At 30.5% G+C, this 70,975-nt stretch overlaps 8 protein-coding genes across 12 annotated transcripts; 4 read left to right on the top strand and 4 right to left on the bottom strand.

Annotated features, from left to right (window-relative positions):
* Positions 1–26,119: 26,119 nt before the first annotated feature.
* LOC112702329 (sorting nexin 2A) lies at positions 26,120–30,002 on the top strand. The gene is made up of 6 exons (XM_025753314.3): positions 26,120–27,064; positions 27,337–27,756; positions 28,101–28,310; positions 28,478–28,738; positions 29,540–29,626; positions 29,707–30,002. Exons 1-6 carry the CDS (start codon positions 26,462–26,464, stop codon positions 29,791–29,793), a joined length of 1,668 nt encoding a protein of 555 aa, XP_025609099.1. The 5' UTR covers positions 26,120–26,461; the 3' UTR covers positions 29,794–30,002.
* A 407-nt stretch (positions 30,003–30,409) lies between these two features.
* On the bottom strand, positions 30,410–33,515 carry LOC112702328 (probable leucine-rich repeat receptor-like protein kinase IMK3). Its single transcript, XM_025753313.3, has 3 exons — positions 33,312–33,515; positions 31,343–33,212; positions 30,410–31,257 (listed from the first exon to the last, which is right to left on the bottom strand). Exons 1-3 carry the CDS (start codon positions 33,351–33,353, stop codon positions 30,644–30,646), a joined length of 2,526 nt encoding a protein of 841 aa, XP_025609098.1. The 5' UTR covers positions 33,354–33,515; the 3' UTR covers positions 30,410–30,643.
* A 7,200-nt stretch (positions 33,516–40,715) lies between these two features.
* On the bottom strand, positions 40,716–42,111 carry LOC112702327 (PRA1 family protein B3). Its single transcript, XM_025753312.3, has 2 exons — positions 41,199–42,111; positions 40,716–40,876 (listed from the first exon to the last, which is right to left on the bottom strand). Exon 1 carries the CDS (start codon positions 41,875–41,877, stop codon positions 41,239–41,241), a length of 639 nt encoding a protein of 212 aa, XP_025609097.1. The 5' UTR covers positions 41,878–42,111; the 3' UTR covers positions 40,716–40,876; positions 41,199–41,238.
* Positions 42,112–42,586: 475 nt separating this feature from the next.
* On the bottom strand, positions 42,587–48,243 carry LOC112702326 (probable dolichyl pyrophosphate Man9GlcNAc2 alpha-1,3-glucosyltransferase). 2 transcript variants are annotated; one of them, XM_025753310.3, is made up of 7 exons: positions 47,692–48,243; positions 45,431–45,876; positions 44,929–45,112; positions 44,720–44,827; positions 44,014–44,175; positions 43,272–43,524; positions 42,587–43,184 (listed from the first exon to the last, which is right to left on the bottom strand). In XM_025753310.3, the coding sequence occupies exons 2-7, from the start codon at positions 45,835–45,837 to the stop codon at positions 42,739–42,741; spliced, it is 1,560 nt and encodes a 519-aa protein (XP_025609095.1). In that variant the 5' UTR covers positions 45,838–45,876; positions 47,692–48,243; the 3' UTR covers positions 42,587–42,738. The 2 variants fall into 2 exon arrangements, with proteins under 2 accessions (XP_025609095.1, XP_025609096.1); XM_025753311.3 differs by having other exon boundaries at positions 45,431–45,863; positions 47,692–48,225.
* Positions 48,244–52,037: 3,794 nt separating this feature from the next.
* Positions 52,038–55,541, top strand: LOC112702325 (uncharacterized). Of its 4 annotated transcripts, none has more exons than XM_029287869.2 (5): positions 52,046–52,637; positions 52,857–52,931; positions 53,692–53,750; positions 54,216–54,294; positions 55,245–55,541. In XM_029287869.2, exons 1-4 carry the CDS (start codon positions 52,489–52,491, stop codon positions 54,269–54,271), a joined length of 339 nt encoding a protein of 112 aa, XP_029143702.1. In that variant the 5' UTR covers positions 52,046–52,488; the 3' UTR covers positions 54,272–54,294; positions 55,245–55,541. The 4 variants fall into 4 exon arrangements, 2 of the variants coding, with proteins under 2 accessions (XP_029143702.1, XP_029143703.1); XM_029287870.2 differs by having other exon boundaries at positions 52,142–52,637; positions 52,860–52,931; XR_003154001.3 differs by lacking the exon at positions 53,692–53,750 and having other exon boundaries at positions 52,038–52,637.
* A 3,846-nt stretch (positions 55,542–59,387) lies between these two features.
* Positions 59,388–62,571, top strand: LOC112702324 (uncharacterized). The gene is made up of 2 exons (XM_025753309.3): positions 59,388–60,328; positions 61,481–62,571. The coding sequence occupies exons 1-2, from the start codon at positions 59,424–59,426 to the stop codon at positions 62,118–62,120; spliced, it is 1,545 nt and encodes a 514-aa protein (XP_025609094.1). The 5' UTR covers positions 59,388–59,423; the 3' UTR covers positions 62,121–62,571.
* A 50-nt stretch (positions 62,572–62,621) lies between these two features.
* On the top strand, positions 62,622–68,005 carry LOC112702322 (uncharacterized). Its single transcript, XM_025753307.3, has 9 exons — positions 62,622–63,573; positions 64,106–64,306; positions 64,683–64,750; positions 65,200–65,253; positions 65,725–65,991; positions 66,106–66,168; positions 66,607–66,675; positions 66,782–66,827; positions 67,563–68,005. Exons 2-9 carry the CDS (start codon positions 64,111–64,113, stop codon positions 67,622–67,624), a joined length of 825 nt encoding a protein of 274 aa, XP_025609092.1. The 5' UTR covers positions 62,622–63,573; positions 64,106–64,110; the 3' UTR covers positions 67,625–68,005.
* Positions 67,838–69,842, bottom strand: LOC112702323 (arogenate dehydrogenase 1, chloroplastic). Its single transcript, XM_025753308.2, has 7 exons — positions 69,477–69,842; positions 69,235–69,406; positions 69,000–69,155; positions 68,699–68,781; positions 68,536–68,605; positions 68,372–68,446; positions 67,838–68,250 (listed from the first exon to the last, which is right to left on the bottom strand). Exons 1-7 carry the CDS (start codon positions 69,638–69,640, stop codon positions 68,161–68,163), a joined length of 810 nt encoding a protein of 269 aa, XP_025609093.1. The 5' UTR covers positions 69,641–69,842; the 3' UTR covers positions 67,838–68,160.
* Positions 69,843–70,975: the final 1,133 nt, after the last annotated feature.

Genomic DNA, 70,975 nt, shown 5'->3' with positions numbered 1-70,975 from the left:
GATATATAAATTTTGACTTCACTAAAAATGATGCCTTTACAGAGTTGTATCTGTAATTTAGCTACTTTGGACCCTCACAATTTAAAGAATATATATATATGAGAATCTTCTATAGACAATGCTCCTTGACAGTTGACATCATTCATGACATATAGATAAAAGATTATAGGACAACATAATTAATTAAGTTTATTTCTCTCATTATTATCCTCCTTAATAAATGAATTTCAAACAATTAATAATATCTACAATCTTAAATCACAATCTTAATTGTTAGGATTTAGAGTTTTGTACAAAAAAAAAATTAAAAAAAAGAAGTGTTACAATAAAATTTTAATTTTATTTTTTTTAATACGTGAAAGAAAATATAACTTAATTAGTAACAATATTCATGTCTACGTCACGTCAAATTTTACTATAAAATCATATTAAAGCTGTTTAAATTTATTTGGACAGAAATATGATGTTCAAAATTAAAAATTAAATTAAAATTTAATCCAAACGTAAAAAATTAAAATAGTATTTTATTCTAAAAAATAAATAAATCTTTATGTGAAAGTCTTTTCATAAATCATAATGCCTTGTTGTCACATTCAGTGCCATTAGTATATGGAGGGATTTGATGGCTGCAATTTAATTGGCCACAAAACCGTTAGATACTAATAATAAGATCCAAGGCTACATCAAATCGAGGTGATAGTGTCACAAAGATTAACACCAATAGTGTATAGGATTGTATATAGGTGAACTAAAAAAATTAAATAAATAAATAAATAAAAGGTGCTTCATAAAAGTTGGTAGAGTTTGTTACTGACTTTCTCAGAATTCTTAAGAAATAAAAATAGGAGAAGTACGTCAAAATCAAAGTCGTTAAATGAAGTAGAAATATGTTATAAAGTTAAGAAAGTTTGAAATTGACACAAGAACGGAATGCAATTCCTTGTCAAATTTTGGTGCTTGCATTGGTTTTCGTCTCTTTTTATTGGTAAAAACAATTATTTCTCAATAACTTTATTTGTTGGTTCATTAGTTTCTTGTTTACTTAGCTTGTTTGCTTTTTATTTTTAGGATTTCTTTGATTTTCATTTTTCATGGTTAGTTATAAGTGGTTGCGAACATGAGCAATTTTAATTCCACCGTCAATTCAATGTGTTCGCTAACCCAAAGTAATTAGAACGATGAAACTATATATATATGTATATAATTAAAAAATTAATACGCATGCTGGGAATCAAGTAATATCCGGATGGAATATTAATGGGGACTTTGTTCTTAAATTAAAGATTATTGCGCTCCAAATGATATTGTTGATCGAAAAATATTTTCGATAAAAGTGAGTTGAATCGAAATAAGTTAAGTGTAGTTTTTCGAGAAAACACGCGCGTAAGTATGAAATTGAAGGTAATTGGCACTGATTTGGATTTCGATTGTTTTATTGATCGAGTGAGCCAAATCGAGTAGAAGACTCGATTCGAGAAATTGAGTAAGGTCTTCGAAGAGCTGGTCGAATAGTTGTGAAAATGGGAAGATTAGTGACTTTTATCACATGAGAAAAATATGGGGAACATCTACAATCACGCTGCGTGAACGGTTATAAAAAAAATGTATTTTAAATTTGTAATTTTATTTAATTATAATTAATGGTAATTTAGTTGTCCATTACGTAAGTTAGCCTATAAATACTAGGAAGTATTAGGGAATAAGGATTGAAACTTTCACTCAAAAAAACACTCAAGCACACTCACATTTTAGCGATTTCCTGAATCTGCAATCGAGTTATCTTTTTTGTAGGGTTCCTTTCATCTTCATTTCTCTTCTTTAAATTTACTTTACTTTTCTGTAAATTTGACATTTCAAGTAATTTTATTTTTTAAGTTTTTTATATTTTTTTTGTCCAATTTATCTTCATGTCTTTTAATTTTTATGTTAAAACTTTTGATCTAATCAAAGGTATTTTATTATTTTCTTTTAAATTTCGCACATTTATTCTTTGAAATTTTTATTTTTTAAGTTTTGTTTATCAATTTATAAACTTTTTTATTTTTATTTTTAATATTAGTCTAATCAAAGATGTTTTGATACACTTTTAAAAAATTGATACTCACATAAAAGATAAATTTCGTTCTCAAATTATTAGATATGGAATCACCATCAATTTACAAAAAATCGACAAAACAGATACATTATGTTTAATCTTTGTACACAAGTTGATCACACACACATATATCAACAAAGACGTTAAGGGTGCATTTAGTTTAAGTAGAAAATACTCTAATTTGTTGCATGTTCCATGTGTGAGACATATATACTCAGTTGTCCCTATTAATATGGCATGGTGGAATGGTGGCATAAGAGGAGGACCATTTTTGTGCCACATGAATCATGTTGGAGATATTAGGTGTTTAGTAAAATTTTTATGTTTAATAAATAAAAAAGATATTATATATTTATATTTATAATTTTTAAAAGATAGAAATATTTTTAAAACTATTTAAAATAAAAATTTTGTAATATGGTTTGTATTTTTTAAAATTAAAATTTTAAATATAATTTTATATATTAATTAATATTTAAATTTAATTTGTATATTAATATTTATTATAATATTTTAAAATTTTAAGAATTATTTTATCAAATATATTTATTATTACTTATATTTATTAAAAATTATTTTTAATTTAATTTACTAAATATAGATGTTATCATTTTTAATAAACTATTTTTTTTATAAGCTAGTCTCATGTAAACTTGATTAATTAAAAAAGGGATTTCATTGATAGCTATTCGTTCGCTAAGTTAGATAGGAATTTGAATTCAAATAAAAACATAAAATACAAGACAAACTTTACTGGGGTGGAACAAGGATATAAAGAGGTCGTCGTTAAATTTTGTTTCAATTTATATTTGTTATCCTAGTTTGATCTTAATTTTCTTTAAAAAATGTTGTCAAGATGCAATGTAATTTTATTTTATGCGATATTTTTTCAAAGCTTTTGTTTAGTTTTTTTAAATTTTATATTAACACATCTAATTAGATACTTTTATGTAACAAAAGCCGATAATTTTTATATTTATGATCTAAAAAGGATTTTATTTTTTATATCGTTGGTTAAAGCTCTCAATTATAAATGAGAGAAGAATTCAAGAACTCAATTATACAAACAAAAATGCACAAACAAAAACAGAAGCAAAACACCTCCTAATCGAACAAATAAGACAAACTCAAACGTCCATATGGACTTGATTAGGAACACCAAACAGTTTATAAAAAAAAACAATACACTATAAGGTGGGGAGCTGCCATTTTCAGACGTGGCTGTATGGATAAATTTATTGAAAGGATAGAGTAGAGAGTATAATTAAGGATTTGAAATTTATTCTTTAAGTTAAATATACACTTTTTTAATGTTGATTATGCAACTCTTAATAAAGAATACACTTTATTAATATTTGGATTAATATGAGTATTTTTATCAATTTTGCTAATTTTCGTTCACCCATCAATTTATTCTTTCAGTTACAAAATAATTTAGTTTTCTAATATAAACAAATTTAAAAAATAACAAAAAAATAAATAATAATAATAATAATAATACCTAGTATATTCAAATTAAAAAGAGGATTGATTGCCAATGCAAAATACAATATTTTTGCAGCTATTTAGACGAGAAAATAGCGGCGGTTATAAAATGGCCCGCAATAAATTTAAATTTTAGGAACATCAGATAGCGACGGTTTGAAACCGCTGCAAAATACATTTTAAAAAAAACTACGACCAACAAAATAGCAGCGTTTTAAACCGCGAGAAAGTAGACCGAATTTAATGTTGGCCAAATACCGAAACCGCCGCTAAATCCATCAACGCCATTTAAGGGGTTTCGCTGCGGTTGTGCCAGCGATTTAGAAAAATCGCCGCAAAATCAAATCTCCACACCCTATACTACAACGATTTTTAAACCCTTTGATACTTGATAACTCGTTTTGCGGCAGTTAAAAACCACCACTAATTTCTATATAAACCGCTGCTAAAACCTGCTTCCCTTGTAGTGATATAAATCATCAAATGACTCTATAACGAATACTAAAAATTAAAAAAGATTAGAGACACCTTCTTATATGTTGAACTCCTCTCGCTTACACCTTATATAACGTTATGATTTCAACTTTGCATCACTTTTTTCCTTCTTCGGCCGGGTTCTAATAGCCTCCTCATTGCTACATGTTAGATTAAGTTACAAATCTAATCTCTAAATTTTGGTAACTTCAATTCCTGACTCATCATCTTTATTTTTACTGGAAATTGTTCCTCTAAATCTTCCTCGCTTAAAAGGATTTTAATTTGATGTAAATTAAAGTTTTTTATCCATGTGTTATATCATCAAATTAAATGTTAGTATTTTTCGATTTGATATGATATTCCTTATTAGATGCTTATATAGAGTTGGATAAATCAACAAAAATAGATGTACTCAAATTATCTTAGTGCTGACAAAAATATTTTTGAATTTTGTTATCAACAAAAATATTTTTAAATAATTTAAAAAACATGTTAAAAATAATCATCCGTAATTAAAGACATGCTTTGTTAATGAAAAAACGTGATATAACTTACTTCTCAATTTTAAAATCTCACTTTTCTATAAGAAGACACATTTGTCATATCATTTTTTTATTAATGTAAAATATTTTAGTTTACGGATATACATATTTATGTCACATTTTTAAATAATTTATAATTATTTTTATCAATAACAAAATTTGAAACGTTTTTATCAACGATAGAATAATCAAATGCATTTTCGGTTATTTATCTTATAGAATTAGAAAGCACATTGCAAAAAACTTTAATGCATGGTTATAATAATAAACGAAGGATAAAAGATAAAGATTTAACTATATATAGTCCTTTTTGAATGAATCATGCTATACATGACAAAAAGAAAGAAGAAAAAAATGTCATAGAAATACTAAATATATGTATAGATAACACGATCCAATAATATTCTTCTCTTCCAGAAGCATAGTCCGTTAGTCCTGTGGGATTGCACAACATTTGCATAAAATTTTACAGAAAAAGAAGTGGTTGAAGGCAAGAGGAAAAATCTTACAATTATATACATGCAATAATTCATCAACTATATATAGATTTTTATGGCCATTCTTATAAAATTAAAATTTGCGTTGCATGGTTTAAACACAATTTGATGTTTGATGATGAGGTCCTTAAATTAATTGTAAAAACCCATCAAACTATACCTACTAACATTTTTCAGGTATCTGCTCCATTGTTAACTACAAAGAAATGCATCAAGAGTCATAATAAAGCACTGTTCTATACTAATAATATAATTCAACCACACCTAATACTATTGATGGCCAATTGATGATTACAAAACACTAAAATTGCTGGTCCTCTAGCATTCCTCAATAAATATTATAGTCATTGTTAATTAGCACACAACAATATAATGTTCCTTGAAAGTCTCCAGATTTGTTAAATCCTTGGCTTAGAAAAAAAATTGATGTTCTTTCTATCTACTATTTTTCAGTTGTGACTAATGTTCATTGGTAATTTAAAAAAAAAAAAAACTTTAGCCACAATAACTAACTGAGGCTAAAATGTGTATTTTTGGTAATGATATAGACAAATCAGTCAATATTTATAATGTTTTGTGGATTTTTCTCTATCGTCACTTACTTGAAGCTGAAGTTTTGTCTTTAGTTATTTTCTTGTGTTAGAATCTTTATTTGTAAATCTCTTCCTAATTAGCATGATTAATTAACGGTTAAGCATCTTCAACTTTCATTGATTTTGGCTTAGCTTGCTACCTTTTTGCTTTGGACATGGAATATCTGCAGTTTCAAAATAAACTTCAGGAATCGTAGTCCAATCATCTACCCATCTAAAATCATTGTAATAAAGATTTTTAAAATAAAATTATCATGTTACAAAATAAGTTTAGAATAAATTATTATTATATCTGTTGAATAGTAAATGTGAGGGACAAATTGATGGATTATTTTCTAAAACTCGATCGACAACTGTACCGAATCTATCAAATAATACTACGGTGAGTGAATATCGTTTTTACGAAAAATAATGAATTGAGCAAGCAATGATTAATTGATAATTTTTAATTAGACAAATCAAAAATAGAAAAATGAGAATTATACGTTAAACAGAGGCAAATAAATAGTAAAGCAGTAAATGAAAACAATCATGATGAGAATGTTAAGATTTCGGAGATGTCCATTTTTTAGAAAAATAATCTTTTTGTTTATTTATTTAGAGGCATGCAGAGATCAATTTACGACAAACCATAAATACTACATTCCAATTGTTTGGCGACTCAATTTCTTTTTATCTCTTAATCGCTAATTCCTTAGTCAATTAATTAAAAAAAATATTAAGTATAATTCCGATTTATATTTACATAAAGTTCAAGAATGATCCTAAATTGAATTATATGTCATTTATTTAAAATAGTTCAAATCCAACTCAAAATCATAAAAGTTATAAAGCCGCACACTTTTTAAACCACTATTTCTAGTCAATATTAGAAAGTCACGAGAAAGAGTTTTTAAACTAATTGAAATATTAAATTTCCTAAAATAATACTAGAATCCAAAATGAAATTAAAATGATTTCCAACAATTCTAATATTTAGGGATGAAAAATGAAAATTCAATCATGAAATAGATCAAAGCATAAACCACAAATAAAATAAAACACTTAGATTAATAATCCATAAAAAGAGATAAATAGAGTTTCTAACCTTAAGAGAGGAGATTAATTACCCATGATGCAGAGAAAATAAAAACTAGAATTGTAAAATGATGAGATATCCGGTGATCCTCCTCGTATCAAATCCTTATACTTATTTAAATCCTAAGCTAAACCTAAAATTCAAAATAAAATAAAAAATCAAATCAAATCAAATCATATATTTTTTAATAAATTTTAACTAATTAGTGATATTTCTTATACTTGAAACTCAAAACTTGGTGTGTTACTTTATTGGAATCATGAGCTTGCAACATAATATTGGGTTTGATATAAAACTTGGACAATTGACGTGATACTTGAGGTCTTGGCGTGACACGCCAATGCATTGAGCTGTTCCCGAAAGTTGGCCCAAGAATGGCATGCCACTTGAGCTCGTTTGGAGGCATGGACACTTGCTAGATTTCGGCTCATCGTGCCATGCCATTGCATAGAGGTGGAGGATGTGGTCAAAGGTGTGTGGAGGAAAAGCTGGCTTATTGCACGCCCTTACTTTGGAGGATTGCAGGCGTGTAGAGGAGGGATCGGCGTATGCATGCCATTGCTTTGGAGAAGTTGGCGTGGTCTTAGCGTGTTGGGAGGGAAGCTGTTGTGTGTACGTCCCTGGTGGAGTGGGCTGGCGCGTGGAATGGCATGTAGGATGTTTGCACGCCCTTGTTTGGAGGTGGAGTGAGGCTCTGGATGTTGGTCCAGTGTGTCACGTCAAGGAGTGGCATGACATGTCCAAAGAGAGAAATTCACAGGGGTGTAGGATTGGTTTTGGACGTATAAAATGGCGTGGCACGCCGGTTTTACCTGCTGTTTTTACGAGTTCAAAGGTGAGGGTTGTTCGTGACCCAAATTAAATATCTATTATAGATATATGCATATTATTTTGAAACTCTAGATGTTAGCTTTCTAACATCACTAGAACTGCCTCATTTGGATTTCTATAACTCAAGTTATACTTGTTTGAGTATGAAAAGGTCAGGATTGACCGCATCTACAAATTCTCTTTGCACTTCTTTAGGATTTGTCTGTAATTCTTGATTTCTTGGGAGGTTGCTTTCTTTTTTATGCCATCTTCTTTGGTTCTCTCAGGAGCTTATTTGGTTGCCCTTCTCCTCCTTTGTTCTTTTCTAAAATCTTTCAACAACTTTCTAAACATATCAAAGTTCAAAGTAATTTCAAAAAACATTTATTAAAGTATAAAAATCTCAATTATAATAAAGAAATTACAAACTTTATTAAAAAAATTAAAAATATTCATGCATCAACAATCTCATCTGAGAATGAAAAGTTTATAAGATGAGAAATTTATAAACTTATTTAATACTTTAAAAATTTGGATTAGTGTCTTTTTAATTATCTTGTGTGTTTTTTTTTTAGGTTTTTTTTGTTGTTATCAAGAACTTTTCACAGTAGTAGCCTAACACAGTTATCTATATTGAAATACTAAGTATAAATAAATTACTATATGTACCCATAAAAGATATAAATACTGACAAATGTACTCATCAAATAAGAAAACGACTATTGTACCTATAAAAATGAGTTTCGTGTGACAGAAATATCTAAACTCTAAAAAACTATTCAAAAATTTCAAATTACCCTTCTCTTCACCACTACTATCAACATCCCCCCCCTCTCTCTCTCTCTCTCTCTCTCTCTCTCTCTCTCTCTCTCTCTCTCTCTCTCTCTCTCTCTCTCTCTCTCTCTCTCTCTCTCTCTCTCTCTCTCTCTCTCTCTCTCTCTCTCTCTCTCTCTCTCTCTCTAAATCTTCTTCCAACTCTCTAGTGAGTGCCTCGTCGAAGATTCCCTTCCTTTTTCCTTACTTCTTTTTTCTTACCCTTTCATTCGGTTCCTTCTTCCTTCAGATCTTGTCAAGCTTCTCCACACCCGCTTAATCACCATGCACGCTGTGCATGCGCCTCACCCTCTATAATAAGAAAGACATATTCCTTAGCAATACGCTTCTCAGCAGCTACGTGCTTTACCGCAACGCTATTTTGCTCTTCGTTGAATTGGTCTCCGTGACAGGACTTCAGCTGAATAATTTCACGCTACCGTGTGCTGTCAAAGCCTACGCTGGGCTCACGGAGGTGAAACTCGGGGAAGCGCTTCACGCGCTTACTTTGAAGCTAGGACTATACTCTGATTCTTTTGTGGGGAATGTGCTTATTGCTATGTATAGTAAGTATGGGTTTGTGGAGAGTGCATTCAAGGTGTTTGAGAAAATGTCTCGAAAAAATTTGGTTTCGTGGAACTCGATTATGCTTGTGTGCTCAGAAAATGAACTTTTTGGTGAGATTTGTGGTCTATTTAAGGGGCTTTTGTTGAATGGTGGTGGTGATGAAAGTTCGGTTCCTGATGTTGCTATTACGTTACAATGGTTTCTGTAGTGGCTGCAACGGGTGATATGAATTTGGGGATGCTACTTCATAGTTTGGCTTTGAAACTGAATTTTTAAAATTGAGATACTCATAAGAGAGTTAGAAGAATATTTAGAAAAAAAGAGGTAGAGTGAGACAGAGAGAGAGAGTGAATATGGTGGTAGCAGTGATGGAGAGAAGGGTAATTTAAAATTTTTGAATAATTTTTTAAAAATTGAGCAATCCTGTCACACATAATTTATTTTTTATGAATATAATGGTCGTTTTCTTATTTGATAGGTACATTATCAGCGTTTATATCTTTTATGAATACATATGATAATTTATTTTACTAAGTATTATAACACTTTAATTTAAAAGAAAATAAATGTGCATGTATACAAAAATAGAGGAGTATCAACTAATTTTATGAGAAGTTATTTATTTATATATATATATTTAACTTCTTGCAAGATGATCTTGATAGCAAGAATAATATAATAAGGTCATGGAAAATCTAGGATATCGTGGGGAAAAAAAACACCAGTTGACTATTTGTCAATATCAGTGTGACCACTTGCCTAACCAATAGCATTCAATTAACAATAAGTGTTTTTTTTTTTTTTTTTGGTGTTAATCAATAATAAGTTATTTATATGGCAGTGAAGCATTATCAGAATATTTTTACTCATAAAAAATCAATTAGGTCCACTATGCTGATTGATTACCAGCCCACTAATTGAAATCTAACAACATCCTAATCCTAATTTGAACTAAAGAAATACGGTAATAAACTAATAATAGAAGTAATTATTATTATTGCTGAATGATGCATATTATTGCTAATAAGTCAATGAACCTAGCTTAAGCTAGTCATCATCATGTTACTCCATGTTTATTAGACTAGCCAGGTTAGTGTAAGAAAATAACACAACCTTTTGATAATAATAGACATTAACAATTAAAGTGGTAGATATTTAATTTCCCTTTTTTTTCCCCTTTAAATTAGACAATGAATTTTCAAAGGTTTGAACAAATTATTTCTGTAGTAAATAAGGTTTAATAGAAACGGTAATATTAGAGAGATAATAACTTAAGGTATTTTATTTAATTTAAAATTTATAATTTCATATATATAATATTACTTAATTATTTTAGTAGTTATTAAAAAATATAAAATAGGATAAACAGTAATTAATTGCTTTCACTATAACAAAAAGATTTTTAATGGCAATAATATAATAGGTCACTATATATCTTATTTAACTTATATTTTTATAATAATTTTATATTTTTTTTGAGACCATTAAAGATATTTTTAATGTTAATTATATAATTATCGTTAAATTTTTTGACAACAAAACAAATAACGATTAGTATCGTAAATATATTAGCGACTTTTTTTTATCACCATTAAAAGTGATTTTTTTAATAGTGTTTAAACAGATTTTTTTACTATTTTCTAAATATTTTTGTAAAAAAAATAACTAATGCTCCAATTTAATCCGAGTTTGATAACAAATTTAATGTGAAGCTTTTAAAGGGGGGAAGTTTCTTAGTATTAAAAAAGGGCACCTGACAATAAATAAGAACTATGTCCCATTTCCTAAGTAAGAACCTTTTAGTATAATTAAAGCAAAAGAATGAGACAAAATATTCTAATTTGAGATGTTAAATACTCAGTAATTAAAGCAAAGGGCTTAACTAGCTCGTCAATTAATTGCTGCTTTTATCTTTGGCATTCACAAAGAGTTGCTTTCCAATAGAGTAAAAATTAGAGATAATACTCAATTTGGTCTTTAAACTTACACACAAAATTTAATTTAGTCTATGAAAATTTAATTGTTTTTTGTTTAGTTTCTAAACTTCGAGAATATAGTTTATGTTAGTCTCGACAATCATTTTTGACGTACAGATATTAACAGAATGCTGACGTAAATAGTTAGGTGTCATGTTAGACTCTATAAAGTGATGTTATTTTAGTTTTTTTACTCAAATAGTCCAAAAATAATATCGTAAGTGGTATTTATCGAAACTTTTCTTTCTAAAGCAAATGATATATTGTCGTTTTGGGACTATTTAAGTGTTAAAATCAAAACGACGTCATTTTACAAGTTCTAGTGTGACATCTGATTGTCAATGTTAGCGCTTCATTAATGTTTGATATCGAAATTTGCCTAAAAAACTAATGTGAGTCACGTTTGTAAAATTTGGAAACTAATTAAAAATAATTAAAATATCAGGAATTAAATTAAGATTCACATGCAAGTTTAGAAATCAAATTGAGTATTAATTTTAAAAATTATCCATTGTTGTGACTTTCTAAAGTTAATAAATCCATAAAGTTGCTTTTAATTCATACAAGATCAAGTGATTCATTGTAAATAATCACTAATTTTTTATTTACTTTTTTTTCCCCTTGTGATCATCAAATTGGTTGGGTGGGACATAGAAATTAGAATCCAATAGATATTTGTTTTTGCTGGAACCAGGTCCAGTACTCTTCTTCATTCATGTAGGCTTTACTATTATTGGGCCACAATTTCTCAGATTATGGGCCATTTATGGTCCAACTATCATAATCCAAAATAAAAATGTCCCATATTTTGGATCTAGAAAAGATAAAAGGTATGCGCCCAACAAAAAAAAACGAAAAGGTAGAAAAAGCATTGTAGCAGTAAGAAATATGATCAAGTACGATTACACACACCACCCAAAAAAAAAAAACACGAAGAAGAAGAACAGAAAACAAAACCCACATGAAAAAGTAACTTTACAATTATTATTGGGCTTTCTGAAGAGAAAGGGTAATTATTAACTTGATTCATAGGCAATAATAATAGGAATAGTTTTTTTTTAATTAATCAAGTTGGGTTGATCTAGTAATTAATTTATTAGTCTGGTTAATTAATTAATGGAGGTTCGAATTTTTTCTTGTACATACAATAATTTATTGGCCAACAACAAACACTGTTCAATATCGCAGCAGATTAATCCTTAAATTATTGGACTGAGGGATACTGTAAAAAAAAGAAAATTTTTTAATAAGAAAATTAATAAAATAATAAAATAAGAGTTTATACCTTTAAACTAAGATAATAAAATTTATTTATAACAAATTATAAATCTAATGATAATTAAATTTCACTATTTTGCTTTATTAGATGGTAAAGAGTAATTGTGTTTGAAAAATTGATAGAAAAAAAAAATAAAAATAAAATTGATTTATCGAGATTATGCATATAAATTTCCACGAAAATGATTGATTGATAGAAAGGATCGAACGTGACACACAAAATAAACGGATTTCTCATGCATCTCTAAGTGTGTTTGGATTTCAGTTTGTAAATGGCAGTTTGTATAAAATTAATTTTGCAAACTTGATTTTAATAAAAAGTGAGTTTGTGTTAAAGTGATTTATGTTTAGTAATCTTTTATCAAAATAGATTATAGTAAAGTAAATATTGTTTGGATTACACTACTCAAAATTACTTTTAGATAAAAAATTACTAAAATAAACATCAAATTAAATAAATTTTTTATATTATTCTATTATTTTAATTTATTTATTTAAATAAATATTATTAATTAATTTTATAATAAAATTAATATTTACTTACTAAAATAAAAATAATATATAAAAATTGACAAAATATATTTTTATATCAAAAGCAAAAATAATATATGAAAAATATATATCAAAATATACTTTATTAAATTATATTACTTATAATTTTTTTAATACTTTCAGTACTCTTTTATTTAATGTTATTTTAAACTATAAATTTTAATTATTCATGACTTGATTCTTAGTTATAATTAATTTTTTATTTATTTTGTTCTTTTTAATGAGATCAATAATTTATATTATAATAAAATTATAATAATAAATTAATATACAAAAATTACACTTACAAATTTTAACAAAGCCAAACAAAAATATTTTTTTATACAAAATCAAAAGTAAAAATTTAATAAAAAAATATAATTATATATTTAAAATATTTGAATACTGAAAGGACTACAAGCAAAGAAGTAAAGGGTAGAATTGATAAAACAAAATAAATCCAATCATAACGTGATTATCTAAACGCAAAAGCTACAATTTCCAGCTTCTTATAAACGCACGTTAAGAACCTAAAATCACGTTGGCGTTTAAAAAAAAAAGCATCCAAACAAAAAGAGAAAGCGTTCAATGCACTCAAACGTGCTTCTCTTCTTTCTAACACAAAACCAAACGCACCTTAAGACTCCAACTATTTCACTCTCATCTATCACCTATGCTTGGGTACCAATTAAAAGTTAAAACTGAGATCAATTTGATGTTAAATGTTGAATACTTTTTTAATATGTATTTTGTAATGCAATAAATATTACATACATATAACATAATTGATTAGCAAAATTATTTTTTGTTTTTATTCTAAATAATTTGTTAACTTACTCCTGTTTTATCTTTGAATTTCAATCAAATATTTAAACTTACAAAAATAACAAAATAAAGTGCCAAATAAATTGCTAATATAGGAATAATTGGAGCATTTAGCCTAAACTTTTTTATCGATATATGCATGAAAAAATTTTTATTTTTTATAATACGCACAGATGAAAAATTTTTTCTAATTGCATATAATCAATTCACAACCCTCACCCACTAATGAAAATAGACACTATTTTATACAAAATAGCCATAAAATAAATGTTGCCATCTCACACACGCCATACCAAATTCACCAGCCATAAAATGAAACACTTCAAAGCTGACACACACGAAATAATTTAAAATAGTGGATATGTCATGGATTTATAAATATATGAGAACATGCAACTTATTTATTAATCAACTACAATCATTAAAAAATAGAAAAATATCATTTATATTTAGTAATTTTTTTAATTAAAATTAGTTTCACAATAAAATTGATTAACTCAACATGATAAACCATTAACAAATCATTTGATATTATATTTGATTGATTGGTCAAGGGTCCTTTGAATGGTGATGGTAACGAGGACCTTGAACCATCCAAAACTCTACTCATTTTAGAAACTATTGTATAGGACAAGTCTCACGTACCACACATTACTTGTTTAGATTGGCGCAACGAACCACAACAAAATAAATGATGGGGTTTAGTATTTATAAGTGTCAGGTAACGGACAGTGATACTTGACTGATAAATCTTATTTTTTTTTAAAAAAAGTTTTTTCAGCTGCAGTCGACTTCATATGAAATTGTTTTTTTTATGGCTGACATGTGTTATACTATTTGATTTTTAAAAAAAAACGGTTTATTTTATACAAATAATTTAATTAAAAAAATCGGTTTAGACATATCAAATAAATACTTTTGAAAAAAAATTTCAATTCTTTTTACGTGTTATTCTTAAATGATAAATTTAGTACGTTTTTTTTTATATTTTTTTTACCAATTTTTTTAAAATGTATCTGTTACTTTTATTTATTTAATTTTTGTCAAATATATGTATATAAATTATTTGAAAAAGTAAAGTTTAATATTTTGAAAAAAAAATAAAACTCACTTTTTTTGATCTGAATAACAAAAAATTAGGAATTCAAAATAAAAGACAAAAAAAAAATAAAATTCACATGGGAGGAAGAAACAGAATTTGCAATGCCAATAAAAGATCATAAATGATATCATCTATCTCTGTTTATTTTTTTAATGACTTAAATTTTTTAAGAAATTTTCATTTTGTTTTCAATGGCTTAAATTTTCAGTTGCTAAATCCCTTTTCTAACAATTAACTTTCATTTCACTAAGAAACTATTTTTATGAAGATTATTGTTGAGTTTTCAAGATTATTTTATAAATAAATTATTTTTTTAAGATAATAAGACGATAATTTACTTGTTTAAAAATTATGATTTTACTGTAAACTATTTAAAAGTTATCTAATGATCCTAGAATGACATGATTTTTTTTTTTACCTAAACCACTATGGGGTAATAACCTACCCACACTACCCTAACACGATTAAAAGAATATATTTATTTAAAATAATATGAGTACATTTATTTAAATTTAAAAAATTTAAAAATAATAACAGTATATTTATTTAAAATATTAAAATTTTAAATTTTAAATATCAAATAAATACTTTTGAAAAAAATTTCAATTCTTTTTACGTGTTATTTTTAAATGATAAATTTAGTACGTTCTTTTTTTTATATTTTTTTACCAGTTTTTTTTAAATGTATCTGTTACTTTTATTTATTTAATTTTTGTCAAATATATGTATATAAATTATTTGAAAAAGTAAAGTTTAATATTTTGTAAAAGAAATAAAACTCACTTTTTTGATCTGAATAACAAAAAATTAGGAATTCAAAATAAAAGACAAAAAAAAAATAAAATTCACATGGGAGGAAGAAACAGAATTTGCAATGCCAATAAAAGATCATAAATGATATCATCTATCTCTGTTTATTTTTTTAATGACTTAAATTTTTTAAGAAATTTTCATTTTGTTTTCAATGGCTTAAATTTTCAGTTGCTAAATCCCTTCTCTAACAATTAACTTTCATTTCACTAAGAAACTATTTTTATGAAGATTATTGTTGAGTTTTCAAGATTATTCTATAAATAAATTATTTTTTTAAGACAATAACACGATAATTTACTTGTTTAAAAATTATGATTTTACTGTAAACTATTTAAAAGTTATCTAATGATCCTAGAATGACATGATTTTTTTTTTACCTAAACCACTATAGGGTAATAACCTACCCACACTACCCTAACACGATTAAAAGAATATATTTATTTAAAATAATATGAGTACATTTATTTAAATTTAAAAAATTTAAAAATAATAACAGTATATTTATTTAAAATATTAAAATTTTAAATTTTAAATAAGTCTATTTATATTAATTTTAAATTTTATTTAAAATAATATAAATATGTTTATTTAAATAAAAAATAAAATAATAAAAATATATTTATTCAAAAAATTTAATTTAAAAATAATATAAGTATATTTATTTGTTAGTTAAAAATTAATAACCATTTTTTTAAATCGAATAATTATAATTAATCATATGAGTACAATAATATGAATACATACAATTTTATAAATTATTAATTTAAATTATATTTTATAAATTATTAATTTAAATTATATTTGTTTAAATTTTAAATTACAAACTAATACAAATTTTATAATTTAATATTTTAATTATTTAAATAAAATTAAATTGATTAAAAAATAAAAATATACTAATACAATTTAAACCGTATTAAAACATAAAGAAGTTTGTTGAGTTCATAAACAAACTTTACGTAAATAAATAAGTTTAGTATAGATGAATTTTGTGCAAAATTTATAAAAACACAATAAAAAAAATTAAATCCTAAAAAATAACATAATTTTTTTTGAGAATTAAATTTGTTTATATTTTATAATAGAAAAAAAAACCTAATTAACATCGAACTGATCCAATATACTAAATAATTTTGTTTTTTTTAATGATTTTTAATTATAATTTTGGTTAAAAAAAGTATACAGTAAACAATTAACTACAATTTCTCAATTTAAATTTGTCAATTTGTTTTTAAAATAAAATACGATAAAAAAATCTAACTTCATAGCTATATTAATTGGTTTTTTAATTAAACTATTTGTATAAAATAAATCGATTTTTTTAAAACTAAATAGTAACACGTGTCATTTATTCCAAAATAACTTCATGTAAAGTCGACTACAGGTGAGTTTCTGTAAAATATTAATCCTTGTTGTTAATATATTTTTATCATTATACTCATTGTCTTCAAAATTCAAACTCTATATATCAGCTTCTTAAAATTTTAGTTAAATCATAGCATTCAGTCTTCATACACTTTTTTCTTTCAATCTTTTTTTTTTTCTCTATGCTAGTAACACTTCTAGTCCTATCTAGATCAATCATTTATAATAAAATTGTATAATATAATAATATAAATTTGTGCTATATAGTATTTATTATTATCATTAAAAATTTGATTCAAAATAGTAAAATTATATAATATAAAATTGTACTATTTAGTATTTTTTTATTATCATTGATGATTTGATTTCAAATAATAAAGTTATATAATGTAATAAAATTATATAATATAATTTCAATCGTGGAATTGGCCAACTCGTTCGTGTCACCAGTGAATTAGCCACTTCGTGTTTGTCAGCCTTGAAGTACTCCATTTCGTGGCTGGTGGTGAGCTTGGCATGGCATATATGAGATGGCAGTACCCATTATGTGGCCATCTTACATGAAATGGTGCCTATTTCCATTACGTGGGGTGAGGGTTGCGAATTGGCCATGCGCAATTTGAAAGAGTTTTCATCCGTGCTTATTATGGAAATTAAAGAATTTTTTATGCATATATCAGTAAAAAAGCCATGCTAGTAATACTTCTAGTCCTACCTGAATCAACCATTTTTAATAAAATTGTATAATATAATAATATAAATTTGTAGTATATAGTATTTTTATTATTATTGAAAATTTGATTAAAAAAATAAAATTATATAATATGAAATTGTACTATTTAGTATTTTTTTTAAGGTGAATGCTATCCAACCCCCTCTAAAATAACATGTAAGTTACCCTTTATTATGTGTCATATTGTAATTGGTCCTTATCTTAACCATAGTTGGGTTATTTTATAATTTATTATTCTTAAAATATCAAAGCTCCACTCCCGTTAATTAAAGCACATTCCACTGCTCCATTTTTTGTTCATCACTTCATCACCTAGATTCGGTCCTTCCAAGCACGCGTTCGTGACAAGAAGCACTAACGTCATCGCCATCTACTGCCTTCCCACACAACCTCTATTTCTTTAGTGCATCATCCCTTAGTCACGTCGTTGAATTCCGTCACCCATAACTTATCCTTCCCAGTATAGACAGTGCTTCTTTTTGCCAGCTTATCCACATAATTAATGGTTAATTTTAGTTATTAAATTTTTTTATTAAAAAAATATATCTTTATTTAATTACATGACGGAACATATATTTATATGTAAAATATAATATAATAAAATAAATCTATTCAAAGTATTTAAAAGTATAATTAAAATTATGAACATACAAATATAATAATAAAATTTGTATTCCAAACAAATAAACATATTTTTTTTATCATACATATATTATTTAAAAAATAAATATATTATTAAAATTAATAACAGAAATTTAAAATAATAAAATTTAACTTTTTTACCGTATTTTTTATAGTATTTTTATTTTTTTAATTTTTAATTTATTAGTACTTTATTATTTAATTAAAAATTAAACAAAATATTTTTATGAAAAATTATTTTTTGTATTATATTAGAGAAGAGACCAATATAGTAGTTTAAAAAATAAATTGTATAAATATTTAAAAGATAAATATAAAATACATACCTAAAATAAATAAAACAGACAAAATGAAAGTACTGTTGAGAAATGGAGAATTATTTTTGTCTGTTTTATTTATTTTAGACATGTATTTCATATTTATCTCTTAAATATCTATCTATATAATTTACTTTTGTATTTAAAAATTTTAATATTATTTATTTTTTATTTAAAAATTATTTTTACATTATTTTTTAGAATGTTATATTGATCTCTTCTTTAAAATAATACAAAAAATAATGTATCATGGAGATAATTTATTTAATCATTAATTAAATAATAAAGTACGAATAAATTAAAAATTAAAAGAATAAAAATACTATAAAAAATACTTGTAAGAAAGTTAGATTTTATCATTTTAAACTTGTGTTATTAATTTTAATAATTTATTATTTTTTAAAATAATTTATGTACAATAAAAAATATATTTTTTCTGATTTTAATTATACTTTTAAGTACTCTAAATAGAGTTATTATATTATATTTTACATATGAATATATGTTCTATCATATAATTAAATAAAGATTTATTTTAATAAAAAAATTTAATAACCAAACTAAACATTACTTAGGTATGTATTTCATATTTATCTCTTAAACATTTATACAATTTATTTTTTAAACTGTTATATTAGTCTCTTCTCTAATATAATATAAAAAATAATTTTTCATAAAAATAATTTGTTTAATTATTAATTAAATAATAAAGTACTAATAAATTAAAAATTAAAAAATAAAAATACTATAAAAAATACGATAAAAAAGTTGAATTTTTTCATTTTAAATTTCTGTTATTAATTTTAATAATATATTTATTTTTAAATAATATATGTATGATAAAAAAATATGTTTATTTTTTTGGAGTACAAATTTTATTATTATATTTGTATGTTCATGATTTTAATTATACTTTTAAATACTTTGAATAGATTTATTTTATTATATTATATTTTACATATAAATATATGTTTCATCACGTAATTAAATAAAGATATGTTTTTTTAATAAAAAAATTTAATAACCAAATTAACCATTAATTATGTGGGTAAGCAGTGATTCACGCCAAAAAGAGGCACTGGTTATACTATACTGGGAAGAGAGGTTGTGTGGGAGGGCATGGCGATGACGTTAGCGCTTCTTGTCACGAACGCGACGGTGCTTGGAAGGACCAAATCTAGGTGATGAAGTGATAAACAAAGAATGGAGGAGTGGAATGTGCTTCAATTAACGGGAGTGGAGTTTTGATATTTTAAGAATAATAAATTATAAAATAACCCAACTATGGTTAAGATAAGGACCAATTACAATGTGACACATAATGAAGGGTAACTTACATGTTATTTTAGAAGGGGTTGGGTAGCATTCACCTTTTTTTTTAATTATCATTAATGATTTGATTTCAAATAATAAAGTTATATAATGTAATAAAATTATATAATATAATTTCAGTCGTGGAATGGGCCAACTCGTCTATGTCGCCAGTGAGTTGGCGACTTCGTGTCAGCTTTGAAGAGCTCCATTTCGTGGCTGTGAGCTTGGCATGGCATGTGTCAGATGACAGCACCCATTATGTGGCCACCTTACATGAAATGGTGCACATTTCCATTACGTGGGTGAGGGTTGCGAATTAGCCATGCGCAATTTGAAAGAAGTTTTCATCCATGCGTATTATGGGAAATAAATAATTTTTCATGTATATATCAAAAAAAAGTCATGCTAGTAACACTTCTAGTCCTATCTGGATTAACCATTTTTAATAAAATTGTATAATATAATAATATAAATTTGTGCTCCATAGTATTTTTTATTATCATTGAAAATTTGATTCAAAATAATAAAATTATATAATATAAAATTGTACTATTTAGTATTTTTAATTATCATTGATGATTTGATTTCAAATAATAAAGTTATACAATGTAATCAAATTATATAATATAATTTCAGTCGTGGAATGGGCCAACTCGTGTGTGTCGCCAATGATTTGGCCACTTCGTGCCTTGAAAAGCTCCATTTAGTGGCTGGTGAGCTTGGCATGGAATGTGTCAGATGACAGCACCCATTATGTGGCTGGTGAGTTTGGCATGGCATGTATCAGATGGAGTGGCTGGTGAGTTTGGCATGGCATGTATCAGATGGAGCTCCATTTAGGCTGGGTTTGGTAAAGCTTTTTCAGGAGGTGCTTGTGCTTTTAAAAAGCACAAGCACGTCATTTTGCGTTTGGTAAATTAAAAAGCTCAAGTGCTTGTGCTTGCGGCTTTTAAAAGTTAGGGGTGCTTTTGAAAGCACCTAGGAGGGAGCTTTTCAAAGCTGGCTTATGCTTACCAAATTTTTTTCATTTTCCCGCACATATTTTCCGCTATTATATTGCCATTAAAATCTTCATATATTTCTAACTTCTCTTCCTAACCTTCATAAAATCTAACACAATCTTCATATATTTTTTATTTTTCAACCTAATCTTCACAAATTTCAACACAAATACATCTCTATCACATATTAGGTATGAACTTCTATCTATTTATATTATTTTTTTGCGTTAATTTTGTATTTTTTCAGTAGATCTATTATGTTTGTTTGTTTTTTTCTGTTCTTTGAAACGGGAAGAGGTTGATGAAAACCAATCATAAAATTTTTTTTGCATGAGCATTAGTCCAAATTATAATAACAACATGTATATACATATGTAAATATAGATATATAATCATAAGAGTAATTATAGTAATTTAGGTAATTTAGATGATAGTAATTTAGGTAATTTAATATTTTTAGTAATGATGTTTAGGATAAAATAAATTTTTATGATACTTATATAAAATTTTAAAGTTAAAAAATAGAAGAATTTATTTATTATATTTATGTTTATTATGAATTTTTTATTTTAACATTATTTTATTTTAAAATATTATATAAAATTTTAAAGAATTTGAAAAAAAAATTATTTTTTTGTTATAAATATGTTTATTATAATTTTTTCAACTTTTAAAAGCTGTTTTACCAAACACAATTATGGTGCTTGTACTTATTAAAAGTCATTTTTAATTTGATTTTACCAAACGTAAGTGCTGCAGCTTTTAAAAAGCTGTCTTTTAAAAGACAGCTTTCATGGCACAGGATTCGGTGGTCCAGGAATCTTTGGACCACTTAGTGGTCCAAGTAGAAAACATGTTTTTAGAGTTTTTTTATCAATTGCTACGTAGTCCTTGAACTAATTTTAATTACAAATCAACCCCATATATTTTATTTAATTATAAAAATAGTTTTTTATTTTATAAATTATTATTTTATCAATTATCTATTATATTTATTAACAATCAAATACAAAAATAACAACCAATTATATCCTCCATTCATCCTAATAATTCCAATTGATTAAATAATTAACTTTGATCTCGTTACGTTCGTCCATGGCTTTCAAATTGTGTTTCCTTGAAATTCAATCGATTGGTTTTTCAAAACAATCGATTGAATGATAACTCAATCGATTGGTTTACACTATATCACAAAACAATCGATTGAAAGTTGTAAGGTAGAATGATAAAAAGCTTATACCAATCGGTTGTTTATACTTTCCAATCGAATGAATGTCTCAAAACAATCGATTGTTGTTGTTACTCAATCGATTGAATTCACGAAAACAACATGGATTTGCCAAATACAATCGATTGGAAAGTGATGACATTGAAGTTTTAGCCAAATTCAATCGATTGGTAATGTAATCCAATCGATTTGAAGGTGATGAAGTTGAATGTTTTGCCAATTTCAATCGATTGGTAATGGTACCCAATCGATTGAAATGAAACTGTACACTGAAAATTTATAAATTCACCTTTGCTTCGCATGATGCAACTAATGCATGTTACATACAAGAAACTAAAAAGCACATAAAATAAAAACAGACAATTAATTACATGATTGTTCTATTTTAAATTTAATCTGTTTGTCCTTTGATTTTGCGCCACTGAAAGAAAATAATCCATGTTTAAATCAAACGCAGGACCAAGATGCTCAACATCCATAATGCCTAATGAAATAAATTATAATACATGGATCACAATAAAATAGCAATAGTCCAAATAAAGTAGTATCAAATGAGTAGTAGCAGAATAAAAGAAAGAACCAAAACCAACATTAACAAAAATATAAATTTGATAATAAAAATAAAAAATTATAAAAAATATTTTATGGTTAATCTTATGTACTCCTTATGTACTTTTGTTATAATTAATTATCATCAATATTAAACTAATAAAAAAATAATCTAAATAACAAGCTCATTCTTTCTCTTCTTTCAGTATTTTGTTTTGGACATCTTCCTTAAGAATGAATTGAATAATCAAGAGTTTCAAACCATATAATAAAACAAAATTGACATAATAAAACAAAAATTGAACTTGCAAGTAACCAACAACGTAATCAAAGAAGGAATCAAAGCAAGGCTGATGAATTCCTCCTCATACAAGTTCATACCATATAGATATTCCTGCTACTACCCATTTGATACTACTTTATTTGGATTATTGCTATTTTATTGTGATCCATGCATTATAATTTATTTCATTAGGTATTATGAATGTTGAGCATCTTGGTCCTGCGTTTGATTTAAACATGGATTATTTTCTTGATTGTATTTCAGTGGCGCAAAATCAGAGGACAAACAGATTAAATTTAAAATAGAACAATCATGTAATTAATTGTCTGTTTTTATTTTATGTGCTTTTTAGTAACATGCATTAGTTGCAGGCGAAGCAAAGGTGAATTTCAGTGTACAGTTTCATTTCAATCGATTGGGTACCATTACCAATCGATTGAAATTGGCAAAACATTCAACTTCATCACCTTCCAATCGATTGTATTACATTACCAATCGATTGAATTTGGCTAAAACTTCAATGTCATCACTTTCCAATCGATTGTATTTGGCAAATCCATGTTGTTTTCGTGAATTCAATCGATTGAGTAACAACAACAATCGATTGTTTTGAGGTATTCATTCGATTGGAAAGTATAAACAATCGATTGGTATAAGCTTTTTACCATTCTACCTTACAACTTTCAATCGATTGTTTTGTGATATAGTGTAAACCAATCGATTGAGTTATCATTCAATCGATTGTTTTGAAAAACCAATCGATTGAATTTCAAGGAAACACGATTTGGAAGCCATGGACGAACGTAACGAGATCAAAGTTAATTATTTAATCAATTAGAATTATTAGGATGAATGGAGGATATAATTGGTTGTTATTTTTGTATTTGATTGTTAATAAATATAATAGATAATTGATAAAATAATAATTTATAAAATAAAAAACTATTTTTATAATTAAATAAAATATATGGGGTTGATTTGTAATTAAAATTAGTTCAAGGACTACGTAGCAATTGATAAAAAAACTCTAAAAACATGTTTTCTACTTGGACCACTAAGTGGTCCAAAGGTTCCTGGACCACCGAATCCTGTGCCAGCTTTCATAAGCTACTTTTAAAAAGCAAAAGCTTTACCAAACTAAGCCTTAGTAGCTGGTGAGCTTGGCATGGCATGAATCAGATGGCAACACCGCAACACCCATTATGTGGCTACCTTACATGAAATGGTGCCTATTTCCATTACGTGGGCGAGGGTTGCGAATTGGTCATGCATAATTTGAAAGGAGTTTTTATCCGTTTGTAGAATGGGTCAACTCGTGTGTGTCGCCAGTGAGTTGGCCACTTTGTGTGTGTCAGCCTTGAAGAGCTCCATTTTGTGACTGGTGAGTTTGGTATGACATGTATCAGATGGCAGCACCAATTATGTGGCAACCTTACATGAAATGGTGCCTATTTCCATTACGTGGGTGAGGGTTGCAAATTAGCCATGCGCAATTTGGAAGGAGTTTTCATCCCTGTGTTTTATGGAAAATAAAAATTTTCCATGCATATATCAGTAAAAAAGTCATGCTAGTAACACTTCTAGTCCTACCTGGATCAACCATTTATAATAAAATTAAATAATATAATAATATAAATTTGTGCTATATAGTATTTTTTATTATTATTAAAAATTTGATTCAAAATAATAAAATTATATAATATAAAATTGTACTATTTAGTATTTTTTAATTATCATTATGATTTGATTTCAAATAATAAAGTTATATAATGTAATAAAATTATATAATATAATTTCAGTCGTGGAATGAGCCAACTCGTGTGTGTCGCCAGTGAGTTGGCCATTGCCTTGAAGAACTCCATTTCATGGCTGGTGAGTTTGGCATGACATGTATCAGATGACAGCACCTAATATGTGGTAATCTTACATGAAACGGTGCCTATTTCTATTACGTGGGTGAGGGTTGCGAATTGGCCATGCGCAATTTGAAAGGAGTTTTCGTTCCTGCGTTTTATGAGAAATAAAGAATTTTCCATGCATATATCAGTAAAAAATCCATGCTAGTAACACTTCTAATTCTACCTGGATCAACCATTTATAATAAATTGTATAATATAATAATATAAATTTGTGCTATATAGTATTTTTGATTACCATTAAAAATTTGATTCAAAATAATAAAATTATATAATATGTAGTATTTTTTATTATAATTGATGATTTGATTTCAAATAATAAAGTTATATAATGTAATAAAATTATATAATATAATTTCAGTAGTGGAATGGGCCAACTTGTGTGTGTCGTCAGTGAGTTGGTAGCCACTTTGTGTGTGTCAGTCTTAAAGAGCTCTATTTTGTGGTTGGTGAGTTTGGTATGGCGTGTGTTAGATGGCACCTATTATGTTGCCACCTTACATAAAATGGTTCCTATGCATGGCATGTGTCAGCCTTGAAGAGTTCCATTTTATGATTGCTGGGTTTGTCATGGCATGTGTCAGATGACAGCACCTATTATGTGGTCATCTTACATAAAATGATGCGTATGCATGCATGACATGTGTCATCAGCCTTAAAGAATTTTATTTTGTGGTTGCTGAATTTGATATAGCATGTATCAGATGACAGTACCTGTTATGTGGCCACCTTATATAAAATGGTGCCTATTTCTATTTTGTAGGTAAAAATTGCGAATTGACCATACACAATTTGAGAGAAATTTTTTTTAGTGCGTATTATAAAAAATAAAAAATTTTCCATGTATGAGTAAAAAAGCCAACCCTATAGCGTTTGTTTTGAGGTATTGGGACATAGACGGAGAGACTGAGACTCAGTATTATGTTTATTGGGTCACAGACTAGTACTAAAAATTCTGTCTCTATTTCCAAAATTTCAGTATTTCAGTACTTCCAAAAAATAGGGACACAAAGGACTGAAATTTTTAAAGACGAATACTGAAACTTTAATAACATTTTATACCTAAAATACCCTCATTTCAATTAATTAATTCCAATTTTACCCTTTGTACAAATTAAATTAGCGCTTCACTCTTGTTTCAATTTCTGTCTCCCACTCTGCACCAAACAAAATACTAAAATTTATTTCATTCTCCGTCTCTAAATCTCTCTTAGTATCAGTCTTTCAGTCCCTCTACCAAACGCTACCTATTACTCATCACAAAACTACCTTTTGATATCTCAAAGGTTATTGTTTTTTTATTTTTTGAGTTGATCAAAGATAATAAGAAAAAGAATAATGTAAGTTAATCTCTCTTGTATTTATCTTTTTCCTTTTCCCATTTTGAATTATAAATCATATTTTGTTGATATTAAGTGCTGCCGGTGTTGAGGTCCGAGTTGACTCACGAGTCACGAAGAAGGAGGCCGAGTCGTCACTCATTGTCTTCTACTCTTCTTCTTCTTCTTCGTCTTCTTCACATTCAATCTTTCAACCTTGAAGCTTGAAGCTTGTCCATGCAATGATCCACCACACCAAATCCCACTGAGATTCAAATCCTCCAATCACCCTATTCACCTTCCATCGCAACAATGATGAACCACCACGATTTCCAACAAGACCCCGACGACGACGACGGCGTCATGGAATCCCTCCTCCTCCACGATGAACCCTCCAACCCCCTTCAACCTCCCCCAAACCCTAACCCAAACCCTAAACCCGATCACCACCACCCCTTACTCCCCTCCACACAATCCCCCAAATCCCCGACCACCTTCAACTCCTTCCTCGACCCTCCCTCCTATGCTGAAGCCATCTTCACTTCATTCGATTCTTTTTCTTCCTCCTCCTCCAACGGCACCAACCACAGTCACCACCATAACCGTAACACTTTAACCGATGAACTCCCCTCCCGATCCGGATCCGGATCTGTTTCTGATTATCTCTACATCTTCGTCTCTGACCCTCAGAAGGAGCAGGAAACCTCCGCCTCCCTCGTCCCCGGCGCCGCCACCACCTTCTACACTTACCTCATCACCACCCGTACTGACCTCCCTGAATTCGGCAGCTCCACATCCGAGTTCGCCGTCCGCCGCCGCTTCCGTGACGTCGTTACTCTTTCCGATCGCCTCGCCGAGTCTTACCGCGGTTACTTTGTACCTGTCCGGCCCGACAAGAGCACAGTTGAGAGCCAGGTATCAACAATTTCCACAGAAAAACACGGTTATAGTTTTAAGAGTTTGTTAGGAGTTAGTTGCACGATTGTGTTAATGAATGAGCAATTGCATAGTTTCTTTAATGCACTAATTTACTTGTACATAACAGAAAACGGTTATTTATAAGTACTGAGTTGTTAGCAGTTGGTTACATACTGACAGAGGTATGTTAATGTATGAGCGAGTGCATGGTGTCTATGGTGCACCAATTGAGTTGTCTTTGTTCTGATTTATTGTGATTATGATACCAGGTGATGCAGAAGCAGGAGTTTGTGGAGCAGAGGAGGGCGGCCGTGGAGAAGTACCTAAGGAAACTGGCTGCACACCCGGTAATCCGGCGGAGTGAGGAGCTGAGGCTGTTCTTGGAGGCAAAGGGAAGGCTGCCGCTGCAGAAGAGCACCGATGTGGCGTCACGGATGCTTGATGGGGCAGTGAAGTTGCCAAAGCAGCTGTTTGGGAGTGAAGTTGCTACTGCAGGAGAATTGAGCGAGGTGGTGCAGCCTGCAAAGGGTGGGAGGGACTTGCTTAGGATTTTTAAGGAGCTGAAACAGTCTGTTACGAATGATTGGGGTGGGAGCAAGCCTTTGGTTGTGGAGGAGGATAAGGAGTTCTTGGAAAGGAAGGAAAAGTTGGTAGAGTTTGAGCAACAACTTAGCGGTGTTTCTCAGCAGGTTTGTGTTTGCCTAGTTTTGTTTTTTCCCCCTCTTGTTTTGGGGGTTATTTTCATTCAGGTGTTTTGGTTGGATGCATTGGTATTGTGGGGAAATGGTTGTTAATTTAGGTGATTGAATTGAAAGACAGAAATTTAATTACTTATCATGCATGAGTTATTTTAAACTGGATTGTCGGACCGACAAAGTTATCTATTTTAAAGTCTCATTGCCATATTTGTTGTGGGGAATGATTACACTTGCGGTTTTGGCTGAATTATACAAAGAATGGCATTGCTATTCCTTCTATAAATGCTGAGTTGGATTCTGATCTTGGTTTTTATTTTATGAACATTGATTTGCAGGCTGAGTCTCTTGTGAAGCATCAGCAGGACATGGGCGAGACAATGGGTGAACTAGGGTTGGCTTTTGTAAAACTTACCAAATTTGAGACAGAAGAAGCTATATTTGATTCACAGAGAACAAGGGCATCTGACATGAGGAATGTGGCAACTGCAGCTGTTAAAGCAAGCAGGTTATATAGAGAGCTTAACACACAAACAATTAAACATTTGGTAAGTACAATTTATAATGAATTAGAATTTATCATATGCACTTCTTGGTAAATCTACAAGAGAAATTTCATCATGATGGCAGAAGTGTTAGCTTCCTAATATATATACCTCTGAGTCTGTCATTTTGAAGTAGAGTTGTTGGTGAGTATTAATTCTATATGTCACAGGATAAACTACATGAATACCTTGGGACAATGCTGGCAGTCAACAATGCATTTGCTGACCGGGCAAGTGCATTATTGACTGTTCAAACGCTCTCATCAGAACTAGCTTCTTTAAATTCAAGGATTGAGAAGCTTGAAGTTGCTTCATCAAAAATATTTGGAGGCGACAAATCTAGGATGCGAAAAATTGAAGAGTTGAAAGAAGCCATTAGAGTTACTGAGAATGCCAAAACATGTGCAGATAGAGAGTACGAACGAATAAAGGTAACTTTTTGCTTACCATTTTTGTAGTTCTGTTTTCCCCTTCCAGGGCATCATAACTGTTACTGTTCCATATTCTTTCAGTTCAGAGCCTTCTCTCCCTCCATATTAATATATATTTACTTCCAGAACGGGCTACTATACAATTCATGTCTCTACTAATAAATTTCTGTCCTTTTATGCTTTTATTTCATGTTTCAATTATGTAAGTCTAGGGAGAAGAAAATTTGGCAAATTATAACTCAACAACCAAGTATGATAGTTTCATTGAATTTAAAACACTCATATACCCCTTCTAGAAAATTGACTTTAAGATACTATCAAAATTTATCATTTAAGCAATCAAAGCATACTAAAATGTAAATACCATCTTCGTCAAAAGCCTTCATAATAATTGGGATCTATAAATTTCTTCCCCACAACTTTCCAGTAGTTTACAATACCAGATGAAAAATAGAGTATGGCCAACTACGTTATTTTATGCATTTTAAATTCAGTAACAGATTTAATCTCTTTCTGGATCTATTGCCATCCTAACATGTAAAATCTATAAATTCAATAAAGTGATAAGATAGGTTTCTTATATATGTGGGTTACTGGGTTCCTGTAGAATGAGATAAGTGCACTGATGGTTAAACCTGGTTGAAATTTCTGCTTTATCCGATATATTGTTTGGGAGAAATTCGTATATTATCAATAACCAACTGCACAGGACAGATCCTATGAACGATTTGAAAATTAAGCTGATTAATCTGCTACCATGGTATTGGTCATTTATCAACTCTCAATGTGGAATATGTGCAGGAAAATAATAGGAGCGAGCTTGAAAGAATCAACAAAGAGAGGCATGATGACTTTTTAAGCATGCTGCGAGGATTTGTCGTTAATCAAGTAACATATCATTTATCTTCTGTGTCTGGTAGACTTTTGTATTTCAATGACCATTATCAATGACACCATGCATTTTACAGGCTGGCTATGCGGAGAAGATGGCGGCTGTGTGGGAGAAGCTTGCAGAAGAGACTACTGCATACTCCAAAGAAGCAGCTGAATTGTAGTTTTTGCTGTACATTTTTGTTTATTTGATTTCTAGTTTAGAACAAACATTTTACACGGCAAACTTAGTTTTAACTTTTAAGTCTCAACTATTTAACTTCTAACTAATCAGAGTTGTATATGTATCTTCTTTTACTTTAGCTTTCGGATTGGATGTTTTACTGTCAAGTATTTGGATAAGTTCTATTTAATACATGCAAATATTTCCATTCGAGTCCTGTTCAGCATTTACATTTCTTTTTTTGTTACTGCTTTGAGATGGCATAAGCTACCTGAGTGGTGCATGGGAATAAAAAATGAATGCAAAGGCAAGATGAGATCATCTGCTGTGTAGAGAGGGTGAAAGATATCATGTTTTTGTTTGTTTATATTTCTGTGCATGTGTTGTGACAAAAGTACCAAATATTATTATGTTCCTCTAGATTTGATTTCCCCCATATGATTTTAAATGCATAATTGATGTGATCCCTTATCCCTCAACTTAGGCTTAAAAGAATTCTTGTTCAAATAAAATTTGATGTGATCCCGTATCTTGTTAAGGATTCAAAAACTAATTTATTCATAGAAGACTAATTGGGCTTATCACACTTCTTAGTAAAACACAAATTATCAGACAACTTTCTTTCGGCTTTCAGAAGAACTAATTTCCATTATCAAAATGAAGTGTTAAGGTAGAAACACTTACGTAATCAACAGCAGTATTTACAGACAAACAATCAAACAGGCAAAAATTAACACAAGAATGAAAGAATTGACGACACACTTAAGTCCTACCCACTTCTACTAACTAAAGACCAAAGAAAGAAGGCAACTACAAAACTTGTTATAGCACCCCTAACACACTACTTAATATCATTCACTAGTTGAAGGGATGCCTCCATCATCACCAGAACTGGCTGATACTACCTCTTGCCTAATCTCTTCCAGCTGCTGGAGCACTTGCTGTGCTTCTGGCCGCGCCGACGGAGTAGGGTCAACACAGTGCAAAGCAAGCTTCAAAGTGTTGAGCAACTCATCCCCATTTGTTGATGCATCCCTCATCAACTCAACATCAAACACCTCATTAGTCCACTCCTCCTTCACAATAGAGGCAACCCATTGTGGCAAATCCACACCATTCATAGCCTCACCCGGTGGCTTACCCGTTAGGAGTTCTAACAAGATAACCCCAAGGCTGTATACATCGGTTTTTGTGTTGGCTTTCTTCAGCTTTGAAAGCTCTGGCGCCCGGTACCCCAATGCCCCGGCCGTTGCAATCACATTGGAGTTAGCCGCAGCTGTCATCAACCTGGAAAGACCATAGTCAGCTATCTTGGCATTTGTGCTCTCATCAAGCAACACATTGCTGGAGGTGAGGTTCCCATGTATGATGTTCTCACGAGAGTGAAGGTGGAACAAGCCACGTGCCATGCCCTGCGCTATTCTCATCCTTGTTGGCCAATCAATCACTGTTTCTGGTCCTCTGGCTGCATCAAAATGAACAATAAATTTTCATGATCATAGCAAACTTGGTTCTATCTCAAAAAGAAAATGCTAGAACTTTAGACTTACCATGTAAGAAGGAAGCAAGACTTCCATTAGGCATGTAATCAAACACAAGAAGCTTTTCTCCTTTGGGTCCCATGTAATAAGCTCTTAGTGCCAAAAGATTTGGATGTCTAATTCTCCCTAACACAGCAACTTCAGACTCAAATTCTCTCTGACTTTTTGTGATCTTTTCCCTCAATCTCTTAACTGCAGCTTGGCTTCCATCCTCCAATGTAGCCTTGTAGACAGTTCCATAGGTGCTTTTTCCCATTATCTCTGCTGTTGCACACAAGAGGTCATCAGCCGTAAAAGCCAATGGTCCATCGAAATGGACTAGTTTCCCTCCATTCTCACCACCAGTTTCGACATCACCGGCTGCAGCTGGAGGAGAGATTCCCTTCCCTGTCCTTGTTGTGGTAGCTCTCATTGCAGCCCGGCCATGTTCCGCATCCGATGTTGATCTTTTTCTGATAAGGCAGACTAGCAGGATGCAGCAAATTGTTACCAGGACTACAAGGAGCACCCCTGCCACTATAAGAATTACGTCTTTGATGCCTAGTTTCTTATGATGCTGTTGTTTAGATGATTCAGGAGTTGGGACTATGACTCCTTGTGAAGGAGCTTGTGAAGGACATGGATTTGAAGGGCTATAGCCACATAATTGAATATTTCCCACAAATGAGCTTGAGTTGAATTTGTTGGCAAGTAATGTGGGAACAGGACCAGATAGATTGTTGTAAGAAACATTGAAGGAATTAAGACTAGCTAGATTCACAAAGGAATCTGGAATTTCGCCACTGATGTTATTCAGCGACAAATCAAGTCGCATAAGTGTTGAAATGTTTCCAATACTATGAGGAATGTGGCCAACAAATTGGTTTCTACTCAAAACCAGAACAGAAAGATTGTGTAATCTTCCTAAAGCTTCTGGGATTTGACTAGTAAAGTGGTTGTTCTCTACATTCAACAGAGTGAGTGAGGATAAATTTGATATAGTAGCAGGCAAGCTTCCATTTAATGCATTGTTAGAAAAATCTAATGTCTTGAGCCTAGAAAGTTTTCCGATTTCAAATGGTACTTCTCCACTCAAATTGTTATTACCAAGAGAAACCTCTCTGAGTTCAACTAGGCTTCCCAAAGAAGGAATGGTTCCACTCAAGTAGTTGTGATCTAAGATCAAATTCTGGAGCTTAAAGAAACCATTTTTACCACCCCATGAGTTAGGAATTGAACCTGAGAGATTATTATGTTGAAGAGAAAGGAAAGTCAAAGAAGGTAAACTAGTTAAGCTAGATGGTATTGAACCATTGAAGGAATTGAAGCTCAAGTTGAGCCAATAAAGTTTGGTTAAATTCCCAAGAGTATAAGGGATTTGACCAGTGAGTAAATTGTTGCTGAGGTCTAAAGATTGAAGCAAAGGACAAGACCCTAATGAAGGAGGAACAGAACCAGTTAGCTTGTTGTTGAAGAGTTGAACACCTCTTAGATTGGGAAGAAGCCCCAATGATGAAGGGATTGAACCACCAATTTGGTTGTCATGAAGACTTAGTTTTCTGAGGCCTTGAAGTTGGGAAATTTTCTGAGTGATATGGCCCTTCAAACCCTTCCATGGAAGCTGGATCACAATGACTTGTCCTTGAGCACACTTGATTCCAGCCCAACCACCTGAACAAGCTCCATAGCCACTGTCATTCCAGCTTTTCAAGAAGCCTTTTGGGTCAATGAGTTCTTGCTTGAATGCTTGAAGGGCTAAGAAGTTTGATTGTGTGACAACCACTCCATCCCAATGGTCATCACACAAAACTGGCTTCAATGGCAGCAGCAGAATCAGGAATAACAACCACTTTAGATGGTGCCAATGTGCTACATTTCTCATCCCAAGTTGATAAATAACCTGCAAAGAAAAATGGTAAGAGTTTGAACAGCTAATGTAGCAAGAAGAAGTGAACTAAAAACTAAACTAAACTAAAACAGATGATGTTGAAGTGATTACTTGATTGTTGTTGTTGTTGTTGTTGTCTCTAGTAGTGTCCATAAGACACTCTGGTTAAGAATGTAGGAGAGGAGAATGGGGTGTGTGTGGTGCTAATCCTATTCCTAAGAAGAAACATGGAAATGAAACAGGAGAACAACAGTTGAATAAGGAAGGGTTTTGTAGTGAGGGTAAGTAGCAGGAAAGAGAAAGTCTTGCAAGACTGAGAAGTAGCACGTGATTGTCATAAGTTAATAACTAGAAGCTTGGGTTACATTGAAAAACAGTTATTATTACTCTACATTACTTAACTACTAAAATCTTTACTAATATCTTGTGTTTAAATGCTAGGTACATCTAAAAATTAGTTATTAAATTCATTATTATATATTTATAAATACGTGTTTTAATTTTTTTAATAAATAATTATTTTTATATAAAATTAATATTATAAATTGTTAGATAATTTAATATGTTTGATTAAATAACTTAATAATTTATAATATTATTTTTATATAAAAAGATTTCATAAAATTAATTTTTTTTAATTTATATGTTATATTTTAATATATAACTGAATTTAATTTTAATACATAGATAGTATAAAATATTTTATATAATTATACAATCGTATTCGTCTTTTTGATGATCATTCCTATTGCTAATGAAAATAGTAAATTATTTTTTATGATATGATGTTACGTGATTAGATGCACATATAAAATTATTTTACATTAAAATTAAATTGTACATATTTTATAATAATATCTAATTTAATAAATTTATCTATTAATATGATAATTGAATCAAGAATGTTTAGGCGCGTCGAGAGCGTGAGAGAGAGAGAGAGGGAATCTTGTTTTGGGAAGAGAGAGAGAGAGAGGAGAAAGAAAAACTGGAGACAAGTTGTCAGAATGGGGAGATAGGAGTACAATACAAGGCTCTCTTTGTTCTTCTTACAAACACAAACGGCTACTTTTTAATTTTATTTTATTGAATGAATGAATGAATGAAGGTTTGATTTATTTTGAGGTTCCAACACTCCTTTTTCGGTTCTTCCTTTTAGTTGCAAGTCCGCACCCCAATGTCCCAACGGCTAGTTTCTTCCTTCCTTCTTTTGTTGGTCCATCTTCATTACTATTGCTTCATTTGCTTCTCTCTCTCTTCCATTCCTTACCATGAAAACACAAACTTAACTGAAATGACCTTGTTGCCCCTTCAATTCAGCGTTGACAAGTGACAACACATCATTCTTGCCTCTTTTGAAGCTCAATTGAAGGGTTTCAAGCATTAGACGGTTAGACCATCTCGGGACAAAACTCATCACCATCTTTATTTAGGATTCATTTGTCATAAAAAAAATAATACTACATCTACTTTGATGTGATAAATAATAAATAAAAATTCAAAATATTTATCTCTTCTTTAATAAAAAAAGATTAAATTTGATCTTTATTATGGTTTTTAATTAATTAATTAAAATAAAAATAAATTAATATAATTATTAAATTTTTATAATAATATTATTAAAATTTATAAATTAAAAATAATTTCCTACTTAAAATATTTAATATTAAAAAAATTAATAATTTCGTAAATAATAATAATACACAACGTATAATTTGAGGTTGAATTAATTTACAACATTATTTAATATAAAAAATAGTTAAACTTTATAGTTGACGACGCACATTGTGAAATTATCACATGTATTTAATTAAGTCATTTTTCAGTTGTTGATATCGCTGTCTATTTTAAAGTTGGGCATTTCTTTGGAGAAATTGATGATATAGTGCAAAGTTTTCTTCTCCCAAATGAGGTTGTGATGAGTTATTTTTGACATTGTCTTGAGCAAAATTTTTTTGCATAAGTGTCTCTTTCATCCTCAACTAGGGTTGCACACGGATCGGATCGGATACGATATCCGCAGTTTTTCAGGTTGGATCCGATCCGCATATTTGCGGATCGGATCGGATATAGGTATATCCGCATAATTAAAAAAAAAACTATTTTAAGGCCCTGTTTGGCTGTTTTTACAAAAAAAGTCCAGAAAATCCATTTTTCACCTGTTTAAACTTATTTACTCCTAAAATATTATCAGTAAAAGTTCTCTTGAATAACAAAAAAAAATAACACAAGATCTAAGTTTAATTATTCTAAGTTGAAGTAGAACATAAAAAATTAAAAACAAGATATCATAAAACTATGTTATTTATATGAGACGTGCGGATATGCGGATTGGATCTGCGAATATCACTGCCAAATCTGCAATCCGATCCTACCATAATGCGGATCGGATAATATTCACAAACTTTAAATCGGATGCGGATAATTACCGCGGATATGCGGATATTATTCGATCCATGTGCAGCCCTATCCTCAACAATCATATTATATAATATAATTCAAGCTCTCATTATGTTTTCGAATTTCTTCTTTTTCGAAAAGCGCATTGAACCACGTATAATTGTAGAATGTGCTTGCAACACTTTGAATGCTTGTTTCACGTCTTTTTTTTGCCCTTCTTGATATTGTGCAAATAACTTGTGTTTTTTCCTTTGTGTCTTTCATATTGATTTAACAAATATGGTCCATCCAAGATGAATATCATCCGCTAAATAGTATCGCATAATATAATTATTACCATTGAAGTGTAATTTACTTTCGGAGCACAATCATTTAAAATATCATCGAATACTGGTGAACGATCTAATATGTTGATATCGTTATTTAAATAAGAAAATCTAAAAAATGCATGACATATCCAAAGGTCTGAAGATGCTATAATCTCAAGTTCTATAGTTACAATCTCACAATAACCACTCATGTACATACCTTTTCACACCTTTGGATAATTTTTTCATTGTCAATACATGCAATCGATGCTACCTGACATAATAGGAAAGCCACAAACTTCTGCTATTTTTTGTAGGCGTTTACATAATTTGAATTTAGTTTTCGCAAATATTCATCCTCAAAAACTGAAATGACACCTTTAACAATTTTATTCAAACATTCAACTGTGGTGCTCTTACCTATGCATACATAAACATTAACAGCATTAGCTCTTACTCCATATGCTAACATCCACATCGCAGTAGTGCATTTTGCAATATTGACAAGCTTCTTCTCCTAGTAGCATCGACCCTTTGTTGGAAATACGAATAGACATTTGAGAGAGTCTCTACTATCTGAAAGAATACGTGTCTTCTCATTCGAAACTTCCGTCAGAAAATGTCAGCATTATACACAGGCTCATCTGCAAAATAATATTTGAAAAGATGATCATGTCTTGCTTCTCAATATCAGTTGATTCATCTATGAAGAGTTGGGAAAGAGCTTTTATTGATATCTTCTCCTGAATCATCGAACAAACATTCATCAATCTAAATATACATGAATGTGTTATTTCGTCGTCTTCTTCTGTCATACAAAGTCTTGTTAAACATATCATAAAAAATTTCTAGCTATTTGTTGAAATATAATGTGTAGTATTTTTTTGAGGTGAGAAATTAGCTTTAAAGTGGAGTATGTGATTGTAACTGTTTGATATAATTGATATTTATAAGTATATTCGCAATAAGTAGCTGCTTTTCAATGACTGTTTTTGCAACGGTTACTTTTATTATTGGTAGTGTGAAGTTTTGATTTAGAATTTGAGAATTTGAAAGTTGATATTGTTAGATATTTGGATTTTAGAAAAAAAAATTGTAAGTAATTTAGAAAAGAGTTAAATTGATTTGGATTCCTTTTTTGAAAAAAAAATCAGTAAAATTTTGATTTCAAAAATTTAAAAGAAGATTGAAGAAAATTAAAAGAAATTGTAAGAATAAAAATATAATAATCGTATATCATTTTAAGTTTTTCTGTTACTAACTTGCCACATGGCAAAGTTTCATTAGATATTCAAAGTCTCTCTAAGGAGAGATTACCCTTCCTTCATCTGGGGGACTCTTTGCTTTTCTTCTCCAACTGTTGGAACGCTAAATTTTTTGACAAAGAGTAAATAAAAACTCTAATTTTCTGACCATTGGAGCTGCTTTGAAGGAGAAGAAAATGTACTCTACGGCCTACATACTTGGATTTGTTATTTTCACCAATTTTTTTGCCAACTCTATTAGTTGGGTCGTACCGTGTGAAGTTAAATGGTACAAATTAGATTGGATTAGTGGTTATTTTATTAGTATGTTTAAATAAGTGTCGAATATTTGAATTTTGTTTGTAATAACTCATTGGCCAGTAACAAATTTTTAAATAGAGTTTTGATCTGTAATAAATTAGTCATTAACCTACTAGACTGAAGGATATTGTGAGAAAAAAAAAAACAAAAATAGAATTGTTCATTACATACCAACAAAATTCTTTTAAGAGTTAAGTACGATTTTGGTATCTAACTTAGAGGCCGAAAATTTATTTCGTCTCTAACATTTTTTCGTTACAAAATGATCTCGAAAGTTTTAGTTTGTTTTAAAATCGTATTTTTTACCTATTTTTTATTTTTATTACCAAATTACTCCTAACTAAAAAAATTATAAAATAAAATAAAAAAGAAAAAAGAAAGAAAGAGAACGACGAGGGAGGGGGAGAAAGAGAAGGGGGAGGGGGAGAAAGAGAATTGGGGCGGAGGGGGAGGAAGAAAGAGAGTCGGGGGGAAGGTAGCGCCGCCGCCTGTGATGGAGAGTGGGGAATCTCCACGCCGCCGCCGCTTTCTTGCCGCTACTTCCTCGCCGTTGTGGTCACAATTCGCAATGTCGCCACCACACCACTGCCGCAGTCCTTTCCACGTGATTCGCCACCACCACCGCATCTCTCCTCCTCTCACGATTCGCAGTTCACCACCGCAGCCCCTCCTCCCCCACCACTGCCGTAGCCCTTTTTTCTTTAATTTTTCTGTTTTTGCTTCTGTTTCTGGTTTTACTTTTGTTGTTGCTTTGATTTCATTATCCATTGTTGTTGTTGGTGTTGTTCTTTTATTTGTTGTTATTCCATTGTTGTTGTTGTTGTTTCACTGCTTCTGTTTTCTGCTTCTGCATTCTGCTTTTGTTTCTGCATTTTGAAAAAGATGTGGAAGAGTATTTTTGTCCGAAGGATGATTTTTAAACAAACTGAAACTTTTGGGACTATTTTGTAGTAAAAAAAATGTCAAAGACAAAATAAATTTTCAATCTTTACGTTGAAAACCAAAATCGTACTTAACCCTTCTTTTAACAAATATCTTAATCTTACTAATGAAATTTCTATCTATTTTAAATAATTATCGTTTTGATTTTTTTTTATACATTAAAATTAGTGTTTTAAAATTATTTTGCATCCAAATACATTGATTTTGGAGTAAAAGCGATTTTTTAAGAAAATCTTTTAATGTATTAAATTCATTACTAATTTGGATGTCTTCTCTTTTAATTAGAAGTGTCTTTCATTTTAAAACGTCAACCGCGGTCTTATTTTTTGTTTTTTTTATTACTTTGAAGGGGACATGGGTGTTTTCTCCTTTATTGATACCAAAAAAGAAAGGTCGCATTTTATTAAGAAGGGGTTGAAATGTTGAATGATGTATAGCTAACTTTAGAAAACGTTCGAGTGGGTCGTTCCAATTGGTATCGATAACAGGCTGTGAAATATGGGAAGAGTCGTCGTCATCATCATGTTCATCATATCAAAGGGGTACTTATCTGCTGCTGCTGTAGTTGGTGTTGGTCCACTATTACTATACCTTTGCATACAACATATTACGACACCTTTTTGCCCTTTGACACTTCCTTCATGTCGTTTTATGTAAATGGAGAACAATGCCGTTCATCAATCATCTTCTCATCCTCCTCAGTTTGTAATGAGGATGATGGTATCTATGTATGTACGTTTGTTAGGTTATTAAATTTGACGGAATCAATATCCATGATCCATCGTTCGAAATGCGTTGTTTCATTGAAGTGGCACATTCAGTACAAAAATTATTGGTCATTTTTGTAAGTGTCTGATTCAACTAAAACGGTAATGTTCATCTTACTTTCGAATTTTCACCAATCATTTAAATTTACCAACTCAATCTTAGCAGGGTTCACGCTTCAATAGGAACACCTCATAGTTATACTCGTACCACACGAAATTATAAGTACCTCAAATAACAAGGCTCCCTTTTCGAATCATTTTGTATAGTTTGGTAACGGAAGTATATGGGATGAAAGGACTGCTGACTGGTGTGAATGTTTCAATCTTGTAACGTGATCCACTATCAATAACTAACCTTCACGAGACAAGTGCTGGATGCGATTTAGTTCCAAACCGCTCCTTGAGTTTAATTCTAGTTATTCCTTTATTTGTTTTTATTGTTGCGATAGCTACTCCTCCCCAACTTTTTAGCAAAGTGAATGAAAACAAACATACAAACAAATAAACTTTCAAACGCATCAACTCAAATCCGCAAAATTGTGTGAAATTCAAAAACTATCCAATTGAAAATGTCAGCATCAAAACATGCGAAGGTCAACTTACCAATTCTCCCCGGACCTATAATGTTGCATTAGTTAATTATTGTTGTCTCTTTGGTGCGAGTTAGCTACCCCGAAATTAAATTATCGTATACTCCTAAAACACATATAACTCGTAGTTCCACACTTTAAGTTGATACCGCATCTAAAAAACAAACAAACAAATAGAATTTGAGATCATGACTTGACTTGTGAATCATGACATTGCATTACCCTTATATCTTTCTTTGTGCACGAGATTAATCAATAAACCAATTTCAATTTCCCTCACTGAAGATTGAAGAACGGAGAAGCACAAATTTTAAGCAAGATAGAAGCTTACCAAGCCAGTCGATAGAAAGGTATCAGTTCTTGCATGCAAACCATCAATCACCTAATCCCTTCCAGCTGATGCAATTCACACCCAGCAAAGGAATCACTATCATACAGACTCGTTTATTAATTCCATCTTTCATACTTACCAACACCAGAAAACAAGAGATAAAGAGAGAAGTAAGAAAATATAGAGGAAAAAGAAGTGCTCCTCAATGATATTAAGTATCAACTAGATAACAGACTCACTGTTAGGCATATTTATGTTTTTTTTTTTGGTGACTAGGCATATTTATGTTTGTAAGATATAGCATTAATCTTTAAGAAGTCAGAATGAGAAGAAACCAACATCCAGGTTCCAACAACCACAGACACTTTTTCTTACCAAAACCCAGGCAATAACAAAACAAAAGATTATATAATTTGTTGGAGGCAACTACCCAACAAAACCGATCATTTCTACGTTCTGGCAATGCCAGTCTGCAGCAGGTCATCTAACTCAAAATCCAACAAGGCCCCAAAACCAGATTTTCTGTAACATCTATCACGCTCAAAGGCAAATATATATATATATATATATATATATATATATATATATATATATATATATATATATATATATATATATATATATAATATGTCCCTACACTCAAGCCAATTATGGCTTATGGGGTAAATATCTCCTATGTTGCTTCATGGAGAAGCCACATCAAGACGCATACAAATGAATAATACCAGAAATTACTTCCAGCAACCAAGAGCCTTATATCGGAACACCAAAATAACCTGCATTTAAAATTAAATTTTTGTATATAAACACCACCATAGAAGGATTTCACAAACATTAACCAAATACTTGTAACCGAAAGAGAAAAACAGGGCACATTTCTATTGTGACGCATGAAATCAGAAAAAAACATGCACGCAAATATAGCAAAAATAAATTGGTGACTAAACTGCATTGATTTGATATGGAAGAACAATCTCTTGATAATAAAACAAAAAAAAGTCACATAACTAAACCCTATGCAATTCGCAAGTCAAAAAAGAATCAGCACATTACGATTTTTTCCCCAAGTCACCATAATACAACACCACTAACACGAACCTTCGATCCAGCGGCGAACCTTTGTAGATTCCCCGAAACTCTACACCCGCGAAACTACCGGAGCGGCGGCGGAAGTGGCGGCGCCACCGAGGAACGAAAGAAGTCCGGTGGATCCTGGCTCCTGTTCGTCGAGAAACAGATCTTCCGGCATTCTAAACGCGCCGTGAGCACACACGATGGCCAATCCGACCATCGACGCAGAGATCAAGAGCGACCCGACGCTGGTGAGGAACACGACGAAGATGGTGAGCGCGGTGAGGAGTCCTAGGGTTTCCTTGTCGTTGAAGGTGCGGCCATAGAAAATCACCGGCTGGTCTGCGGGGCGGAAGAGGTAAAGGAAGCACCACGACGCGAGGAGTCCGAGGAGGACGAGAAGCGAAAACGGATGCGTGATGAGCGAAACCGCGACCGCGAACACGATTAGGGTTACATAGTTAACGCGGAAGTAGTTGAAGTTCTTGCGGATCCTTGAGTACGCTTCAGTTAGGGATTCCGGTTTCGAGAAGGAGGATCGATCGGCGAGCTCCGTCCACGGACGGCGCTGGGAGAAGCCTTGGCGGAGAGAGGATGACAGGCGGGAGATGAAGGAGCGAAAAGCAGGCGTGGCTATGGGAGGCTGAGATGCAGAGCCTGCGGCGGCTGTGTTGGTGGATTGGGGGAGTGTCGGTGGGGCAGACATGGTGGCGCGTGAATCTCCGAACGCCCGCGCGTGAGAGTGAGAAGATGCGCGAGGCAATTGGAGACTCTATAGGAACTTAGGAAGTTAGCGATAACGAAAACTCTCTCTGGTTTTGGGCTTTTGGGCTTTAAGGCGTGCATGTATATTAAATGCCGAAAGAAAATAATTGTACGGCGGGGAACAAATGCTGGAAAATGACCAATAATTCTAATATGGGGATAAATCTATTTTGCAGAAAAAGATATTGTTAGATTCGAAAAAAAGAGTTAAAAAAAGAAAATAAAAAATCTAAAAAATAGCATTGGAAAAATATATATAAAAAGGATATCCCATCCCATAATTCACCGCCTCACCGACAACCACTACTTATTTAGACATTCATGTGAAGGGAAATGAAGCTGCATTCCTTTGTTTTTGCTATTGTTTTTTAATAGGGTACAAGAAATGAGGGTACTTTATCTTAGTGCTTGGATCTTGATCTGGCTAGCTAATAATTTCACGTTTATTTTGAAATATGACAACAATAATAATCAATTCATGCCATTTGAGAAGTGTTTGTTAACAATCCATAGCCCACTAATTTCGGCACTAGAGTCTAAAATTCGTTTTTTCCTACACTTTTAAGATTATGAGGCATAGAGATGGTTTATCAATAGGAGAGGATCAATAAAATCTGAACAAAAAGTTAAATGAAAATAAAACAGAAACATTGAACTACAAAGTGCAGGGACAAACAAACCTAAAAGATCATAAACTCATTACAGAAGAGAAGAAGTCAATGCGGCCAAACTCTCAATTCAATTAATACTAAACCAATTAACAACAAAAACAATCTATCTAGCCTCCAAAGTAAAAACTGTATCAAATAAACTTCTTGTCTACTTCTAATTTGGTAGGTTTATTCAACACCCACTGCTTTATATTGCAGCCAAGAGTTACAAGCACAAACTGAGAGAAGCACACATTCATAATTATTGCTTCAAAAAGGAAAGGATACTTCTCAGGTGGATTCATGGTCAAGTAAACTATGTGAAGAATGAAATAGCAGAATAAAACAAGGCGTACAGTCGTTGCACCCAAATAATTATACAAATAATTGCCCTCTTTAACTCTCTGTTGACCAGGTGCGTCGAATATCAGGATGAAGAGAGCAAGCAAAGCAAAGTATGGAACAACCAACCCGTCGCGACATATCAGAGGGAACATGGAGAGCATGGCAAATTGCATGAACCACTTAAAAATAAAAGGCTCTTCCATAGCCAGCAGGCTTGCAGGAAGAAGTGGCAGCAAAATGGACTTCTCATGCACTGTAAGGCACCATGCATACACTCAGTAAGATATTTTCAACAAAAATTATTGCAATTTGGCATTGTAAAAAAAAAAATGTTACAAACCTTGAAAAGAAAACAAGTAGAACGCAAATGAACAATTTAGCAGCCCATAGAGGAAACCTCGGTTACTTGGAGATTTTATTTGTTGAATCATTGAAGGAAGACAAGTTATAACTGTTGCAGTTAAGCTGAGAATCCTCAGCGACTCTGACCTAAATAATCTCTTCCACTTGAAGATAATGGAAGAGGCACACCAAAAGTTGGCAACATAATCCTCAAATATTCCTCTTTCAAAAGGAGCAAGGCGTGAGAGGACCTGTTACAAGGATCATCCATACCCAAGGTTCTTATCAGATCAAAAATAGTTTTAGCATCAAGAAAGACAGACATCTCTATTATTTAACTAGATTTCTCAATTCACCAGTTGAACTCACTCTACTGTCACATGTATACATAAACACTCAGTTGGACTTAGTCTAGACGGCTAGACCTATTGTTTCCATATCAAATAACAGACTTTCTGATACCACATTTAAGACCCGAGACCAGGTAGAAGCATCATATGTAACTTTTATTAAGAAAATGGACTATCAAGCAATCAAATAAATAGCAAATAGCACAAGTAGGAATTATTAAAATCTCTGTTCAAATAAAGCACAGCAGTAACAGTAATGTTAAATGGATTCCAATTCCATGTATCAAGATTCAAGAGCATACAGCAAATGGAATGAACAATCCAACTTCTGCTGGGTTTAGGATTAAATCTACTTTCTAGCAGCCAATGATAACAATTTCAGTATTTTACCTCCAAAATGGAATCCTTTGAATACAGATAAGGCCACCACACAGCTGCAAAGGTTCCCAAAACATAAAACCCCAGTTTTGATACCTCAAGGAGCGGATGTTTACGCCTCAAGCATTTACCCAGGAGATGGCTGAAAAAAGCAGGGGCAAAATATGCACTCATCTGTAAAAGAGTAACTAACAACAGTTATCAAATCCCAATCGATGATGAAGACAAAAAATAAAGGAAATGCAGGTTCAGACTTAGCTTATCCACAAACATTGTTGTCTCCCACATTACTTCAATATTTTTTTCCTTGCAAGTGTATGTTTATGGAAACTAGGTACTAAATTCAAACTAAACAAATAACAGAATGAATTGCCATTTACTGACTGCAATCCATTTAAGTCATCAGTATCAAGATTGGTCAAGTAAAATGTTAATAGAATTTATTTGACGCAAAGCAATAATACAGCCTAAAGATATATCAAGATACAATTCACCATTAACACATTAACATATAATTAAGAGACATGTATGTATGACCATTCACCATGCACACAAACTATAAACACACACCCAAATTTTTAGTGACAATTCCACCTGGACAGGGTTGAGCAATCCTATATGACCATTGACCATACGTGGTATAGACTATGTATAATAGCTGAAAGTAGTAAAAGAAATTAATGACAAATAGACCCATGCTAAGATCAGAGATTAAAACCTGCTTATGATTTAGAGCTAGACAATACAAAACACATGCTACAAGATCCTTCCCAGAGAGGACACCAGCAACAGCTCCAATGGTAAAGCCCAAGCTGATGCAGTTGTACTGACATACAACACATACAACGGTCAACGTTAGAGCACTACAAACCTGAAAAATACCTAAAGGGGCAAGGGCATAAACAACAAAAGAATTTCTATGCAAACCTGAAAGTGACCGTGGTCAATTAAGATCAAACAGGGGTTTAACAAAAGCATGGCTATGTGCCATCCTATGTCACTTTTACGACTCCTTGAAGGTTGACCATAGCGAACAATAACAAAGTACAGAACAGCTGGAAAGAGTATCAACAAATCAGATGATAACACTGTCCACCTCATTAGTAGTTTTCTGCAGAGTTCAAAATAAATTATCAATAAAGTCAAAACACTTGGTGCTAGCTCAGAACCTGAATAGAAAGCATTAAAATTGTAACAATTGATAAGATCTTAAATGGACAAACTATCTTCTGTCCCCCAAAATATAAATATCTCATGCGTGATTTAGCCACTGATTTAAATTGAAACATGATTTAGTTGTTGAATTATGCACATAATTTAAACCAGGGACTAAATGAAAAGAGAGGCACACTTTCAAATTCCAAGAACCAAATACCATTTCTTTCAACAGATCTGTTAAACTATGAAAGAAAATGTGTAAAATACGCACCCGAGATAAGACTCATGACCTCTGGAGGTGAAAAGGGAAACAGATTCAGGGTGCACAAATCTCAGAAAAAGGCCATGAATGAAACTCTGGTAAGCGGTGAGTGGTGGATAATCAAGGCCCCAGTAGCTCAAATCATTGCTGGTGCTGTTTCTATACCATTCTTGAATTGGGAGATTGATGGTGATCTCCATCCAATGCCTCTGTGCCTCATAGTCCCCAAATTTCGGAGGGTTAGCAAAACCGGAGTAAGGGTGGAGGGACACTGCGGCGCGAACCAAAAGCGCAAACAATCCAACAATAAGGAATGTAGTTGTTGTTCCCTTGTGAACCAGCCACCACCACCAGCAACACTGGTTTCCATCACCATCAACTACACTAACAGTGTCACTAGTCCCCTTTCCTTTCATTTCAGCAAGCAGCCCAATTCATAAGACTGCATCCGAAAACTGAAAGAAAGTGAGAAATTGCTTTCAGTCTAAATCATGTGGTTGATTGATAACTACGGAATTGAATTTAATTGAATTGAACTATATTATTTGGAATGTGTATGAAATGAATCTGAATTTCTATGTTGACAATTTTGAACATTATTAATAGCTCGGAGTATCGCGACATCACCCAATCAAACTACACAGTGACAACAGCAACAAAAATATCAATGAAAATCAAACCACCATTTCAGAAATATTCAGAAAAATATAATGAAAAACCATAACAAAAACAATATAAATTTGAACAACACCTAAAAAAGGGGGAAAAAGCTTTCCTCAGCGGCGAAGAGAATGATAATGTGGAGAGATGATGGCGGCGGTGGATGAAGGAGTGGGAATTTAGTGGTGTCAACATGTTTGGCCCTATAGGGCTTTGGCCCTACTTTATAGGGCCGGAAGAACAAGAGGCCCTATAACTATTAGGGTCAAATTTTTAAAAATCCCTCAGGGCCAAAAGCCCTAGGGCCAACCCACGGGCCACCTAATCCTTTTTTTTTTTACATTGCTCTCTATCTCAATAATACATATAAAACTTATTAAAAGTCATTAGCTTATTCTATCTCTTTGTCATTTTTTACGTGTAGAAAACAAAGAAATTAAAAAATAAATATCAATAATGTGCATTGTTCATATTAAATCCAACTTTTAACTATATACATCAAGAAATCAAACATGGCATTCACTATGTCATCACCCTTCTCCTTGATCCTTAATATCTAGTAGAAAATCAAAATAAAGTTTACACAAAAATTCATCATCTAAAATCATGAATGTTGAGGGGGATGCATCGATTCCGTTGACACTTCTTCTTCATGAATTTCACCAATGTCATCAACTAAAATCAACCAAGAGTTGTGAAAGTGTGCAAGGTTCCAAAACCAAGAGGAGCTGGCATCATTTATATATTCTTTAATTACTTTATTTTCTAAAAATTCAGTTTAATAGTAAACCTCTATTTGAAGGTTGAATCTTTATGAGAGAATAAGGAAAATAGAGACACAGAATGCATGATCCAAAGGGGAAGTAGTTCTCAACAGAGAACAAAACAAGGTTTGATCCTAGGAAGCAAAAACAGCAAGAAAAACAACTAAGTTTCAAACCAAAACCAAAAGGGTTCACTGATTCCTAAGTTTCTGATTTTCATGCCCTGATTAACCATTCAAAACCTACTTGCATATTCGGTGAGAGACTAAAAACAAGATAGCAGTTGCCATTGCTGGCCAACTAATTGCTGCTGATGATTTATTTGAACCAATTCTAAATGATTTTCATCTATTCTTTGCAAGAAACAAAAAGAAGCAAAGTTTTTACTTGTATTACTTAATGTGGTGAAAATGTTATTATGGCTTCAGAATATAGTTCATCCACAATCCAAATGTACTATTATGCAGTTACTGAACTTGAAGAAGATTCATCAAAGCAGATTAAAATATTAAACCATGCAGATTAAAGTTCAGATCAGTTCAATGACATTTGCTAAACAAACAGAGGAATCAAAACCATGCTCAAATTCTCAGGAAACAGCTCAAATTCTCATGAAACAGAGGAATCAAAATGTTTACAATCAATTAACCTGAAAATAGACAATTGAAGAAACAAGTTCACAGTTCAAGTTCACAGTTCACAGTTCAACCATTTTGAAATCACAGAGAGGGGCAGAGAAAGGGTAATCATAGACCCATCTCGGTTTATTTAACAAGAGAATTAAAATGGGTGATGCAAACAAACAAAGAAGAAACTCAGAGAGGGACAGAAAAAGAAGAAACTCACCTCTGATTCCGCGTCAGGGAGGAGGAGCAGCCACTGATTTCGTCCACCGCGTCAAGAAAGAGGAGCACCGCGTCAGGGAGGAGGAGCAGCCACCGCGTCGTCCACTGGGTACAGCCACCGTCGTAGGAGGAGCAGAACGCAGAAGTAGAATGCAGAGGAGGAGGAGGAGCACCGCGCAGGTTTCCCCGTTTCAGACTTTCAGCATCTCAGGGTCAGGGAGGAGGAGATCAGATTTGGGGCTTTTAGGGCTTGTAGGCCCAGCCCTGTTTTAATTGTTTTGGGAGATCTTAATTAAGGTTAAGGCTTACAAAAATTTTTGGCTGTAGACTGAAATTAGAGCCAGCCTTAGGGTCTTGGGCTCAATTGACTGTCGACGACGAGATCGAGAAAGGGAGAACTGGCGAGGGGACGAGACCGGAGGAGACAGCAGCTGCTGCCGGAGCGTGTGGAAAATTTTCAAAGAAGAATCGGTTGTTATTTTCGGTGAGGACATTTTCGAAAATTCATTCAACTAACTTACAATGTCCAAAAAACAAAGGATTATTCGTCAATAATTTTTTATTATATCATTTATTGTTAAATAAAAATTTAGAACAACAGATAATTAATAAAAAAAAAAATTAACGTTAGAATATTTGTGTTTTTCTTCATATCGTATATAACTACAAGGAAATAATTAGTTTAAAAATAACAAGATAGAAAATGTTAGCAATATACTGCTAATACATAAATTATATGAGAAAGCAAAAATCAATTTTAAACTTGGTTTGAAATTAAAAAAATATATATATATATATATATATATATATAATTTTAAAAAAGGATCACGACTTTTTTTAAGAATCAATTTAAATGTTTACTTATAAGAATTTTCTAAAATACTTCTAGTTCTTAGTTTATTCATCTCTTTCCTTATATATATTTTTCAACTAAGTGTTTTTTTTCAAAAATATTTTAATTAATTTTTTTATTATACCATTTAGAATAAAGTATTAAATTGGTTCCTTATATTTGGATCTAATTTTGTTTTAGTTTCTAAGGTTTAAAGTGTCTTATTTAAATAAAAAAAAATTATTTAAGTTCAATATAGTCCTACTGCCGTGAAGTCAAAGTTAAATAATTAACAAAACTTAATTTATAGATATAGAAAAACTTAATTTGTAGATATAGAAAATTTATATAATCAAACTCTTCAAGTTGCTAAGGAGAGTTCCCTGGTGACGATGGCCTTGTCCTTGTCGTCGCCGACGAACTTCTCCACGAAAAACGAGTTATCAACGATGTTCTCTATATGCTTAAGGCAAGGCTAGTGGCTCGCGGTGATGTAATTGCTGATGATAGTATACCTCTCGAGTTTCATTGAAACTAAATAAAATTTTTGTAGATTCAAATAAGATATTTTAAATAGAGTAAAGTATTATTTTTGTCTCTAACGTTTGGGGCAAGTTCCAAAGTTGTCCCTAACGTTTTAATCGTCCTATTTAAATCCCTAACGTTTCAAAATTGACTCAATGTTGTCCTGCCGTTAGGGATCCGTTAACAGAATTTATGGCGGGACAAAATTGAGATGATTTTGAAACGTTAGGGACTTAAATAGGACGAAAACGTTGGAGACAAAAATGATACATAGAAATAACTTTTAATTTTATCCTTCAATAATATCAATTTTTTACTATACATAGTATTCAATTATTTTTTAATCACATCTAAGTAAATTACACTTAATTATATTACTTTTATTTTAAATAAATTAATTTTTTTATAATTTTACTCTTAAAGATTTTTAGTTATCATAAAATGTTTGTAGAATGACTAATATATAAATTTGGAGAAAAGAAAAAAATAATATATATACAATAAAATATAAATGATACCTTTTGTCTATAATGTATCAAAATTCTTTAAAATTATAAAAAAAATAAATTTATTTAAAAAAAAGTAATGTGATTAAGTGTAATTTATTTAGATGTAATTAAAAAATAATTGAATATTATGTACAGTAAAAAATTAATATTATTAAAAGATAAAATAAAATTAAAATTTATTTTTATGTATCGTTTTTGTCCCTAATGCTTTCGTCCTATTTAAGTCCCTAACGTTTTAAAATCGTCTCAATTTTGTCCCGCCGTCAATTCTGTTAACGGATTCCTAATGGCAGGACAGCATTGAGTCAATTTTAAAACGTTGGGGACTTAAATAGGACGATTGAAACGTTAGGGACAACTTTAAGACTTACCCCAAACGTTAGGGACAAAAACAGTACTTTACTCTTTTAAATATTAGGGTCCAAAATAAAATTAGGCCAAAACCTAAAGAACCAATTTAGTAATTTATTATACCATTTAATATTAAATAGAAAAGAAATTTTAAGAATAGATAATTAATATAAACAATTAATGTCAGAAAATTTATTTTTTCTTATTAATTACTTATATTTTCAATAATATTTATTAATTATTTTAATAACTATATATAATTATTGAAAGATGACAGTTAATTTAAAAAAAAAATAGAAATATTGCCGATACATAGATTAGAGGGGTCAATATTTTTTTTTAATTTGTCACAAATTGGTAGAAATTTATGTACAATTATTTTTAGATAAAATCAATAATTAATAATCATTAAATAATAATTTAATTAAATATATTAAATTATTTAATAATTTTTATTTATTAACTCCATATAAAGATAATGTATATGCTTTCGCCTCTCAAATTTTAGTATGAAAAAAAATGAAGAGTTGATGTCTTTATGAAATCTTTTTATAAGAAATTAAAATGCCAAATATATCAATTCTAAGAATAACATTATTCGTCCTTGAAGCTTTCTCATCCTTCTATGAATGTATTGCGTGCAAGCGAAACACTATGAATGCATAAAGCCATAAATCCATCCCCATAGGCCATAGCTAGCTAGTTCCCTTTTTTTCCCTCCTTTTCGTGTTTAAAAAATGCTGTTTAAATAAGAATTATATCTCTTTTTATTTAAAACCTTCATAATCTTTTTAAGATTGAATTAATAAGCCAAGGGTGCAATATTATTTTCTGCATAAAATAGATTTAATCTTTTCTCTTTATTAAATTAATCAGCCAAGAGTGCATAAAATTATTACTACTATTACGAACTAGCAAGTACTTGTTTGGACGCTATTAAATTGATAAAAAAAAGATTTTTTTATTTTGTTAGTGTGTTTAACAAATTTTTAATAGTAAAAATAAAAACATTAGAAAAATAAAAAAATATTTTTTTGAGAAGTTAAAATTTATATCTTTTTTTAAAGATTTTTTTCTTTAAAAAATATTTTTTACATAATAAATAAATAAATAAATACTTTTATCTTATTTTACCCAAATATAATTGATAAATAAATAAAAAATTTATATAAAATATCTAAATATAAAATTACTTTTACTTTTATAAAAGATTTTTTTTCAAAAATATTGCCGAAACAAACCCCAATTTTAAATTTCTCATCTTCCTCCCCTTTCTCCTTAATTGTTTAATCTTTAAAAAATTTGTTGTTCATGCATGTAAGAGTCAACTATATCCGCAGCATCTGAAACCTAAATTTGCCTCTAGCTAGAAGCTAGTTAACCTTTAATTTCCGTGGCTTAATTAAGATCATGACATTGAACTTTGTTTAAATTCAGTTATCACTCATGGATAAATGACTACGTAATAGTTTTTACTTTTTAGAATAAGAGTTTTTGTGAACTTGTTTTCTAAGAACATAAATGAAGTATATTATAAAAAAAATATTTTAAAAAATTATTGTAAAAACTAATTTTTTATATTTTTAAAATATATTCTTAGAATATAAATTTTTTGTTTTCTTAAAATAAAATAATAAATAAATTCTAAAAATTTACACTTCAAATAAATTAATTTTTTAAAAAGATAATATCAATAAATTCTTTCAGAATACTAAATATAGACACATTATTTTATCTATATTTATTAGTAATTTTTTTAAAATTAATTTAAAATATAAATTTTCATAAATTTATTCGTCATTTTACTCTAATTTTTTTCTTTCCAAAACCAACCGAAATGCACGCGTTGAGGGCAAGTTTCTTACTTTCTTTAATTTCAGAATTACGTCACTACAAAAAAAACATTCATTCAGCCACACTTTTTTAAGTTACATTTGAAAAGCGTAACCTATTTATAGAATAGGTTATGCTTTTCTCCGTATTCCCCTTTTATAAGAGAATAAAAAACACAATTATAACATCATTTAAAAAATATAGTCTTAGATACAATAAAAATCACTTATAAAGCATAGTCTTATGTTAATATCTATGGGTACACTTTTTATACCAAAGAAAATGCTTTTAAAGAGTAACATATTTGCTATATTTTGAGTGCACTTTAAAAGTGTAGCCTAATGTATCTAGACCAAATGCACCCAAACACTTAGTAATTTTTCTTTTCCTTATCACCAAATCACACTCACATTTGAATACCCTCACTTTCGCCATCTGATCAGAAAAAAGTTTCGCCCCTCACCTTCGCAAATCACCTTCGAATTAATTCTTCAAAACCCTAACCCTAACACACCCACACACTCACACTCATTCTCACCATCACTCACACACCCAGATCCGAGAGAAAGAGTGAACCAGAGGGAGGAGAGGAGGAGACGGAGATGAGAGAGCGCGATCGAGAGAATGGAGAGTGAGAGGGGGTCACCGCCGCAACGTCGCTGCAGCCGCCGCCATTGCCGTCGCGGAGCAGGGAGCCCAGAGGGGAGAGAGAGACGATTTGCAGACGAGATGGAGAGAGAGGACGAAGATGCGACGCAAGAGAGGAGGCTGTTTCGCCGTGCACTGTCGTCGCTCCTGGGGTCGATTGAAGCCGCCGCCGCAGCTAGGGCTTGCCGTGCTCCTGGGGTCGATCTCTGCGCTTCTCATCGTTGTCTCTGTGCTCACGTCGTCGATTAGGTATGTATTAATTTCTATTTGGTTCTGAAATTTCAGGGGTTCCGATTTTTAAAAGCGGTTTCCGGTCGGTAATCACAAACACAGCTACTATGCTCTTATTTATTTCTTGTATTTCAATTACAATGTTGAAATTTGAGAGTAAACCAAGTTGATGCATGAGCCAGATACGCCATTGTTGTGGTAATTTCAGAGATAATAGTGTGTTGAGTTCTTTTTCAGAAGGGAGCTCAAAGAGTTAGGTGTGACACTTCCAAAGGATGCATTCGAACTGATTTTTGTTTTCCTCCAAGAGTGGTAAGTGGTGTCTGCTCTCTGCTGCATCACTTTAGTTTTGTCTCCATATTGATTCTGTTTTTATTTTTTTAAGTTGATATATAATTAATTAGTTAATTAGTCCTTTATGGAAGACATGCATAACTTCCACCAAAGCTTCCAGAAATTTGATTCCCTGCCCACTACTACTACCATAGTACTAACTGTCAAGCATTTTTTGTGTTTTTGTTAATTTCTTTTTCTCCAATCCGTAAGATTTGATCATTGAATAGTATACTAACTTCTACTGTATTTACGATTCGCTCGAATTATTCAATTGGGTTTCCTTGAATTTTTGGTTTCAATATTCAATAGAAACACCGCACAATTTGTCTATGTGCGTAGCTATTATTGTTGAAATAATTTGCATATCCTGAATGTTCAATACATGTTTAATTAATGCTTTTCCTCTACCATGTTTCATATTGTAAGTTGTAATTTCTATCTCATTAGCATGTGAATCAAATTAAAAATTAATTTCATAGAAAAATTGGTTCACATGGCTGCAATTCCTGCATTGATGCAGTTTCAGTGGTTATAGTAACAACAATGTTTATGCTGCATTCATGACTGTGTCTACAAAATGTTGATTTTGGTACCATGTTACTAGTCGACAGAGTTCGTTAGTTGAGTGAACTTATACAATTGTGTTTATTAATTGGTGAAAGATACAAATTATTGTTGAAGAATTTGGAATTAAGTTCTGCATTTTGTCATTTCTTTTTATGCTTTGGCCTTTCAGGGACAAACTCCACTTTTCCCCAAAATTTCAGCCACGAGGCTGCTGGGCATGTAATTTTGGTATTTCTTTTTTTGTGTGGTTAATTTAGAAGTATGCTGTATTTGCATTTGAATTACATATGATTGAAGAACAGGGATTTTATAAGGATGTTGAAACTTGAAAGAAAGAAATGGACCACTGACTCATTAAAATTTTGAAAATGATCAGTTTGGATGCTTGGCTAAACGTATTAGTGGAGACATTCAATGATTGTCACATAGGAATTGAAACTTGATCTCTTATTTTCTGTAATTATGCTTGGCTAAGTGCTTCAGTATAATTTTACTTTGGTGCATGCTCTGTGCAGTTATTTAGGGATATTGGCTTAGCATTTTATTGAGAATTATTATATGCATTTTCTGTAATTTGCATTTGAGTTCATTATGAATGCTGACCAATGAATTTTATTGACAATTATTATATGAAATTGCTTTACATTACACTTTTATGATTTTGACTGAAAATTCTTATTTGTTTTGTATTAGAATCTTGGCAAATAGACATTCTGCACATAGGAAGCTGCAATACATATCAAAGTTAGAGAGAAGTGTAACTTCATTTCAGGTTAGTTATTTATTGTGGCATATAATTTAGCAATAACTTGCACCAATTTGTAATTTAGATATTACTTGCCCTGTTTCTTTTTTTCCACACCTTCCTCACACACGCCCTTCCCCTAACTTGACTATTATACCCTAATCTCAATTCGTAATTTAGTAATACTATAATCATCATGACTTAATATCATAGGCCCAAATGGAATGCCAAACTTCGATGCCTTCTTAATAATACTATTAATAGAAAACTTATTTTAAGAAGAGTAAGTAATTAATTGTAAATTAAAAAAATAATAATTATTTAAAAGTTTCAAAACATTAGCATCTGTGTGTTCTATTTCATTGAGTATAAAAATTAAGTCTCCCTCTTGTTCATAATATGATATGTCCTCTCCATGCAAAACACGAGATCCTTTTCAACACTGACATCCATTTTTGCATTCAGTATCTTTCTTCCTCTCATAAAGTCTTATATAATTATAAAATAAAAATAAAAATAAAAATAAATAAAATATTGCAAAAAATGCCCCCTTTTGATTAGTTAGAGTTCCCCCAAGCAATCCCCCAGAAGTGGTTAATGACTAATGAGTAATCACACTACCATTACCAATTATCAAATGTCACATTGGACAGCACCAACAGGCAAATCATTGTATATTACACAATTTAATCTCCTTAATAATTGATTGGATATAAACTGCAACTTGAATATTTCTTGTGAATCTGCTTGTTCCCCCAATCATTTATAGCATTTTATCTAGCTTATGCTTTTTTTTTTATCTTTGAATTCTAAATTTGGATTTGTGAAATACTACTATGCATTGGTGAAACTTGCACACAGTACAGAAAGAATTAATGATATCAGTCATTGATAGTTTTGAGTTTGATTTTTTAATTTTTATAATTGCGAATGTCATTATAAATATTTTTCTAATTTTTTTTTATATAATTATGCAGGATAATATTGAGGATGATAATAAAGATTAAGCTGATTATTATTGTGGTTTATTGGCTAAGATAGAGTAGTGTTAGGAATGGATACATGTATGGTTGACTAATGACTTTTATTAGAAGATACTTATGTAGGATATAATATTTTAGTTTTTCGTAGAGTATTAGTAGTAAATTCTAAATGTATCATGATTATTTTGGTATGACTATGCTTACTTTAGTATGAGATGTATGAATATTCAAAATTAACTTCATTTTAGTATTTTTGGATCATTATTATAAATATATTTTGGTTACGGATAATTTTTATTATTTAAAGAAATTATTTAGTATAATTATGTTGTATTAATAATTATTAGAATATTATATATATACAGAAAATAAAAAAAATAATAAGGGACTTAAGGTTACACTTATATACAGTAGCCATGGTATACAAAAAAAAAGGAGGGACCTAAAGCTACGTTTATAAAAAGTAGCTATGGTATACAATATGGTTACGCTTTACAAGTGATGCAGTAGCGTTGAAAAGCGTAGCCTATTCTGGAAAAATGAAAGCTGAAAAACGTAGCCTTTGGTCTTGGACAGCATCATTTGAAAAGCGTAGCCTATTCCTAAACGCCAAAAGCGTAGCCCTTGGTGCAGAAAAGCGTAGCCTTTGAGAATAGGCAACGGCCGAATAGGAATTACCTCAAAAAGCGTAGCCGTAGCCCAAAAAGCGTAGCTGTAGCTTAAGGCATCATTTTTTTTCACTTTTGGCTACACTTTTCAAGTGTACCTGAATGAGTGTTTTTCTTGTAGTGCGTGTATATAGAAAACAGACATCAACGAATTATTACGTGTAAAAATATATTATTATTATTAAAATATATTATACTATTTATATAAATAAATTTATTGATTACTCGTTTATTATAAATTTAATTATTTTACAAAGATAAATTTAGTTTTTCTGATGACTAAATAATGAGAGAGTTAGAAAATAATATGTACATATACAGACTATATATAGTTCTGCAAGCTAATAATAAGGCCTATCATGTTTTTATTTTATTTTTTAATTTCTTTTTATACCATTCATCATGGTTCCATCTTATCCTATTTCTTTTGGGATGAGCTGACTATGGATTAAAGTGATAAAATATAATAACTTATATTTCATAGTAATTAAAGTATAATAAGTATGTTAACGAATTATAATTCAAATGACATAATCTTTTTATTTTTATTTAAAAAATTATAGATTTGAGTCTCTTTATATTTGAAAAAAAAATATATAATAAACTATATTCCATAATAATAACTAGTTCATACATATTTCTTATCGAACACAACATAATTTTAATAATTTTTATCTCATTTACAAATTAAATAGCTTTAAAAATCTCATCATCATCAATTTCAATTCAAAATTTCTAAGTATTTCTTCCTTGGTAGGGTATCCCAACAATATTCCCTACTTATATATTATGAAAAAATTCAGAAATTAATTATTTTATTTATATTGATTAATAATTTTAGTTAATACACACTCTATTAATGTATTTAGACCTTTTTTAACACCAATTTATAAAATATATTGACTAACTAAGTTTTGTTTAAAAAAAATTGTATTAATTTTATAGCATTGCTCAGATATTATATAGCCTATTATACCTTGCATAAGAAATTAAAAGCGAGCACGAATCTGCATAATCTATATATATTCCAGCTTTGAAATCTTTATGGTAATGGATTATATTCGTTACTTAAGCACTATTGAATGAACTACATGCCACTTTTCATGCATTGCATCTAAGTAAATTGGATGTTCTTTTACCAAACAAAAGATGCCATATATTGCCCCATAAGTCTCATCTCGAATAATTAATACACCATTTTATGTTTCTTTAACTTATATGATGGAAGTACTACACATACTATTTTCAAATGCAACAAAATCTTCAGTGGATTTAATTTGTGTACTTGTTGTTATCATTATATGTATGTCCCCTATATATATATCCATTATGATGAAATGAATAAATATAATGGTTATCACTTATCAGAATCGAAGTGAAATGGTCGGTTTAATTAAGTTAATTGGTTATCATATTAATTCGATTCAAATAAAAAAATTAATTAATAATGAATTAGCTAAAGAACTATGATTGAAGCAATATAATTTTATAATATTTAATTTGATTTTAATTAAACTTCGTTTAAATTTTTAATTTTATTAGTTCAATGATCACTTCGATTTTTTGAACTATGATGAATAATATTAATTAGATGATATATATTGACTTATAAGGTTATTATGCCTTATCTAACTCTGATAACTATATATTACTTCACCATAATTTTTTTTCCTGTGGCTATGCTAAAGCCATGCATTTTCTGCTTATTATATTTGTGACATGTGATGGAAATAAAATCAAATGGAATATAACAAACCAACCAGTTGTCTCTTTTCTTTTCTTGCACATTTAGCTCTCTTAGGTTCTTTTCTAGGTAGCCCGTAGACTCTTATTATTATTATTATTAATTATAATTTATGCATAGTACTTTTGACTTTTTTACCCCAATAAAGAATCAATCATTGCTTTAATTTGCATCCACTAAAGGGGAGTCCCAAAAATATGTGAAGCTGAGTTATAGTCAAACAAGTGACTTCAAAAAAGATGTGATGACTCTTATATAAGCTTAAAAAGAAAAAAAATTGGAATTTTCAATTTATCGATCTCATATTAATATTATCTTGTTAAAATTAAATGATATAAAGTTTTTGCATGTGATGATTATATTTTTTTTCTTGATAAACTTATTATTTTTACTAAATATACATTGGATTATTATTAATATATACTTGCATCGTTTACTAATGAATGTGGTATATACAGATGAAACTTATTATATAAAAATCTTGTATTTCATCTATTGAGAAAATAGTGTGTATTAATTTCAAGATCAAATAAACAAACAAATAATGAAGTATGATACAATTACTGAACAACAATAACTTATTACACCAAAAAAAGAAAAAAATATATTTGTATAACAATTTTATTAGTTTTGTAGACAAATACCAACTTTTTAAATAGGTGCATGTTATAGTGACTGTAATGATAGTTACAATAATTATATAATTTTAGTAACACTTACTAAATTAAATTAATATTGTTTATATTTAAAAATATTTTTAATTTAAAAATAAAATTAAAAAGTATTACAAAAATATAAAAAAATATTTTAATTTTATCATTACTTAAAAAATATTGTCAAATTAAAATTTTAGTTGTCCTTCAAATTATTATTTTTCAATTTTTTTAGGTCTATCTGTTAATTCTTTTTAATTAATAATTTTATCAACACGTAATTTTTTATATATAATTTTAGTATTCGTGCATGGGAAAAAAACTTTTATGCATATATACAGAAATTTTATTTTGATGCACTGTCAATAAATATAATTTTATACGTATATCTAATTACGTAATGCCACATCAATAAAAATTATTATCTTTTATATTAGAGAGTCACTCCACTAAAGACGTCTAAAACGTCTTTTTTTAAAGATGTTTTTTAATAATTAAAATTTTTAACATATATAATCGATTAAATCATGTTATTTTTGTCAAAATTAGGCCAGATAAATTAATTTAACAAAAAAATGGTGAATCGAATTTTGAATCGTTCTAAATTAATATTATTTTTTATAAAAAATGACTACAATATTCTTATTATAGAAAATGACTAAAATACTCTTATTATATATATATTAATTTTGAGAATCCTAAATTCTAGTATTTTTCTTTTCTGTCGTCACACGGTTAGAATTTAAAGTTTTCAAATTAATATATATATATATATATATATATATATATATATATATATATATATAATAGGAGTATTGTAATCATTTTTTATAAAAAAATATTAAATTATACTGGTTCAAAATTAAATTTATTAATTTTTTTGGCTAAATTGAGTTATTCGGTCTAATTTTAATTAAAAAATACAGTTTAATTGATTATATATGTTAAATTTTAATTTTTAAAAAATATCTTTAAAAAAAGACGTTTTTGACATCTTTATCTAACTGTGTACTGTGTTAGTGCTCAAAATTAAACTCTATATATAGTAGGCATGGAGACAAAAATTATCCGAACTAAACTATTGACTAAGTTATTGGTAGCAAAGCAAATGGCTTATTGCAAATTCCCTGATGTTTATTGCTGGATTCAAAAGCTTCCACCAATCTCAGAATGGAGAACAATTTCCATGTCACTAACCATATGTTCTTCATCAAAATCATCACAACCTTCTCTCTCTCTCACCATAGCCAAAAATCACCAAACCCCAAATAAAGTAATCTTTGCAATTGTAGCTGATTTTAGCATCCCCATCTCTCTATGGACCTCAAAACCCTTCAAACCAAATCCAAAAACCATGAGGCTCATAGATAGTGAAGAAACCATTTCCAATCTCCTTGTTAATTTCATTGAAGATATCCTTCACTATGGCCCCAACAAAAACACCAACACCTCCTACATAAAATTCCCATATTCAAATCCAAATAATATTCCAAACTTTGAAGAAATCTTCAACCTTGCATTCCTCACCTTGTTGTTCCTAGTTTGCATATATGAAGCACCTTTGGATATTAGATCCACATGTCTTACTACTTTGAAGAACAACTTACAAGGTTGTCAATCAAGACAAGCATCCAAGTTGTTGATGAAGATGTTGGGGAACAATCTAGAAGAACAATGGATGCGTTCTATAAACCTTGCAATAACTAATTGGATTGTGGAGACTCAACAACATGAACCACATCTTAATCATCATCATCAACATAGCATGATGAGAACACCATCTCCTTTGTACTCTTATTCATTCTCAACTCTTGGGTTATGGAAAGTTCAATTGTATTGCCCTGTTATAAGCATGGATGTTGTGCATTCAAATCACCATCATTATTTAGCAGCTGATGAGAGGCTTCAATTCTCTCTTAAGTATCATCAACTTGAAGGTGTTCTTCAGTTCAATCACAGAGTCTTGAACAGAGAAAGGTGGATTGACATCATCGTCAACATTGACAACATAAGGTAACCCATCAATATCATACATATATACCATCAATTATCGTTACACATTTCTTTATTAATTCCACTTTTAGAGATTTGGTATATTTACAAATCAAGTAAATTCTAGCCAATCCTCTTATTTTATAGGAGGTTAAGTATTCTTTATGAATTGTCTAATTATAATGGAAAGAATTTAAATGTGTTATCATGATTATTAATTCTAACAATCCCTTTAACGTTAATTTTGAAAACTAAATCACTAAAGCATAATACATTTTATCATAATTTTGTGATTTACTTTTGAAAATTAAGATTAGAGAGATAATTAGCATTAATCATGATAAAAAAAATTCTCTGAAGTGAGGAGATTGATAAAATGATATATAATATTTTAATTGTTTTTAAATTTATAATATTTATTATCTGTGAGCCACACTGTCTTAATTCAAGTGTGATTAGAATATTACTTTATCACTTTACCAATCTTTTTCATTTTAGAAGAGTTTGAATTTCTTCAATCACAATTAGACAAGTTATAAAGAATATTTCACCCTCTATTTATGGAATAATTAGTTAAAAATAATCATCAAAATATATATACACAAACTCACTTCTACTTTATTTTATATACATATATATAATAGCTATATTTTGTACAATCTTTTCTAAAAAGATTGAAAGAAATTTTTTTAAATATTTTAATTTTTTTATAAAATTTATATATCAAAGTAGTTAATTTTATGATAATATAACACTAAATAATTAGATGTATATGTACCTTTTTTTATAGTATATCAAAATTAAATTTCAAATAATAGACGGTGTATGTTGAAGTAATTTTGAAGTTTTTGGATTTTGATTTTTGTAATTGTATTGTATTATAAATTTAACAAAAATTCTAATTTGTACATTAAAATCAGCAATTAAAATTAGTCATCAATATATTTATGTATAAATACATGTGTGGTTTAATTTATTTTCAATGTGTATTTGTATTGTAACATATATTTTATATTAGTGGCTGATTTTGGTGTACACTTAGCATAACTCTTAATTTAAATATGTTCATTACTTGTATAAAAATATTTTGTATGAAGATGATATATAGTTGAAAATAATTAAATAGTTTAGTATATTTTAATAAACTGCTTTTTAATTGTTATTTTGTCATAGGTGTGATGTATTGAAACTAGTAGATGATAGCCTTTTGAGAGAAAGAGGAGCAGGAGCATCTGAAAAATATTTCCCATCAAGAATATTGTTACAACTAACTCCCATGGTCCAACACCAAGTATTGAGTTTATCGGTTGGCAAGTCCTCAGAAAATCCATCAATAGAGATTGGCATGGAAAGAGGCATAGAAGCCTCATTCCAGCCACCAAATCCCCAAGTAGGGCTCACTTTTTCGGCCGGCGAGTCGTCGACCGTGAGCCTAAAGCCTTGGAAATTCGAGCAATCCGTGTACGGCTATAGCGCGAATTTGAATTGGATCCTCCATGATAGTGTTGATGGTAGGGAAGTGTTCTCATCAAAGCCTTCAAAGATTGCATTGGTGAATCCAAAGTCATGGTTTAAAGATAGATACTCTAGTGCTTATAGACCTTTTACTAGGCAAGGAGGGGTTATTTTTGCTGGGGATGAGTATGGAGAAAGTGTGTGTTGGAAAGTTGATAAAGGTGCTAAGGGCAAAACAATGGAGTGGGAGATTAGGGGTTGGATTTGGGTGACATATTGGCCTAACAAGTATAAGACATTCTATGATGAAACTAGGAGGTTGGAGTTTAGGGAGATACTTCATGTTAACATTCCTTAGCTTTAGCTTATTATATTACTACACTACAAGAAAAGAGGTAGATAACGGCAGATATTTAGGAACGGCTTATAAAAACCGCTGTTAAATAATATCTGTCAGCGATTATTTCAGTGATTATTATTAACCGCTGCTAAAGATTTTGTCATATCTTATCTTTCAACAAGTTGGTAATCGCTGCTATCTGCTTCCATAATCGCCATTAACCGCCAAATGTGGTGTAGTGCTAAGAGAAAAATTAAATCTAAATTAAATAATGGTGTGATTTAATTTGTACATTTGGTTAATTTTCCTCACTTTTGTATGATTCACATGTGTGAATCTTGTTATTCTTGTTTTACTAATGAATATTTAGACTAGAGAGAGTTTTGTTGTGTATCCTTAGCTTGCAACAGCATGCATGCGGATAAAACATAAAATCAAAATTTGAAATAACATTTTATTTTATTTTTAATATATGAACATTAATTATTAGTATTGACATGGATATAGAACACGATAGAAAATGAAAAATATGAACATATTTATTTTAATTTTTTTATAAAATAATAATTAAATCTTAATTTATCTTTTTAATTATTCTTCTAATATTTAAAGAGTAAAAATTTAAACTATATGTTATTTTTTAAAAACATTAAAAAGATAAAACAAAAATTTAAAACTTTCTTTATCTAAGAGTTATAAGAATAAATTAAGACTCCTAATTATTTTTTATAAAACACAGAAATAATATAAATATATATAACATAAAATATTTTTTAGATAAATTACAATAACATACATTTTTATATTCTATTGATATTAAAGTATAAACTAATATTTTTATTCTACCAAAGTAATTGAGAACATGTTAAAGTTTTGAGATATACAAAATAATTCAAAAATATCTTTATATAAAAATAATAATTAAATCATAAATATATGTTATATTAAATTGTTTAGTTAAATGTATAAAATTATCTAATAGTGTTAACTTTTCACATAAAAATACATTTAAGTTACCAATAATTTTTTTAAAATTTACATGTATTTATAAAAAATTATTAAATAATTTAACATATTTAATTAAATTATTATTTAATAATTTTTAACTATCCAACTTATACAAAAATAATTGAATAGGAGTCTGCATATTATTTTATGTCCATGATTAATCATTAATTTAACTTATAAACATATTTGAGTTTCACCAAGAAAAGAAATAAATTAAGAGGAGCATGCATGCACCATGGGGGCAAGTCCACGTAAGAGGGCGCACGTTAGCAACAACAACAAGAAAAATGGAGGGAGTGCGAAGTGTAACGGAGAATGGGATGAGAGAAGGCGAAGATATCGAAGCCCACGGCAATTAGAAAGAAAGACGTTTAAATCGTTATTAACACTCTTAACCCTTTCATCGCTCGCTGCATTTTTCTGCAAAATCTCAATTCCTTCGCTCCATTCTCTCTCACATTCGGTATTAATTTTCACTCTCTTCTCTCTCTCTCTCTGAATGTGTTTCATATTTTGATTCTTTTTTTTGCCAGCTGCGCTTCTGTTTTCTTTGTGATCTTTAATCTCGCTGTTATAGCATTTCATCTTTGATTATTTTAGGAAAAAACAAAGTGAAAGTTGTTATATATACTTGATCGGAATCGAATCGTGTAGGAACTTAATGTATTATTGATTTTGGATTAAGTTCTGGACTCAGGTTCTGTTGGATTAATATAGTAGTAATGTTTTTTTTCATTTCAGAGTTAATTAGTTTTGTAATTGGTTTAGCTTTCTTTAGTGGTACATTGCTTTAGATTTGGCTGATTACAATGTATAATTTTGCGAACTTAACCTTTTATGTTTGTTTGTTAAGTTACCATCACTTTAGGTGTTGTTGTTTCCATATTATGTATGCATACATCTATTTCTTACTATCAATGCGTACGTAATGATCGGAATGGAAAGAATTGCAATTAGATACTTTAATCATTATATTTTAACTTTGTCTCCCATAGGCACCATGTCCCATATTCAGCCCTCACTTCAGAATTCTGGTTTTACCATCCACAATGCTGGAAGGAGCTCTGAAAGTAGGCTTTTGATTCAGAGCTTAACCATGGGTGAGAAGCACATGGATTCTCGATCCGCCAAGTGGAAGCGAACACAAGTATCATGTCAGAAAACAGCTGAACCCGTCAGCCTCTCCAAGTCTGATGGTGGGTTATTTTTTTTGTATGTAAACGAATCATGTACTTGTCTTTGTTCTTCATGGCTGTTGGTTGAAGATTTCAAACTTTTATAGAAGTTATTTTATCAATTCTATAAGTTCTACAGTTTTATATTTGTATTGAAAAAAAAAAAATAGATGAAGGAATTGTTCCATTACTATCGTTATTGAAATTGAAAGTTCACAAATATATCAATGCAAAGTACGGTATGTTACTGCTGAAGGTTAATGTTCTAACCGAGAATTAGTTCTTGGAAGTTACATGTTATAACTCTTTTATACTCTGAAAAAGTTGGCAGTTAAAGTAGTTTGCTTCTTGACATTCTTTCTTTTAAAGGCCTGATAATCATGCTATGACGATGCAGCTTCTTTGCAAAGCTTTCCTATGGAGAAAAATCCTTCACAAGCTGCAAGTTTTCCTTATGGATTTGAGGTCTACAGCCATCCATCCTTTAATTTTCTTGACATTTCATTTCTCTGATTCTTGATAATTATATGCTTGATGGTAATCAGCAATAATGTGGCCACAAATAAAAAAGTTTTATGTAAGCTTTTAGCAGGACATAGGATAAGATACTTTTCCTTGCGATTGATGACTTTTGTCCAATCTACGGAATTGTGTTTATGAAATAGCCATGTCCCAGTATGGTTCTAAACCTCTGAAAATCCCCTAGAAGTACTCTGGAATCTGAACCACAAACATGATTGGGCATCAACATTTTTTTCTTCATTATCCTATGATACAAAGTTATATGTTGCATGAGATGTCTTTTGGACATACGACAGAGCTTAGGTTTGACAATGATTGTATTCACAATCTATCATTATCTTTGTAACTCTTCCTTCCCTGACATGGAATATGTCTCATTTGGTTATGATCAGGCTTTGGTCACAGAGGTATGTGATGAGACTCAGATTGCTGAATTGAAAGTAAAGGTGACCTTTCTCGTCTCTTGTTTTCTGCTCTTGTAAAATTTGAAATCACTTTCAGTATAAATGAAATGAATGTCAGACTGTATCCTAGGCTATAGCTATGGTTTTCTGCTTTCCCTTTTACTGTGTCTAATTGTTTGGTATGAAATTATTTGGGATTTTCTATTGAAATATATAATATAATGCAGCATGTCAAAAATGATGTTGGCCATATGAATATAGTCCTCTAATATGCTGCGTGTGATGAAGCTTTTTGATGAATGCAATAAATTTGATTTACTCAACATATCATTTGGCAAATTATTGGATAATGGAGCTTTTGTCCATTTCAGCACAATTTTTTTTTTCAGACGTGAGGTAGTGATGTTTTTTGAGACTAAAATCCTATCTGAATATATAACGCATTTTTCCTTTACATGGAAGAGAGTTCTGTATCGGTTTGTTTATGACCTTAGTCGACTTTTATTTTGATAGGTTGGAGAGTTTGAGATGCATATGAAACGCAACATTGGAGTAGTCAAAGCTCCTTTATCCAACATTTCACCAACTACAGCACCACATGTTCCGAGTAAACCTATGGTGGAATCAGCACCTGCTACACCAGCACCATCACCACAACCACCAAAATCATCTCCAGCGAAGACCAATCCATTTCTGAATGATGCCACCGTGAAGTCATCAAAGTTAGCAGCACTGGATGCTTCTGGTCCCAATACTTATGTCCTTGTGTCATCCCCGACGGTATCTTTAACTGTTTTCTGCTGAACTCTGCTTTTACTGGTTTATTTTGTCTACTTAAGCCTTATAGAGTTTTAGAGTGGATTTTTATTTTCATTTTTCTGTCTCTTTTGTCAGGTTGGTTCATTCCGAAGAGGTAGGACAGTGAAAGGGAAGAAGCAGCCTCCTATCTGCAAAGAGGTACATTTAGCATGCTGCTTTCTCCACCCTCCACCATTCTGTTTCTAAGTGATCAACCAATTATGAGTTTATGCCTGATGATTTTGTTTGTGGAAACTACATCAATGAAATGTATCTTAGGCTCTCTAAGTTGATCCATAATTTGGAAAATTTGTAGTATGTTCTAACAAATTGGCCTTTCTTTCCGTACAAACTTATGAATGAAAGATATAAATGATATATTTATCCTGGGAATACAAATATAATTGAGTTATATTTTCTACTAAGTTAATTATATATATGCTATCATATAGTTGCATAGTCATGATTTTTGTGGGTCTAAAGTTCATTTGACCGATTACAAATCACTTTCATCACCATGTTCCTGATTCAGCACTATCATTTCTGCAATATCTTCTCTTTTCCTTCTGTTTTGCCTTTTAATTTTGAAATATACAGGGTGATTACATCAAAGAAGGCCAAGTAATAGGGTATCTGGATCAGTTTGGCACTTCACTTCCTGTTAAGGTGATTTTTCTTAGCCTCTTTAATCGTGAATAATTCTGAAATGTCTACTTCCTACTGACCCTTTTTTTTTTTTATCTTTTTTTGGGGTTAAATTTAAATGTTGCAGTCAGACGTGTCTGGAGAGGTGTTCAAGCTACTCTTTCAGGATGGAGGTAGTGTCCACTGGAATTAAGTTATAATATATGACTTCTGAAATAGTAGTAGTAGAAATGCGATTCAGCTAGATTTGAAATAAAGACACTTTAAGTTTCCTTCGAGTAAGTAAAGATGACAAAATCCATAGATCAAGACTGGAGAAAAAGGGTCCTAAACTTGTTTTTCTACACTGAATTCTACCATCTTATGGGATACTTAGTACTCAGCCTTTTCCCACCTTTGTAAGATATTCTAGTAACTTGGATGGATATGGTTGGTACTAGCCTAACTTTAAAAATGACTATTTAAGATATTGAAGAATTTATGGTTGGTACTAGCCTAAAATCTTTCCACGTGTTAACTGACAAAGTCACATCATATCCATGAAGATCTTGAATTCTTCTACATCGAAGACATTAGTGAAACTAAACACACTTTACAAACTATGTGCCTGTTCTTTCGCTTGTACTTTTTAAATGATATAAGCTATGGGATAATCAAGATTAACATGGTTCATTATAAATTAGTAAATTACCATAAAAGTCTACTGCTGGGGGTACGAATTTCATGGGTTATTGACTAACTTAATGCTTATGATCTACCTCTCCAATGTCCTTTTGATTGTTATTCATGATTTCCTGCATCCTGCCTAGTGCCTAGTTGCAACTTGCAACTTACAACCACCAAGACTAAGGTGCAGTTTGATATTCATAACTGTGAATTCTTATTGTTTTTCTGTTTATGATTTACAGAGGCTGTTGGTTATGGAGATCCTCTTATGGCTGTCTTGCCTTCATTCCAGAATATCAAGTGATGAGTCATGTGGCATCATTTCTTGAGCAGCTGATATGACGAATTCATTTGTAGTCTGGTTATTCTTTCTTTTCGGCCGCAAATAAGTCAAGAAATAATGAATGGTACCGCTATATTGGCAAGGAGTCCTTTATAAGAATTTGCATGAGTTGCAGAAAAAATAGATATTACAAGGCAACTTCTAGTTCTATAGTGCTTAGCTTGCTTAGAGATATTTGAACCAGCATTGCAACAATGTGCAAACATTTTCTTTTTGCTGAATGATATCAGAGCACATAAAATAACCTACTGGTCACATCTACTGTGTCCATATATAGTTCTTAATACAGCGGGATGATTGTGAACAAATTATTATATTATAAATGAAATTGATTGACCTCCACCACTAAGAAGGCATTTTAGTGTCCAAGAAATGAATACCCATAAAAGTTAAGGGATTATGAAATCTTAATGAGCCCCACTAATCAATGGGGAAAATCACTATTTTACACCCTTGGTATAAGAGATTATTATACCTACATAAAATTCACTATAGAATTATGCAGTCTTCTCTGTACCCAGCACATCACTCATCCTTTGAACCAGCATCTCTTTCACTTTGTGTAGGGCATGTTCTAGGTTTTCCAGCTGCATAATTGGCATGATGGATGAGTTTATTTATGTGGTTTATTGCTTGATAGAATGAATGATTATTAATTATTTTTTTCCTCTCTAATACAGCTTACTTGAAAAGTTTTGAGATCCATACCTCTTGTCTAGCAAATCTGTTATGCAAGAATAATCCACTATACAGATCAAAACTATCTCTCATGGTGCTGTCCTTCTGCAATTAAGTTGTCATTGTCAAGTGTCAATTTATTATATAAGATTGTTTCATGACTAGGTTTGGAAAGTGTATAATTAGAAGTGTACCAATTGAACAAGTGTCTCAAAGCCCTTTGTATCAATAGGTGTGAATTTAGCATCCATTTCTGCCAATGTCCTGGTAAAAAAAAAAAAAAAGAAATCAATCCTAAAGTTGTATCTAGTGAGCAGATCTTTAATGATTAAATTAAATGTATAGAAATCTGCATACCTTCCTATAGTGTGTGTGATAAATTGGCTCTTAGCAGCAAGTTTATCATGTTCTTCACATGTCATTTGTAGCATCCTGCAACCCTGTTCAAGAAATAACAATTTCACATGGATTATTACATCACCCTGTACTTGTGTCATGTTCTTGTGCAGGATCTGAAGATTATTTTGTTCGAAACTAAATCGACATAGATAGTTGTTTCGTTCTTCATTTCTTTTGAGTCCAGAAAAATTTATTCGTAGTAAAGTCTCACAGCACTTTCAGATCAAAATTGTCAAAGTTAATTAAGAGCATTGACTACCTCGGTTGCAAAAATGTTGAGGAAATTAGAGCAGATAACTTCATCTCGAATTCGAACTTTATCGTACATGAAAGTGAGATCCTTCCACCCATTCTTACCACTTTCTGGGCCAAACATGGGATGAGTGCAGAGAATGTCTGATTCCTCTGGCAATTTCTATCAACAAAACTAGAGGAATAAAAAAACCAATGGTCCAAATTATCCAACTTAACTAAGAACCAATGCATGTATTTACCCGCAGAAGAAGTTCTCTTGGGTGCTCTTTGACTGAAAGAACATCAACAAAGAGTGTTGATGATCGCTTCAGAGAAGAAATTGGCATAGAATCAAGAACCCCAGATAAAGAAATAATGGATGTGCATATGAGTATGACATCATTATCAGCCTCAAGGAATTCATTCACATCCCTGCAAGTTTCCTTAACATGAATCAATCAATGAAACTTCATTGAGAAGAGTGGAAGTCGTTGTTCCTTACCTGAAGAATTGGATGCCAAGTTGGAGGGAGTGTTGGGAGTAATCAGTTCTTGAAGTAGCTGTAAGAGTGTGGCCTTGTTTGATCATAGTCTTTGCCAGAAACTGGCCAAAGGTGCCGAACCCAATGATGCCAATTTTCAGAGATGATGATGATGATGAAGACATGTTTGATTGGAAGATGGGAGTGCACTCTGCACAACCAAATCCAGTTTGTGATGGCTAAGGTTAAGATTATGCTGAAGGTGTTAGGGGACCAGGCAACTCAACACGTGTCAATTTGTTATACGTCTAGGATACACTGTACTTTTGTTTTTTCTGTTTCCTTCTCTAACACTCAACGCTTGCCTTTTAGCACTTCAGTTTTGCCTTCATGACAGAGTGATATGTCCTTATTATAATTTCGAAACATTAAAAAAATAACAAAAGTAACTTGATCTTAGATGTATATTGTAAAAATTTGGTGGTGTTATGTTTGGTATTTTTTTTCCTATTCTTTTTGTTAATGACCGATTGTTTTAAAAAAAAAAATAAAAAGATTAGAAATTGATTTTTTTTGGATTGTATCTTTCAAATAGTTGTCTTTATATTCTTATAAAAATTAGAATTAAATATACAAGTTATTTTTTAATTATAAAAGTCGTTCATCATTATCAAAAATATAATTTTTTAATTATTTTTATCATATTTTCAAATTTTTATAAACTTATTGTTGTTCGCATTATCTTAAATTATTTTTATCAAATTATAAATTAACTATATATACAAAAAAAGTATTTACGATTATCCTATATATACAAAAAAAATTAATCACTAATTAACTATTCCTATATAATATATAATAAAATATAAAATATATATTTAAGTTATATGAAAAGTACATATAATTCTTAATACTTGATCAAAAGAAAAGATGAATTTTTTGGTGCATTTGTTGTATAGTAACTCCGTTTGCATTGCATCTAAGAAACGAAGAGATCTAACATGGATGATTTACCCCTCATAATGACTTTGCACAGTAACATTTTGGAAGAGCATGCCAATATATTTTTTTAATGATTATGGTTTTAGGCTTTCTCAATTATCTTATCTTATACACAATTACTATATTTGTATAAAAGTCTGGAATTTATTAATAAAAATACTAATTATCTATTAAAATTAACTAATTTATTTTTAATATATATTTTATTATATACATTTAACAAGATTTATTTGTAAAGCATAGTAAAAATTGAAACCGAAATGCAAAGAATCTGCATGGGGACACACAGTCAGCTTAACTTTAGGTGGAAGGCTTCCAAAAGTTAGAGATATTTAATTTGGAGTAATATTAATATAAGTAAAAACTAGGCCAAATATATAATTTATTTATTTATTTATAGTTTAATCACCGACAAAGGTGTGAATAAAAAAGAATGAGACAAGAAATGACGTGTAACATAGTGTGCATTATGGATGATGGAGCGAAGATAAGCGCGCATGGTTTGGCAGACCACAACG

The sequence above is a fragment of the Arachis hypogaea genome, chromosome 7, assembly GCF_003086295.3.
Source record: "Arachis hypogaea cultivar Tifrunner chromosome 7, arahy.Tifrunner.gnm2.J5K5, whole genome shotgun sequence".
In the NCBI taxonomy this organism is placed as follows: domain Eukaryota; kingdom Viridiplantae; phylum Streptophyta; class Magnoliopsida; order Fabales; family Fabaceae; genus Arachis; species Arachis hypogaea.
The sequence above is the reverse complement of the archived record's forward strand: the minus strand, read 5'-3'. Positions and strand labels throughout refer to the sequence as shown.

Excerpts from the sequence above, each read along its gene's own strand:
- LOC112702326 (XM_025753310.3), bottom strand. The coding sequence starts at position 45,837 with ATGAAAGGAAAGGGGACTAGTGACACTGTTAGTGTAGTTGATGGTGAT. Across the intron at positions 44,828-44,928 it reads TTGACCACGGTCACTTTCAG|TACAACTGCATCAGCTTGGG; the intron begins GTTTGCATAGAA and ends GTTGTATGTCAG. Across the intron at positions 43,185-43,271 it reads CTACTTGTTTTCTTTTCAAG|TGCATGAGAAGTCCATTTTG; the intron begins GTTTGTAACATT and ends GGTGCCTTACAG.
- LOC112702324 (XM_025753309.3), top strand. The coding sequence starts at position 59,424 with ATGGCTTATTGCAAATTCCCTGATGTTTATTGCTGGATTCAAAAGCTT. Across the intron at positions 60,329-61,480 it reads GTCAACATTGACAACATAAG|GTGTGATGTATTGAAACTAG; the intron begins GTAACCCATCAA and ends ATTTTGTCATAG.
- LOC112702329 (XM_025753314.3), top strand. The coding sequence starts at position 26,462 with ATGATGAACCACCACGATTTCCAACAAGACCCCGACGACGACGACGGC. Across the intron at positions 27,065-27,336 it reads AGAGCACAGTTGAGAGCCAG|GTGATGCAGAAGCAGGAGTT; the intron begins GTATCAACAATT and ends TTATGATACCAG. Across the intron at positions 28,739-29,539 it reads GAGAGTACGAACGAATAAAG|GAAAATAATAGGAGCGAGCT; the intron begins GTAACTTTTTGC and ends GAATATGTGCAG.
- LOC112702325 (XM_029287869.2), top strand. The coding sequence starts at position 52,489 with ATGCGACGCAAGAGAGGAGGCTGTTTCGCCGTGCACTGTCGTCGCTCC. Across the intron at positions 52,638-52,856 it reads GTGCTCACGTCGTCGATTAG|AAGGGAGCTCAAAGAGTTAG; the intron begins GTATGTATTAAT and ends GTTCTTTTTCAG. Across the intron at positions 53,751-54,215 it reads CTGCTGGGCATGTAATTTTG|AATCTTGGCAAATAGACATT; the intron begins GTATTTCTTTTT and ends GTTTTGTATTAG.
- LOC112702327 (XM_025753312.3), bottom strand. The coding sequence starts at position 41,877 with ATGTCTGCCCCACCGACACTCCCCCAATCCACCAACACAGCCGCCGCA.
- LOC112702322 (XM_025753307.3), top strand. The coding sequence starts at position 64,111 with ATGTCCCATATTCAGCCCTCACTTCAGAATTCTGGTTTTACCATCCAC. Across the intron at positions 65,254-65,724 it reads TTGCTGAATTGAAAGTAAAG|GTTGGAGAGTTTGAGATGCA; the intron begins GTGACCTTTCTC and ends TTATTTTGATAG. Across the intron at positions 66,828-67,562 it reads GCTACTCTTTCAGGATGGAG|AGGCTGTTGGTTATGGAGAT; the intron begins GTAGTGTCCACT and ends TATGATTTACAG.
- LOC112702328 (XM_025753313.3), bottom strand. The coding sequence starts at position 33,353 with ATGGACACTACTAGAGACAACAACAACAACAACAACAATCAA. Across the intron at positions 33,213-33,311 it reads ACAACAACAACAACAATCAA|GTTATTTATCAACTTGGGAT; the intron begins GTAATCACTTCA and ends TTTTCTTTGCAG. Across the intron at positions 31,258-31,342 it reads TCTTGCTTCCTTCTTACATG|CCAGAGGACCAGAAACAGTG; the intron begins GTAAGTCTAAAG and ends ATTTTGATGCAG.
- LOC112702323 (XM_025753308.2), bottom strand. The coding sequence starts at position 69,640 with ATGTCTTCATCATCATCATCATCTCTGAAAATTGGCATCATTGGGTTC. Across the intron at positions 68,782-68,999 it reads TCAACATTTTTGCAACCGAG|GGTTGCAGGATGCTACAAAT; the intron begins GTAGTCAATGCT and ends TTTCTTGAACAG. Across the intron at positions 68,251-68,371 it reads ACAGATTTGCTAGACAAGAG|CTGGAAAACCTAGAACATGC; the intron begins GTATGGATCTCA and ends CCAATTATGCAG.